This window comes from Rhamphochromis sp. 'chilingali' (genome assembly GCF_963969265.1).
Source record: "Rhamphochromis sp. 'chilingali' genome assembly, chromosome: 12".
NCBI classification, from domain to species: domain Eukaryota; kingdom Metazoa; phylum Chordata; class Actinopteri; order Cichliformes; family Cichlidae; genus Rhamphochromis; species Rhamphochromis sp. 'chilingali'.
In genome coordinates, this window is record NC_137939.1 from 19957859 (window position 1) to 20019763 (window position 61905).

General features: G+C 41.2%; 4 protein-coding genes across 5 annotated transcripts; 2 read left to right on the forward strand and 2 right to left on the reverse strand.

The window, feature by feature from the left end:
• Positions 1–2837: 2837 nt before the first annotated feature.
• On the forward strand, positions 2838–10085 carry xkr7a (XK related 7a). Its single transcript, XM_080900172.1, has 3 exons — positions 2838–3449; positions 5552–5751; positions 6020–10085. Exons 1-3 carry the CDS (start codon positions 2923–2925, stop codon positions 6979–6981), a joined length of 1689 nt encoding a protein of 562 aa, XP_080756298.1. The 5' UTR covers positions 2838–2922; the 3' UTR covers positions 6982–10085.
• Positions 10086–13790: 3705 nt separating this feature from the next.
• On the forward strand, positions 13791–26037 carry cables2a (Cdk5 and Abl enzyme substrate 2a). The gene is made up of 9 exons (XM_080897967.1): positions 13791–14636; positions 15352–15444; positions 17587–17664; positions 17817–17916; positions 18741–18924; positions 19070–19167; positions 22112–22218; positions 22361–22565; positions 24067–26037. Exons 1-9 carry the CDS (start codon positions 14101–14103, stop codon positions 24205–24207), a joined length of 1542 nt encoding a protein of 513 aa, XP_080754093.1. The 5' UTR covers positions 13791–14100; the 3' UTR covers positions 24208–26037.
• Positions 26038–26101: 64 nt separating this feature from the next.
• LOC308406984 (proteasomal ubiquitin receptor ADRM1-like) lies at positions 26102–38332 on the reverse strand. The gene is made up of 10 exons (XM_080898338.1): positions 38220–38332; positions 36346–36603; positions 36148–36264; positions 35082–35205; positions 34894–34980; positions 34697–34796; positions 32936–33177; positions 31530–31687; positions 31077–31179; positions 26102–26448 (listed from the first exon to the last, which is right to left on the reverse strand). Exons 2-10 carry the CDS (start codon positions 36553–36555, stop codon positions 26345–26347), a joined length of 1245 nt encoding a protein of 414 aa, XP_080754464.1. The 5' UTR covers positions 36556–36603; positions 38220–38332; the 3' UTR covers positions 26102–26344.
• A 3999-nt stretch (positions 38333–42331) lies between these two features.
• Positions 42332–59308, reverse strand: LOC308408060 (oxysterol-binding protein-related protein 2-like). Of its 2 annotated transcripts, XM_080900128.1 has the most exons (14): positions 59203–59308; positions 58791–58936; positions 58612–58684; positions 53581–53656; positions 52207–52341; positions 51832–51929; positions 51563–51745; positions 49939–50046; positions 49779–49868; positions 49571–49697; positions 49017–49136; positions 47347–47470; positions 45918–46008; positions 42332–44791 (listed from the first exon to the last, which is right to left on the reverse strand). In XM_080900128.1, exons 2-14 carry the CDS (start codon positions 58825–58827, stop codon positions 44689–44691), a joined length of 1365 nt encoding a protein of 454 aa, XP_080756254.1. In that variant the 5' UTR covers positions 58828–58936; positions 59203–59308; the 3' UTR covers positions 42332–44688. The 2 variants fall into 2 exon arrangements, with proteins under 2 accessions (XP_080756254.1, XP_080756255.1); XM_080900129.1 differs by lacking the exons at positions 58791–58936; positions 59203–59308 and having other exon boundaries at positions 53586–53656; positions 58612–58675.
• Between the last annotated feature and the right edge of the window lie 2597 nt (positions 59309–61905).

Below are 61905 nucleotides of genomic sequence, written 5' to 3' on the forward strand. Positions count from 1 at the left end.
CAATGGCAAACTTACACACTGTACACATGGTTTCTTGTGCAGGGAGACCGTGTGGGCACTGCAAGATTTCAATCCATTACAGAGTTGCCAGTGATGTGCTTGGTGACTATGGTCCCAACTGCCTCCAGATCATAAACAAGCTCCTAATTGCTCCAACAACTCTTACTGTCTTACTGTTCTTGCTGATAGTCTTGTAGTCCACTTCAGCCCCGTGTAGGTCTACAGACTTGCTCTTTGGCCTTGGAGGTGGTGGAGAGGTTGAAATGGAAGAAATGTATTCTGTGGACAGGTGTGCTTTATACACATAAAAAGATAAGATCAGGAATATCTGTAATTGATTGATATTAATCTGTGTGGGCATACAGCCAACCTGTGGGAGCCAGAATTGTGGCTGGGCTGTAGGGGATCACATGCTTATTTCACTCAATGACATGCAAATTCATTTATAACTTTTGTGTCATGTGTTTTTCTGGAGTTTCGGTTGATTTTCTGTTTCTCTCCATAAAAATTAGAGACTGTTCATTTCTTGGTATGCGAGCAAACTTACAGTTGTTGCCAAAAGTTTTAAGAATGACACAAATATTTGTTTTCACAAAGTTTGCTGCTTCCAATTTCATGATAGCAATTTGCAAATACTCCAGAGTGTTATAAAGAGTGATCAGATGAATTGCGAAGTCCGTCTTTGCCTTGACAGTGAACTAAATCCCCAAACAACTGGCTGAGATCATTTCAATAATCTTGTCGTTAACTCAGGTGGAGATCATTATGTCATGCTGACTGGTTTAGAATACCAGACTGGAGGTGATGAAAGGAGGCTGATGTTTGAAATCATTGTTCTTCCTGTTAACCTTGGTTACCTGCAAAGAAACACAGCCATCATTGAATTGCATAAAAAAGGCTTCACGGGCAAGGATGGTTTTGCTACTAAGACTGCACCGAAATTGAAGTTCAGTTGAAATTGAAGTCCAACAAGCACCAGGACGGTCTCCTAAAGATGATTGGGCTGCGTGAGTGCCACCAGTGCCGACCTTGCTCAGGAAACGTAGCAGGCAGGTGTGAGTGCATCTGCATGCACAGTGAGACAAAGACTTTAGGAAGATGGCCTGGTGTCAAGAAGGGCCGCAAAGAAGCCACTCCTCGCAAATAAAATGTCAGGACAGATTGATATTCTGCAAAAAGTGCAGGAAGTGGACTGCTGAGGACTGGCGTGAAGTCATTTTATCTGATGAAGCCCCTTTCTGATTGTTTGGGGCATCTGGAAAAAGGATTATCTGGAGAGGAAAAGGTGAGCACCACCATCAGTCCTGTCTCATGCCAACAGTAAAGCATCCAGAGACCATTCATGTGTGGGGCTGCTTCTCGTCCAAGGGAGTTAGCTCACTCACAATTTGGCCAAAGAACACAGCCCTGAATAAAGAATGGAACCAAAACATCCTCTAACAGCAACATCTAACCATCCAAAAGCAGTTTGGTGAAGAACAATGCCTTATCCAGCATAATGGAGCACCGTGCCATAAGACCAAAGTGATAATTAAGTGGCTCGGGGAACAAAACATTCTGGCAAACTCAAAGCATTGATTATGAAAGAATGGGTTGCCATCGGTCAGGATTTGGCTCAGAAGTTGATTGAAAGCATGCCAGGGCAAACTGCAGAGGTCTTGGAAAAGAAGGGCCAACACTATAAATATTGACTCTTTGCATAAACATATCGATGAAAGCCTTTAAAACTTATATAGTGCTTGTAATTCTACTTCAAAACATTGCAGAAACAACTGACACAAAGATATAAAAACACTCAAGCAGCAAACTTTTTGAAAACCAATATTTGTGTCATTCTCAAAACCTTTGGCCACTACTGTACAAATTCAGTAAGGGATCAAATAATTATTTCCCGCACCATTTACACTGGGTAAGTTTGAGCCATTCATTTTTAGTTCAGACTGTTTATAAAAGGGTGAATGTAGCCTTCAGTGAAGTGTTTATCTCCTCACCATTTAGGTGTTCTGAAAGTAGACCTGTTGAGAGTGGATCTAAGAACCCCAGGGACACCGCACAAGATACTCTGCCAGCTTCTCTGCTTTATCACCATTTTTGACTCTAAAAATAACCATAGTTTGCAAAATAAACCTCACTTTGCATTAAATATGACTTGAAAGCAGCGATTGAGAACATAAACTCAACAGAAAACTCACAGACTTCTATTTAACTGGACTGTTTTTGGAAGCAGAAGCCCCCTGCTGGCCATTTAAAGGAATGCAGGTTAAAGGCACTTCTGCACTCCCTTAGCTTCTTAGACCCAGGACCATCATTTGTATACAGTTAATGCACTTTACACACACATATAAGCAATGTTTAAAAAAAATTAAGGCAGACTCTGTATTCTTTTTGTGAATGCTATGAGACCTCTTTGAGCTTCTAGGGGACCCTGGTTAGGAAACATTAAGCTACTATGATGTGTTAGTAATTTATAATGTTACAGATTACAGTTTTACAGTTTTAAAATGTGAAACTTTTATTTGTAATATTTATTCTTCAGCTTTATTATTTTTACTTTGTGTCGAGTAAACTATTTCTGTAGTTCTCCCACTTCTGTCTTTTAATAAATTCCTAGATTTGTGGACGGACAAACCCAAAGTAGGCTACCCGCTGTAACCGAACAGCTCAGCTCCCTTTGATGGAGAGAAATCTCCGCTCAGACCGCTTAAAATCTCATTTTCCTATATGATCTCCGATGACAGATTGAGGAGCGGCAATGATCCCCCCCCCTGTCCCTCTCTCTCTCCTACTCTGGCCCTCCTCCATGCCTCCTTTCCCCTCCCTCCCTCCCACACGCATTCATAGTCTACAGACCGACAGGCTGGGCGACCCCCCTCCCCCCCTTCCATCATTTTCCCATCCCTTACTCGCTTCCCTACAACAAATATGGCCGCGAAATCTGACGGTGCACCCGTCTCTCTCCGAAACGCAATCCCACCCGAGTGCCCCTCCAGGTCGGACCCGCGGCCTCCCCAGCGCCGTCCCGACGAGCAGCGCTATACCCTCTCGGACTGCTGCTGGACGCTGTGCGCCCTTCTGGTGTTCTTCGCGGACGGGGCCTCAGACCTGTGGCTGGCCGCGGACTACTACCTAAGGAAGTACTACCCGCAGTTTGTACTGACTCTGGTCTTTGTGATAGTCCCGTCCGTGGTCGTGCAAGTGTTGAGCTTCCGATGGTTCGCCTACGATTTCTCGGAAACCGTGGAAAGCGGCACTGCCGCGGCCGCCGTGGTGGCAGCGTCGGAGCGCGACATCAGCACCAAGGACAGCGGCGAGCGGGGCGCTGGCCGCTCTGCCGCGGCCGGGGTGCTGCCAGGGCCGGGCACCGGGGGAGGAGCCCGGGGGTGCTGCAGAGTCTTCGTCTGGCTCTTCCAGGCTCTCATTCACATCTTTCAGCTGGCACAGGTCTGGAGGTAAGTCAGAACACTCAAAGCGTGATCTGAGCCAAGGGGGGACTACACATTGTGGCTGTGTGTGTGGGGGGGTCTTTCAAAGCACAGCATCACTCCCTGTAGTTATGAAACCTAATCATTCAGGGAGGACTGCGCCCAAAATGCCAGAATATCTTTTTGTATTGTTTGACGTCTTTCATGAGCATGGAAAGGCAGATTTAGACTCCACCCTTCCACTCCCCCAACCCCCTGGCTGGCTTCTAGGTCAATCATCTGTCTGAAAATCACCAACTCATCCACACCAATCCCCTTCAAATGAAGTAAAATGGGAGGAAAACAAGAAGGAAGAAAAATCCTCTTGTCTGTTCAGTAGGAGGAAGGAGCCTGACTGCTCAAGAAGAAGGATAATAGTCATAAATGTCAGGAGAGTTGCTTCACATTTACAGTGATACTTGCCTCTCTATCACTGTTTGGTGTATTTTTGGTTCCTACCTTGAGGCTCTGGCTCTTATGTTTGCAAAATCCATATTCTCAAACCTCCCAACAGTTTTTTCCCTTCGAGCCATGTTCATACCCAAACATGTTTAATTACTGGGCGCTAAAAACAAACCGGTGTACACTTTGGCATTGTTCTCAAATAGATGGCAGTAGGTCTGTAGGTCAGCTACTCAAGCAGTGATGGTGAGTCGGTGCTCAAGCTTGGAGTGCCCTGATAGGCTTTGACAGGTTTGAACTGCTGCCAGCCAGGAGGAGCCATTCATCCAAACTGTAGTAGGTGGACGGTTAGACAAAATTACATTCAAAGACAAGTTGTGTTTTGCAGACATGTCGGGCTGTTGTAGAAAGAAAGATGCAAATCAGTTGTTTGATTTATCCGTAGGCCTGCATAATCTCTGTCCTCTCTCGCTCTCGCTCTTCCTGCCTCTTTAGACAGCCCTATGGGTAATAACATATATTGATTCCTTATTTCCTCCTGGAGACTAGTGTGAGAGAGCGTGTCCTGGATCACATTAAAACATTGTGGCGGCACAGAATTACCGGTAATGCCATTAAAGCTGTGGTGCGTGCCCCCTTCATTGCCGTTCTGCTGCTGCTGCTCTCAGAGCAGCGTGTCTGCACATTAAGAGGATTACCGCTGTGTGTTTTACCCTCAGCTGTTAACTCAGGAATGAGCCGTCACTGATACACAATTAGTCAGGTGAACCGGGATCAATTTGGGCCGGCTACCAGAATTGAATGTCAGTGCGCTTGAGATGTGATACGGGCTCGTGTCACACACAGGGCGTGCGATGACACTCTTGTGTGGCTGAGTCTTTGACCCTCGTTATTGCACATATGCTCTATTTTCCCAGTCTGTTCCATCCCAAGGCACGCTTTGTGTAGCAGGGACCAGAACAAAAAAAGGGTTACACAATCTCCCCTGTGGTTCAGTGGGCTTGTTGACATAGGGCTTCTCTGACCCTTCTCCCCGAGGCAATTACTGAGGCGATTATAGCATCAGTCCTCCGTGACAACCACCGGTGATTTTCCAACATGTAGATGCTCTGTAGCGATAATCGTTTACACTCTGTATATTTGCATAGTGCAAACACATTTGTGCAGAAATATGTGTGCTTTTCTGCAGCATCCTGTTTGGTACCTATACAAGGTCACTGCAGAACGAATGGAGGTGGGACTACATGTCAGCAAAAGCTCAAGAATTCAACAAAGGATTTGCAGCGAGCTCTTTTCTCCCTTCTAACCTTCAGCCTTGAAGGTTTTCTCTCCGCAGCTCCTCGTATTTTACTTTTTCTGAACTCCTTGGACTTATTTTATTTGAAGAGAAACTGGAGACAAGCTTCACACATTCCCCCCTCTGATGTCTGTACTAAAATTATAACCACAGAGCTGCTTAGTTCAGTTTCAGTTTAATCTAAATCCCAGTGGGGCAAGTAACCAGCTTTCTGGCAAGAAGTACTGACAGCTCCCAGAGTTTGGAATAATGAGTTATGACTTCTGAGAGTCTGTGTTTGATGTCCAAAAGTTTTTGAAGCACAGCATTAAAGCCTAATCTGCCTTTTCCATCTCACAAAAACTAATGCACCGCTGAAAGTTTCTGAAATATATCTGCCTCTGATACTCAGGTATGTCCACGCCTTGTATTTGGGCGTGCAGAGCCGCTGGCACGGAGACCCAGAGCGGCGTCACTACTATTGGCGCATGATGTTTGAGAGCGCTGATATCAGCATGCTTCGTCTTCTGGAGTCCTTTCTGAAGAGCGCCCCTCAGCTCGTGCTGCAGCTCACCATCATGATCCGGGCCAATCAGGTGCTGCCCCTTCAGGGTAAGTGCCCCCAAAACGACCAATCACCACAGCCATCATGCACATGATCACATCAGTCAGTCATGAGTCTGCAGCCCACACTGTACGCACGCTGTGAGCGATGAGTCACTTGAGCTCGCCTCAATCAGGCTCCCACTGAGATGAGGGAAGTGCATTTTCTTTCTGTGCTACATGGTGAGACAGTTAACTCACAGCCATTTCTATCCCATCTTACTCCTCTTGCCAAATCTCTGTCTCTCTTCCTCCCTCTTCTCCGCTCTCTCCCCAGGGCTTTCAGCTTCTGCCTCACTGATATCCCTCGCCTGGATGATCTCCTCCTACCAGAAAGTCCTGAGGGACTCCCGAGACGATAAGCTACCCATGACCTACAATGCAGTGATAGTTCAGATTCTGTGGCACTTATTTACCATCGGAGCTCGCACACTGGCGTTTGCCCTCTTTGCCTCCGTGTTCCAGCTTTACTTTGGCATCTTCATCGTGGCCCACTGGTGCATCATGACGTTTTGGATCATTCAAGGCGAAACGGACTTCTGCATGTCCAAATGGGAGGAAATCATCTATAACATGATGGTGGGTATTGTCTATATCTTCTGCTGGTTCAGCGTCAGAGAGGGGCGCACCTGCTGCAGGATGCTCATCTACAGTCTCACTGTGTTTGTTGAGAATGTGGCGCTCACCACCTTCTGGTACCTGTACCGCAGCACTGGCGAGCGCCAGAGTACCTTAGACTTTTACGCTGTCATGATGGTGTGCGTGGTGGCCAGCAGCTACGCTCTGGGCACCTTCTTCATGTTTGTGTATTACTGCCTGCTGCACCCTGACGGTGCAGTTTCAGGGTGGAGTTACATAGTGGAGAAGGAGGTGCCCGTGGAGGCTCTGGCCTCGCCAGCCTCCAGCCTCCCTCCTGACCTGGTAAGCAGCCCTCCCAGGACCCTTCAGAGAACTAAAGGGTCAGACAGAGAGCCGGGGATAGATGGGGATGTGTTTAAGGTGCGGCCACCTCGGGGAGCTCAGACCCCAGTGCCTCATCTCACACCCAGGACAGAGGGCCCCGTCATCCGGATAGACCTGCCCAGGAAGAAGTACCCCGCCTGGGACGCTCACTTCATCGACCGTCGGCTGCGTAAAACCATCCTGGTGCTCGAGAGTGCTGCCCCCGTTACACCGAGGATTCAGTACCGCTGCCTGAGCACTCCCAAAGAAGTGATGGAGTACGAAACCACCGTGTAATGCGCCGATGGTGCTGTGACTCAGCTTGTTCCTGTGTGGACATCCTGCCTTAAATAAAAATGGCAGGAGGATGACTCTCACTGAGTGGTCAGGTTTAACTCCACACTTACTTAACAGCTCTCTGTTCTGGCCACAAACAGCCACATCAGGGGATGGAGTGTTGCGTGTTTACTTTCTACATGGGGCAAGATTCTGCGATATTGTCTGGTGACGGTGCATATTTTGGTTTCTGTATCATTTCTCAGGTCAGGATGTGTTACAGAAAGATATGGAAGGTAGAGAGGATCACAGGCAGGCAGAGAAGAGGACCTGTTATCAGTCAGAGGCAGAAAGTCCTCCTCGGCGAAGGTGCTTCAGCAAATCCTCGTCAGGTGGTCGACAACAGAGACAAGCCTTCAACATGCATGATTATTTATGGCAGCTAAAACTCAAACATCACCGAGTGAGTAGGTAGACTCGCACTGCATTTTTAAACACCATCTTATGTAGATGCAGCACGGTTAGTGGTCTCCCGAATCACAATTTTCCATAGCTATTCACTCATGTTGAAGGAGTCTCTGAAAATGCTGTTTCTAATCCAAAGGGCACATCAAAAGCAACATTTGAGTTGAATGTAAAAACAGTTGAAAATGTGATTATTTGTGACAAGGCTTTGAGCATTTTCATGCTGTTAGTGGGATTGTCATCATTCCTGTGACACTATATTTGTTTTTTGTTTTTAAGGTAAGCTATGTGCGTGTTTACAAGCAATCTGTTATTTTGGGGACATGCCATCACTATTATAACAAGATGCACCTTCCTCCAGAATGTGTATGTACTGAACACTGCATTTTACAGGACTCAACAGCTGTATTTTCATACTGCATCCATCTTCCACAACAAAAACAAAACAGGACAGATGATACTTTACATGTAAAATACTGTAAAATGAAGAAGTTGTTGCAGAGGGACAGCACTGTCTGTATTTGTACTGTATTCATATTTTGTTGTCTGAACAGTGTTTTAAAAAATAGCTGCAGACTCCTAACAGAATAGCTTTGATATTACTGATGGTACAGGCATGTAGTACTTTTGGTAGCCCTTTATTTTGCCAGTCTGTGATTTCCTAATAATTTCCTCAAAAGCTTTTTAGGACTAGTTTTGTAGTTTGGCACAAGCAGATCAATAACATCCAGAGAAATTTTAGTGAACATATTAAAGCACAGCATTAAAATCACTTGTCTAACTCCTCTTCGCAGATCTTTTGGGTCTTATAGGGTGTGGGGCATACCCCCTGTTAATTGGGTGTGTGTTGACACATCACTCTAGAGCACAATCCTATTAGGATCTGGGAAATTTGGATGCTGGCGCTCCTCCTAGGGCTGTTTATTGTGTTCCTTGAAAATGAGAAAGGCCATGTTTGGTGCATGGTACATAGTCTGGTTTGAGGAAATCACTGCTACAGTAGCAGAGATGTGAACAGAGGCAAACAGACTGTTGCCTCTGTTCACAAAACAGACTCCTTTTGCGCTGTGTTGTGAAAGCCTATTGGCCGAGAGTCTCCCAAAGAATTAATTCTGCTGACGACAATCAGAAAGTGATGACAAAGCTTTTTGGTGCCATTCGTGGGCAGCTGAGAATCTTCAGCTTCACTTTTATATAAAGAGGAAAGAAAGAGAGCGCTTGGAGAAAACTAAGCAAAATCACAGGACCCTTGTAAATTGTGGAAATATTGTACTTATTACTTAAATCCAGAGTCGTTCTTCTTTTGTCTGTAAGGGGCAGATATTTGAAAAAGGGACTTTATTCTTTTGAGTAAAGCTCAAAGTTACATCCACGTGAATTCCAGTCCACCCGTTACAGTTTACAGTTTTTTTTAGTATATATAATTCATTCATTCTACGCTAATTATTGTAAACAGTGTTTTTGTATTTGTAGACAAATTGCCAACAGCTTTACACGTTTTGTTGACCTCCTGAAGGTTTTGGATGCATTCTTGTAAACTGTGCATGTGGAGACCGAAAGAAGGACTGGGTTTGCAGTCAACTATCACCTGAAGAGGATTTAGCTTTTTAGAAGCTTTTATTTTAAAGTCACCTGCGTAAAACAGTGATCAGTGCATGTAACTGGAACTCTTGGCCCAGATATCAGATATGAGTGAGCCCTTTTTTATTACAATTTACCCCAGTGTAATAGCAGTTTACAAATTCACCTAACAAATTAAAGCTTTCCAGTTCGGACCCTTGTGGTTGCGGGGCATCCAGCATATAAAATCTGCCAAATTAAACATGCAGCACTACCTCCTGTCACGAGTCACGACCCCGTGAATTAGGGAGCTGCTGAAAGTAGCACCACCCAAATTGAAATAATTGTTAAAAATGGACTGTTCAGCACAGTCCATTTTTAACTATAATTAGTGACAAATTACACTGAATTAAAGTCATTTTACATGAATCTTTTGAGGAAATTATTTTTAATTAATGGACTTATAAAATAAAGTTTTACCTTCCTTTCTTTTATCAGGGTTGTTTTTCTATAGAATAGTCACACAGGAGAGATTTTCTGACTTTTGTGTGTGCTAGTGTGTGTGTGTGTGTGTGTGTGTGTGTGTGTGTGTGTGTGTGTGTGTGTGTGTGTGTGTGTGTGTGTGTGTGTGTGTGTGTGTGTGTGTGTGTGCGCGCTCACATACCAGCATGTGTATGGGTGTATGTGGGAGAGTCCTGCCGTGTCCATTTAAATAATTTGAAGCTGTGTCTATGACAGTTTTGTTGTAAACACCGTCCTTTAAGCTGGTTTTTCCCAGATGGCAGAAACAAAAGAGAAAAAAAAAAGACCACAGAGCACCTTTACCACGCCTGCTGCAGTCAAAGAAAAAAAAAGCCAGAGAGGCTTTGATTATGGTGCTAACTCAATCCATCAATAACAACCACACAATGTACCATAAAATGAGTTTGTTGTGGCAGGAGTTGGGTGGGGCTGTACCTCAAACACAAAAGCTAGAATCTAAAAGCCTTAAGCTGGTCATGCCAGACTGTTGCTGTTCAGAGCAAGAAAAAAAAGATGGAACAAGAAGGTGGAGATGATTTCATGATGTTGTTGTTGCTAAAATAAAGAGCAGTGTGTTTACCTGACTATCTGTTACTATCTTTTTGCATAGATAGAGGGTGAATGACTGTAATGAGTCGGAACAACAGGCTAGATGTAGGCAAACAAACATTGATTTTAGTCAACCAAAACATGATGACAGATAAAATTCTATCCATGTGCATGTTTCAACCTGCAGCATGTTGATAGAGGTTGATATTATCAAGACTCAAGACTTTTTTTTTTTTTTTTTTTTTTTTACATTGATTTAATACTTCAGTCTTACAGTTGGTGGTGAGAAGTTTACATACACTTGTCACGGGCATCAATGTCACGGTAGTTTGAATGAACTCTACTAAGAAAAAAGGTCAATTATTCAGCCAGACTTATGGCAGAAGCAGGTTACAAAAAGTATTGATCGATTTGCAACTTTCTAAGAGATATTTGATCAAATGTTAGTGGAGGTGAGTGCATAAATTGAACCTGTATGTTTACTTTTAAGCCTGTTTGGATTAGAGAAAACCTGTGCACCCAATTCTTGTTTTTTTTAAGTCCTTATAGATGTAAGCTGTACAACCATTCCACTCTGAAGAAAAATCACTTTAAAGAAATCAGCAAAAGCCCCAAATTACCACAAAATTCATGCCCATGATAAGTGTATGCAAACTTCTGAGCACAGCTGTAGATAGATACTTCAGAGGCAGATCGACAGATTGTTCTGATTAGATTGAGTCTTAATCCCATCTCTGCAGGGGATCAGTGGATTATCAGTACTAAAGTTGTCAGTACTACCCACATCTCCAAACATCAGCACAACACAATCTGCCCCCTCTTTGGCACGCTGCTTGCAGTGTAATTCCCTTAAATGGTGAAGGAAGGAAAGGACCTATTGATTGCTCCCACTCAGGAGATGGAAAAGCTTTCACACTTCAGTTTCTGTCTCGGAGAAACACTCACTACGAGACTATAAGTGTGGAACCAAAATGCAAATATTGTGCTAACCGTCCCATTAACTGTGCTTGCTGCAGTACAATGAGATAACAAGCAGCCGAGCTGTCTTTGATCTCACAATTACAGTCTCACGCTCCCACTGACTTGTTCACAAATGCTAAATAGGTGCTGCTGTAATTTTCTCAAAAGCCAAACAATGGTGTGAAAATATCACTTCAACATTTATTTCTCCTAATGAGTCACAACTGTAAAATCACAGGCAACCATACAAAGACGAGGAATTTTTTTTACAGCTGTCAACGACATCCTGAGGAAAGCTATCTGGGGTGTGAACAAAATGAGGAGGAGGAGCGCTAAAGCGATGACAAGATCAACTGATATCTGATCTATCATAAATTAAAATTTAAAAAGTAAAGAAGAAATGGCAGAAACACCCTTCAACCATGTTACAAGCTTTAATGTTCAATAGTTTGTCCACCAGAGGCCACTGTGCAACTTGGTGCCATATGTTTAGAACACCACAAACACAAGAAACAGCTGATCTGGGCAGAGTGTAACTGAGTAATCCACGACTTGTGACAATAAAACAAAATTATTACATGGTTACCAGTTTTAAATAAAGTGTTAAAATGAACAATTTCCCCACAGCAACGGGGTTTGTCTCCACTATAGCCCCCTTTTTATTAGTACCTGGGTCAACTCGACACAGTTCACCACAGTTTTCGGAGTTTTCAATTAAGTCATAGTACCTGGTACCAGGTGCCTGTTTAGTACCTGCTTGGCTGGGGTTCCAAGCATACTGAGCAGGTACTAAAATGTGACATCATCAGACTCCATGCCACCGATTTGCTGGTCAGTAGCGATGAGTCTTGAGAGGATCTCAAAAAAAATCAAAACCGCCATTTTTGAGGGAACAAGGGAAATGGCTACAAAAAACAAAGCCATGGTCCCCCAAGTCTAACGAAAACCACAGCTCGAGCAGCAGGCATATTCTTGCATCAACGTCCACCTTTGTTCTAGCATTCATGTCGCGTAATAATTATGGCACAGGATGCTCTGCAGCATTACTATGACGACAACCACACACACTAGGTGGTACTGGATTGTAATGAAAAACCAGTCGATCCGAGTTGAGTCGTGGCAATCCGTGGCGATACATGACCGATCTGTGCCGAGTCCATCCAAGTAGGTACTAATGGAAAAGGGGCTTATCGGGCTGGGGCTTTTCTTTGTGACTTTTGCATGTTTTCCCCATGTCACCCATTGTCTCTGGGTACTCCAGCCTTCTCCAAAAAACTTGCAGTTAGTGGGGTTAGGTGAATTGTCTTTCTGTATTAACTCTGCAACAGACAGTCAACTTGTCCAGGGGTCATCCAGCTAGGATAGACACCCCTGCAACCCTGAATTAGATAAGCATGAAAAAATGGTTAGGTTAGCAAGGACTCATAAATAATTACACGTAACATGTGTTAGAAAAATCTGTTTATTTTTGTGAATCTAGATGGAAAAATATCGACAGATATATGATATGTTAAATCAGAAAATATCGGCACTGGTATCAGTATCAGTCTTTAAAATTCCTGTATTGGGTCACGCTCTAATGCAGACACAATAATTAAGTAAAAGAATAATGAAATACTTGGATTTTATTCAACAGAAGTGAAACACAAACTTCTTAGATGGTCCGGCCCACACAGGAAGTCATAATGTTTGATAATTCAAACACAAAGGAGATATCCAGTTAAAAAGTGAGTCCTAGCAGACAGCTCCCAGCTACAGTTACTTGGGTCATCATTCATTCACCCACACGTCTTGAGTCATTCCCAGGCCAGATGAGATATGTAATGTCCCCAGTGAGTTCTGGCTTTACCCTGGGATCCTTTCCAGTTGGGTGTGCCTGAAAAAACCCCCAAAGGGAGGCATTCGTTCACCTATTAATCAAAGCAGGACTTTAGGCCATACTAGCATTCAAGTGGATGACTTATAAATAAGTGTGCAGTTGTTATCAATAGGAAAATGATCCAAAGAGAACAAAAGTGTTTTTGTGCAAGGCTGTCAACGTGCTTTGCTATAGCTAATGCTATAAAGTTGGACATTTTAAGATGGCAGTCTTTGGAGACTGATTCACTTTTGGAGTCAGCCTCAAGTTGAACCCTAGAGGAAGTGCAGTTTTTTTGACACTGTTGCATTGGCTTCTTTCAGCTCCAGAGACTGCTGCTTGAATATAACACATCTAGAAAAAAATGTTTGCTTCCTTGTTGATTTTCAGACTTTCTTTTATGATAAAACACCAAAACATTTATAGAGCTTGAATGCTCAATAAGAGTGGAAAATTGCTAAATAAATGTCAATAAGTACATTATCAACATTTGTAGATTACACCAGCTTGACTGAATGTTTTAGGAATCGCATGTCCATAAATGGCCTATAGAATCTCTCAATCCAGCCAACATACATAAAAATCAAATAAAACTCCCAAATCAGTAAGATGCAGCACTATGCTAAACACACAGAGGTAACTGACGGCAAAATTCTTTAACTCATTTAAACTGCAGTGTATTTCATCAGAGACCTATGCAGTGTTGCATATCAGACAACTAGCCAAATTGAAATTATTTAAATGCAACTGGAGCCTTTAGGTGGATCTGGCAATTCTATTCAGGCCCTTCGTTTAATATTATTAATAAAATTTGTTACCATGTTTTGATGTGAAAAAACACTCACCCACCTTTGATTACATTGAACACATTTTTTTTTTTTTTTTAAAGAAGATTGTTAGATCAATTCATTAGTTGTTAGACCTTGATGCCCTCGGACTGAAAAATATTTATGCATATTCTGATTGATATAATTGATTAGTTGTCATATATAAAAGCCATTGAATATTTCCTTTGTTACTAGCCCCCTTCCCACTGTAACATTACAGCCAACCAGGTACAAGAAACTAGAATATTTTGGTGACTATATCCAATCCCCTATCAGTATTTACACGATTTAATTTGCATAATCACCCTCAAAGCCAATCAGCAAACAGAGAGGTGGGGCAAATATGCTCTTACCGGTTTCGCTTTGCCTTTTCGTTCAACTGCCACATTTCAAACTAGAATGGCGACCGCTCTCTGCGGTCTACAGTCCACTGGCAGTAAATCGGCAAAGACTCACCAAGACCAGCGCAGAAAAGCGAAGGACTCCCGGCGAAGACAGGCTGCTCTGCTGTTTCTCAGTAATATCTCACTCGACGGACGACCCCAGTGTCAACCTAGCGATGGAAATGTCGACCAGAAAGCCGCTGAGGAGCCCCAACCCAGGGACAGAGACTGCGGTGCCGCTGTTGTGCCCCAGCCGTCGGATAGTCAAGGACCTGTCGCCCAGGTGACAGACGTCGCCGCAAGCGGTAGTGGCTCATCCTCCAGTTTCCCAGGGGTGGTCGGTCCGGGTGGACCTTCTTTGGTAATGTCCGGGCCAGGTGCTGTTGGAGCTAACGAGGTATTTTTGGATAATACCAGTGCGGCCGAGACGCTAACCCCAGACACTCCTCTTTCTCCCGTCCCGACCGGACACCCGCACTGCTCCCGTGTCAAGTCAACGCCCGCCGCGCTCAGTCCCGTCGGTGCCGGTAATTCTCTGGATTCACGGCAGAGGTGAGCACATTAGTGATTTATGTGTCAACATGGGCCTTTAAACGGGGCTGCTGACTTCCGTAAGAGACGGCACCAGCTGGTATCTTCGGGGGAAGTCACTTTGATTTTAATGGGTTCCAGCATTTTCGGTATTATTAGCTATCAGTAGGTCTAAATGTTAAACACGAGCACTTAAATCAGGGTTATGTCTCTGTAATCTGGTCAAAAGTGTTCATTTGTGTCCTGAATTAAAACGATAATGTAACATGTTCTATATTCATGTCAGAAGTTGGGGAATTCATTTGCTACGCCAGACAAAAACGATCAACAAAACATATGACATGACAAAACAGAAGCTGAAGTAAAATAAAGGAACCCATTTTTTTTATGTATATGTATACAAAATATAATAATAAAAGTGTGAATATAATATAATCATAATCGCAACAGAAGTCTGTATTAAAAGCTATATGTAATACGAAGAGGAACAGAATGAATAAAAGTCTAAAGGTAATTTTTTAATTTCAATAGAACAAATAACGTGAAATAGCTCAGTGCATGAAGTAAAGCACATTTTTTAACACTCTGTGGTGAAAATACTCCAAATAATTCGCCTTTACCTCCAAACCTATAAGGCAAAGAGATTTGTGATTACAGTGAAAGTCCTAACACGTGCACACTCTTTGTTTGGGTTATGTTGTGAAAGCATTATTAATTAAAGTGGTGTTTTAATCAGGCTGAGGAATGTCTCTGGCTCACCGGGACCCAAAGTGCCAAAGAAAGTCCACTTCATCAAGAGTATGAGGCAGTACGATACCCGAGGATCCAGGTGAGTCTCAGAGCAGTGTTTGTACACATATTTCCACCCAGATTTTAGCAGAGGAATGTAAAAAAATGCAGAAAAATCTGTTTAATTTTTAAATAGGCCTTAAATATAGCAGCGTTGTACTCCTCTGTAATAAGCTGCTTATCTGGTGCACAAGCTGCAGAGGAATAACAGGGATACAGCTGCAGAGTTGTGATTGCTAAAGTGAATTTAATCACCCCTGGAAGCTTAGCAAAAGCCAAAAGAGGTGCAGTGTGGAAATTTAACACCCCATTACGGCAACAGTAAGGTAACCCAGAGGGGGCCAGGGAAATGAAATGCCACACTGCTGGCAGCTGGTTGACCACAACAGCGAAAAAAGAAATATTCTGTCTGTAAACTTTGGCACAAACATGTCAAATAATTATTTTTTTTAATCGATTATCTTACTCCCCATTTGCCATCCAACATCCACTGTCTACTTCATATCCATCCCCACATGCATACATATGTGTGTTCAGTGTTTTCTGCTGGTGCGTGCAAACCAATGACAATCCCAAACTGTCCCACAGGTTTGGCTTTCTGTTTCAGTTTGAGGCAGACACACATTGCGTGTTACTTCCTGAGCTGAAGGGAAGCTCTCATTTAGAGTTTATACCATAAGGTAATTAGCACTAATAGAAGTCAGTGTTGTAATACTGTTCCCCCCCCCCCCAAGAGATTTGGTATCTCTCCGAGGGTCAGCCGGGCTGCGTGTTTACAGCTGAGTGTTGGCAGTGGCTGCTGACTGTATGTTATTGATGTTTTTTTTTGTGGGGAGCTGTTTTTAGTACGTACTGGTTGTGGTGCTGCTCAGTAGATCAGTCTGTTTGTCTGCATTTCTGTCAGCACAGAGGAGTCCTCGTGAGTGTTTACTGTGTTTGCTGGTTGCCTGTTCCTGGTTTGAATGAATCCAGCTGTAGTTTCAGCCTCTTGTGTGTTACCAATACATTCGAGTTGCACAGAGGTTTATGCACTATATATAAGAAGAAACACAGAATCAGCTAATCTGAATTACAAACCCCAAAATACATAGAAGTTGGTCAATATGGCACTTTTTAGGTCGCCTTAATGTTTCTGCAACCCTCATATTGTACCAGAGATGGCTGAAAAATACATTTAAGGTCTGTTAAAGTTTGAGCATCGATATCTTGGGATATTATAATGTCAAGAGCAGAACCGCTCTAGTTATATGTATATGTATAAATATAAAGATTTGTGTAATGTAGAATAACAGAAACAAACCGTGCGTTGGATGTTTTATCTGTTTTCTCATATTTCACTGGAGAAAACTTTAGAAACTGTTTTTAGGGTGAACTTCTCAAAGGTCAAATCATCATGCGGGAAAGGTGGCAGCTGAAAATCATTCCACTGAAAATCAATCAGTGGCTCCCACCTGACTCCCTCATAACCAGCTGTAAAATAGAACGAAAATCACCAATATTCAGAGTTATGGACTCGCAAAGTATAGAAGTGTGGGTCTATTAGCCAAAGGCTTAGGCTTCAGACTACCAATACATGTTTCAGTCATTTTTTTCCCAATGCTGGCTCTATGAGATGTCACTGAGAGCAGATATCTCTCTACTCACATGGATCTTGCCTTTCAAACACTCTCATTTACTAGGGGCAACCATTCAGAAGAATGCTGTCTCACAGGGAGCTAAATCAGCTTGTTTCAGTAAGATAAATAGGGATTATTTTCAACTGTGAATCACACAAAGCGCTCTAGTAGAGCCTAAGGACAAAATATGGAGCTGGAAATGAGCAGAACACGTCCTCTTTAAAATATTAATTGAATATTTGCAGAGTTGCTGTTATTAAAGCAAAGAAAACGCTCTCAGTATTGGCATACCTGTGGTTTTTATGCCCTGAAAAAACGGATTGTGATCCAGATTTTATGAATACCTCTGTGACTTGAATGTAATGGTTCCCGCCTCCTGCTTTAGGTTGTTGTCGAGAGCTGTGTAGCTTTAGTACTGACAAGCGCAGAAGCGGCTGTGTGACTGATTTTGCCGTCGCTGCAGCTGATGAGTGTTCGTGTAGCTGCAGAGTAGTGGTGACTGTAGCTGTTGCTTGTAGACTGACACACCATCTGTTTTGTCTGCCTGTACTTGTTGTGTCCTGCAGGATCATGCTGATTTGTGCCAAGCGGTCGCTTTACGCTGCTTTCTCAGTGCTGCCCTATGGAGAGAGTTCAAATATCAGGTACAAAGAAAGCACCATCCCAAGCAGAGAGCACCCATCCTTCACTTTTATGTTTCCATCCTCCTCCTGTTTGATCCATATCATTCTCAAAAGGGCAGCGAGTGTGCAGGAGTGGGTGGAACGGTCACATAAATGTGTCTTTTCATGAACAGTGACCCTAAGCTGGAGGCTCAGAGGCAAAGACTCTCCTCGGTGGTGGCTGCTGATCTGCTTCCTTCTCTGGAAGGTGTGGAGATGGGTGCCTGTGGAAAGGTGAGTGCCAGCCTGATGTACTGCGATACCTACAGTATACACACGATTGAAGCTCTGCTTGTGCTGTGACTCATACTCATCTGAGACTAGCACACTGTAACTTGCCACTGAAGATTGTGCACTATATTAAAAACATACCAGACATTGAGTAGATCACTAGATCAGAGGTGGACACATTTTTATTTTCCAGAGCACTTTATTAACTAAATTATGTAAACTCCATGAAACTGGTAGACATATCAGGTTATTTTTTCTGGGTGAAAGTGTTTCCTGCACATAAAGAATTTTTTTTCCTCCATATGGAAAAAAGGGCTGCAACTTTGTGTTTTAATGTGAAGAATTTTGCCTGACTCAAAATGAGCTTAAATTGGGTGACCATGCATATAAGCACAGTGCATGTTTACTGCTAATTCTGGATATTTGATAAACATAAAAATCTGTTTTATGCTTGAGTAAATGAGCGCTCTAGCTGTTAAACCTGAATAAATATCAGGTCAGAGTCATTACAGTCAGTTGCCTCGAGATTCATGAACATAGTGCTGCCTTGTATTGATTTTTAATTTATTTCATTTATTTATGTATTTTTGGGACTGGGAGTGGACGTCGGGGACCAAACTGTGATGATTTGCAGGCGGCTTCTATCCTTCGAGCTGTACTTTGCTCATCTGTGCAGTATATTCAGAGTTTGTCAAAACTGGATTGCCCTTTTTGGGGGGGAATTGGACGAGCAGATTGTTGTTTGGTTTCTTTGTGTTTGTTTGTTTTTATTGTAACTAAATATACTGATGAAAAGGTAGATACTTGACTGTCTCGTTATTCCTCAGACGGTGTCCTACGCTCAGTTTCTTTATCCAACCAATGCCTTGGTGAGACAAAAGAGCGGTGGCAGCAGCAGCGGTGGTCCACCAGATAACTGCACAGCCCAGACCCCTCAGTCACGTTTCCGAGGCAACGGGCAGAAGGGCTTCACCCCTGCTCGTCTGAACAACAGCGCGGCACAGGACCCATGTATGAAGCTTACAGATGTGTGCCTGCATCTTGATCCTAACTGACCGGAGCCGTAATTATTCACTCGTGTGTGTGTGTGTGTGTGTGTGTGTGTGTGTGTGTGTGTGTGTGTGTGTGTGTGTGTGTGTGTGTGTTTTGATTTCAGATGTGGAGGAGGTGGTGGAATATGACCCCAACCTGCTCAGTGACCCTCAGTGGCCCTGCGGGAGACACAAGCGGGTTCTCATATTTGCATCATACGTGGTGAGTGAGGCTGCAGCTCTTACTTTCATTATCAGCTAGTCGGGGAGTTATTTATCAGATCGCAGCAGATGAAACCAAGCAAAACAAAAAGAAACTCGGGGGGGGGTTCATCTTACAAGCTAACTTATAAACACAGGTTTATAATAGAGGTGGTGTTCGTTCATCATCGGTTCGTCTGTGGTGTTGTTTTTGCCATCAAAACTCAACTAATTTTAACTGAGGAAATAGCATCCATGTCTCATTCACATTTTGTGTTTTATACCAGACCTCAGTGCAACTCACCAGTTCATCCACTCTGAAATAAGGCATTTACCACCCCTCCTGCTTCCCTTTAAGCCATCTTCATTCTTATTGGCTGTCCTTCCTCTGGTGGGTGGGCCAGAGGTGTTAATATTGGAAATCTTTGGAGAATTCTCTGCAAATTTGGCTGTAGGAGTCCCAGGAGGAAAAAAACGCTCATAAAAACTTTTTAAGTGTTTCTTTTTTTTAATCAGCTTAGACCTGTGATAGTTATAATTGCATTTTTATGTCCCTATCCCCACTGAAATTATAGGAACTTTAGATAATGCTTAAAAGTAAGTTCCCAGAGGAGTTCCAAGGCTGAGTGCCTGTTTTAGCAAACTAGAGATATTCTCTCCCTTGGACATCATATAAAAAACCTTCTGAGCATACACCACCTTGTTCCATGAAATCATCTGCAGCATGTGACAGAAACTAAAAGGTCCAAAATCTAAAAATGTTCAGCTGATAACCTCATAGCAGTTACAAACGAGAGCAAATGCTGACTGGAGCTGAGGCTGTTAAATGTTTAACTCTGTATCTGTATTGCTGGGGATGAGAGAAACCTGATTTTTACAGTGAGGTTTGTCCTCGAAGGAGGCGCTTTCTCTGCCATGTGAATGGATAACCAGGTTACTAATAAACCTTTCCACAAATGCAATACAAAAGACTGCAGACATGGAAAGTAACAGTGGAGCAAACACAGAATGACAACACAGAAAAGTAAATGTTTGTGTGCACGTTTGTTCTTACGACTCAATCCAAAACTCCCAGATGTCTGCAGAAGTCTCCCAAAGCATTTCTTACTTAAAAAAAGCATCAGAGGATATAAAAAAAAAATCCAAAATAGTTTCCCTCATGTTTTTGTATCAGATTCCAGTCTGCCACAAGTCATTTCACATCCAAAAACTTGAAATGGGATTGTTGCAGCAGTGGATTGTGTTTGCAGGAGGCTGCTCAATATGTTTTTGTGCAGTTTCATTCAGCACCACCACACCCAGAGCAAACACTGTACATGCTGCTAGCTATAGAAGCTAACCCGCCTGTTAGTTTCTACCAAGAGATGACTTCTGCAAATAGCTACATAAATAAACTTGGATCCAGGTGGGGCTCAGTTGATGAATTTGTTATTAATCTTTGCTGGAAAGTAATGAAAAATATATATACAATGAGAAATGATTCAAGGCACGGCTGTTCCTCTGGTTTTCCATGACGCTGTGGGCCGTGATTGTACACAGTGTTACATATTTTAAAAAAAGTCATGTCTGGAAAATTTTTTTATTTTAATAGAGTTAATATATTCACTGAAGCATGCAAAATGCTACCTTCATAATATAGTTACAGAGTTACAGGCCCTCAGATTAGACACAGAGTGGTTGAGATTTGGCATTTTATTATTTTTATTTACCTTTTTTAAGTATATTTGAGCCCCATGACTTCATAAATACAGTAGATATCTACATGAAAATTTTCAAAGCAGAAAAAAACAATCACGTTGTTTAATTATACCAACACAGAGGGAATCACGACTAGGAGATCAACCTGACACTTAAAAAGAAGACATTTCATGTGACATAACCTATTATTGGCCAATTATCAATCCTATGATATGACCGTGAGATGACCCTGAAAGTCTACCCAAAATGCACTTTTTAAAGTGTTCTTCAGTAAATTATTAGAAACCAGATCAAACATCCAGGGTACCAATGCTTGTTTCTGTTCTCAGCATCACAGATATTAAGTTGCTATTAGCAAAACTAACACCAGACTTATAATCACATTGGCTAAAATATCATGCACCTTGAATTATTTATTTATTGTAATTTTCAGTAGTTTCCAGGAAAAAGTATTAATGAATGTATGAAATGACCCCCACTTGGAGTCAGATGAGGGATCCTGAGAGGGTCAGCTGATTTTATCTTATTCTGTTTGTTTTTTTTTGTTTTTTTTTAATTGAATGACCCACGTTTAATTTTATATATAAGGGCAGATGTTATACTGACAGGACTGCACAGATTCATGTTAAAGTTTTTTTTCATGTGACTGGAGACATGATGATACACAGGTCATAAATATCCCCACACTTTCATTTTAGTCTCTAAAGCTTGGCTGCTGGAAGTTTAATATGACGGTAAATGTATGACAGTCAAAAAAAGCACAACAGGGCTTCTTTGATAGTCTTAAAATGAGCTTGATGAGTCGTACAGAAGCTCAAAGTGTAGACGACTGTGATGGAAAAGCTCCCGTCCTCTCACTCTCTGCTCTGTTATGTGTCCTCAGGCTTACAGTAACCATGTTTTCTACAGCAGGTGTGAACTTTTCTCCGTGTCCTCTGTGACCGAGTTTCTCTGAGTTTCCCTGGTTCTTTGTCTCGCCCCATCTGTCCTCCTTTGTTTCAGAAATCAGGACAGGCCAGTTTCATTTGCCTTGTAAACTGTTGTAAAGCAGTTCTGCAGTCATGTTGAAGAGTAAATAAACCCTTTATCTCCAGCTCACATGATTTTATTGTTCCTCAGCTGACTGCGTCACTCGTCTCTGACCTCCAGCATGAGTGTGCTGGTGAAGCAGTCCTTATCAACACAAGCAAAGCTGAAACGCTTTACTGCGGCTGTTATTCCTGGCAGTTCCATATTGACACGGTGGTTTTGTTTTTCCATCTCTGCAGACGACGGTCATTGAATACGTGAAACCATCTGACCTGAAGAAGGACATGAATGAGACTTTCAAGGAGAAGTTTCCCCACATTAAACTGACACTGAGCAAGATAAGAAGGTGCAGATTTCTCACATTCCTCTCTGCTTTTCAGAGTTTGAGCCTTTTAAAGATTCGGCCTCGGTCTGTAATCTGGTTCAGAGTGTACACACAATACGCCCTTCTTAGAAAACTGATGACTGTGACTTCTCACCTCCTCTAGCCTGAAGAGAGAGATGAGGGCCGTGAGCGAGGAGTGCGGCCTCCAGCCGGTGACCATAGCAATGGCTTTTGTTTACTTTGAGAAGCTGGTGCTGCAGGGACGCCTCAACAAGCAGAACAGGAAGCTGGTGGCGGCGGCGTGCGTGCTGCTGGCTGCAAAGATCAGCAGCGATCTGAGAAAGCCAGAAGTTAAACAGCTGATTGATGTGAGTAAAGTTTCCACTCAGAAAACAAAACAGGATGTGTTTAAATGTAACTACCTACCTTTCTCTGCTCATACGAGAGCAGTAACTAGTGTGCAGTGTAGTGCTAAAACCAGACTTTAACTGACCCACAATCATATAATGCAGTGCATTCTTCAGGACCAACAGTTGGGAGAAACAGAACAGTTTTTACAATAATATAAACTCAGCTCTGCAGAACATCTGCAGTCTCAAAAAAGACTAAAACCTGTAGATTTTCTTTCACTTAGTTTTTCTAAACTCTTAATTTTCATTTGAGTTAACGAAAATGTTTTATAATAGCGAGTTTTAAGTCAACTGTGATAATCGTGGTCTGCATACTGCCAGCTTTCAGTTTAACTTTTTATTAACGTAAGCTAGCTGTGGATAGCAGCTGAAAACTGTTATGACTTCTATTGTCATTTTTAACTGTAAGAAGAAACTAATCATTAGTGAAGGTTCAGTTCACTACATTTACTTTACAGGTGGTGAACGGGCCTGCGGGTCCAGTCAGCTGGACCCAAGAACCTTTTCACTGGTTTGGTGTAATAACAGGCATGTAGTGCCATTAAACTTAAAAAAAATGAAGAAACGTGCACTGCTCTCAAAAAACCCAACACATTTTAAAACCTTATTCGGTGTAAAGTCGACAAACTAAGTCTCGACTGTGGAGGCAGAATTGTTGAAGTAACTTTAGGTTTAACCCTGTTCTCAGTGTTACATGTTTGGCTCATGTCTTACTGTTATTCCCAAGATCAGTACGTACAAAATCTACGCCTACCAGCCAAAAAGTTCTTTGGAAAATGGTGTCGCCTTTCATGGAAGATCAGACCTCAGTTCAAACATAGGCTCCTAATTTTTCCTGTTAGCAGAGGGTCATTTTAAAACACTTTTATCTTTCTGTGAACCTTAATACTGTGAAATAGGGCAACTAAATCTTGCACTTACTGACCTTTTATATGAATTTTTCAAGGAGGCTAGTTTGAATCCTGTCTTTCTATTTGATCTGAGAGAACAGTGCTGAAACTGTCTCAGTGTCACTGTTTTAGGAACACATCACTGTGTCGATGCTTATAAAATATGCATCCAACAGGAGGAAAGGCGAGGAATAAATCTGTTTTTTGATTGATGCTCAACAGAAAGAGATCTAAAGCTGTGCACTGAGGTCCGCAAACTGTTTGTTAGAGATCTGATTGGTCAGTAATTGGTGGTTTCTTACATGCTGAACTCTTATGTTGAACAAAATATGCTTAAAAATAAGTTACCATGACAATGAACCACCTTCATAACACTAAAGAAAACCTGAAGTTAGCTTAATAATATGGAGTCCTGCTTCATGGTGCAGGTCTATTTAATAACAAAAAAAAAAAAGAAAAAGATATCACAGATCATTTAAGTCAACTGTTGGCATGGACAAAGCAACAGGACAAATCATCATCATCACCACCTGTTTCTTCCTCTGCTTTTTCTCTCCGTGGACGAGCAGAAGCTGGAGGAGCGTTTCCGCATAAACAGACGCGAACTGATTCCTCTGGAGTTCCCGGTACTGGTTGCCTTGGAGATGGGACTATATCTCCCCGAGAGCAAGGTCATGCCGCACTACCGAAGGCTGGTACAGCAAGGTTAGACCAGACGTGGCGGAGTAGGACGTGCACATGTGTGGCGTGTCGACCAGTTTATAAGCTGTGGTGTTTGAAATAAATACTTGTGGTACTATTTATTGTTGCTGTACATTAACTAGGTTACACTCAGACTTGATGGCATGTGTTTCTCTCCCTGAATGTCTTTTTGTAGGTGTGACGTTCTCATGTTGATCCAGTCATGAGCTCTATGTTAGAGATGTTCACTGAGCACATTAATGGTGCTTTTATTTTGGTTTCTTGTGGGTTTTTAGGATGCCACCCTGTTTTAACGTCTTTGTAAAGGTACGCTGTGTGTGTGTGTGTGTGTGTGTGTGTGTGTGTGTGTGTGTAAAAAAAGGAAAAAAAAAAACCTCATGTGCACCTTTCTTGTTACTATACAGCCTGTATAGTATTTATTGTAAAAGACATATTGCTGATTTCTTTTTTCTTTTTTAAATGCCTTGTAAACCCACTGTGACGCTGAAGCATTTTTAGCAATGAGCCTGAAACATGACACTGTAGATCGTAAGTGGGAAACATCTTTTCGGGGAGAAGTGGCCTTTAATTTGTTTACGTCCATTCGATATTTGTACTATGTCTCACAATTATCCAGCCAAACTCTCGTATTTACCGCGAATAGTAAGAAAACATCAGACTCCTGTGGCAGCTCTGTGTTCTGACTTTGGTGTTGGTCGTGCTTGTATCCAGTATTTCCACTGTGCTGTGGTGTCACATGCAGAGAAACAGGATGATGGAAGTTTCTTATTTATAGTAAACATTTTTTTTCCTCTTGTTGTTTTTGTTTCGTGTCATTACCCAGGGATATGTTTTGTAAAATGCACTGGTTAGTTATCTTTTAATTCTCAGGAATTCTTACTTTTTCTTTTCTTTTTTGGTGCAGTCACACTATGGAAAAAGGGTTGGAACAAACTATGTAAAATGACCTTGAGAACGTTGCGTCAAAGACATTTTTCAGGCTTGCAGTCACTCAGTTTCAGTCTTCAAAGAAACTGAGTTGCAAGCAGTCTGTTAGCAAATGAATGATGTTAATTATATGCAATCAGTTTGTGATAATGTGGGAATTAACTATCTGTTGGATCTACACAAAAATTCACATGAACTGTTTTTATTTAGAATCCAACCAGGATCGCGTAGATTTAAAGGATGTAGTTGCGTGTCCTGTTCCACTCACTGGTGCAAAATGACTCTGCCAACATGTTGCAATCAGTCTGTGTGTTTGCAAATAATTCCTGTCTCACTGGTAAACCTCGAGCGAGTCTAAATTTAGAGACTTGCTTCTTTAGAAAAGGTGACCTGCAGTTGAAAGCGGTGGCCCAGATGTTGAGGGTGTAGCGCGCCGAACCTCTCTCCAAAAGCTGAACATCGGAGGTTGTCAACCTATTTTACTCTAGTGCGACTGAGCCGTTAATCTTTTGTAAAGTCAAACCCAAAGACGCCGTAGCGATCATCACTGGAAGATTGTGGTGTTTTCATTGTGACTCCATGAATAGATGAACCGGACGGTAGAAACACGTCAAGTACAGACAAAAAGTGCCTGAAATCACAGCGGCAGTGAAATTGTTAATGATCGAAGTGACATTTCTTTGTCTTTCTGTGGTTGATCTTTAAATGTTGGTCTTGTCTGGGAAAGATAATCTGTCTTCTTACTTAATGGTGATTCAGTTTACTGTGTTTGCCTGATGTGATTAAATTTAAAAAAGTGTTCAAAATAACCGATGTGCAGAAAATGTACGGTTGTTGTCGAATTGTTGGATGATCATTGTGTGTTTACACTGTTCCGTAAAATGAATGTTTTTAAAATATATTTTAAGACACTGAAAAATTAAGTTTGACTTGTCTTCTTGGCTACTAAAACAAAAACAGTCAGACACTAACAAGTGTTTCTATTATTTTTACTGTTCCCTCATGTTTGGACAGGATAGGCTAGTAGCTGACATGCAGGTGGAGTACATGTTCACCCAGTTACATCAGTAGATATTAATTCAACACAGCACTATCAGCTGGGAGTCACACTTTCCACTACATCAACCACAATCTTTACCCTTGAGGTGTGGCGGGAATAAAACGGCAGCTAAGCAGCAAAATAAATACATTAAATAATAATATTTCTTAAAAGAGCGCTCAGTCCAGACTCATGTCTTCATCGTCGTCTTTCTTGTCTTTGGAGTCGCCGTCTTGATCAGACTTTGTCTCCGTCTCCATGGCTTTAGCAAAAGCCTCCACATCTGGAAAGAATAAAGGAGCAGAATTCAAAGCTGGAGCTGAAGTTAACCTGCTCAGCTAACTACATGATAACCTGGAAGCAATTTCTCATCCACAGTTTAAAGAGCTTTTCTCCACTAAAGTTAAAACAATTACTACATTTCAAATTTTACCTGGACAGAAAATTATTTCTGTTAGCATTTAACACGTTTTGTTTCAAAACTTCACACAGATGCAAACATAATTTTATTTGTTTACTACAAAATTAATCTATCGCTGGTTCTTACTGCAACGTTAGTGTCAAAGCATTTTAATATTGTGGCGTTAAGGATTTAAAACAAGTACAGTGTTATTAAAATATAATTAAACTGCTTTTATTCAATCAAATATTTAAGTGTAAAAAAAAAAAAATCACAAACTCCAAAGTCTGTCGACTAACATCAACCCAGGTGAAATGTTGTTAAGAATATATAAAGTAGCATAATTAAGCTGTCAAAGTTTGGTCTAAACTTAAAACGAAACTTTTTATTACAAATAAAATCACATGAAGTTGATCTAAAACAGAGATAAAACCTACAGCTATTCATGGATTATTGCTAATGTAATATTTGCCTTGGTGTACTAAGGCCCAGTTTCAGCTCCTTTGTGTTTCTTTGTTGATCAAAGGCTGATTGTTAAAGTTTTTCAAATGATCAATCACATTAGCACAGCTGCTGAACTGATTAAAGCAGGATTAAATCAGACTTAAATAAAACAGAATTGAAGCATTCTTGTTCCAACAATTTGCGACTGTTCCATGTGGGGACTCAACACAAAGGAAACGTCAGATTTCATACGACACTGTGTACGAACAGAAGCTGGAGGTGCACAGCGAAGTACATGCTGCTCAGCAGGCAGCTTCATTAAATCATACGCATGAGAGAGATTTTTTCTGGCACGCTCCTGCACAGAAAGGCTTTCATCTTTCATTCCAGTATTACAATTTAGGCCTTGCAGGAATGTGGCAGTTTCTATTGAGGCTGAGTGACGCACATTTCATCATTACAGGGCGAGCAGGAGGCCCCGCGCGGACGTCAGCGTGCCCTCTGATTTGTTGCGACACATAAATGGACCAACTATGCGTCTGTCATTCAGGCAGAGATATATATATATATATATATATATATATATATTATATATATTAGGGGTGCAACGATACACAAAATTCACGGTTCGGTTCGATACTTTGGTGTCACGGTTCGATATTTTTTCGATACAAAAAAAATGTTCATGCCTTTTTAATTTGTCATTTATTAAAATTATAAATATATATTTTAACTCAAAAGTACAGTTTTTAAATTTAACCCTAACCCTTGTGCGTGTTTTTTATTTTGACAGCGAATGCGCACCTGCGGACCACTTATGTGCAGCCCTGGTTATTTAGCTCGTCATATTGCAGCCACAGAAATTCTTTTGTCCATGAAACCATAAAGCTGCACTTTCTTTTTGCCTTATAGTCTGATTTGTCATAACTTCTCCGTTTTGTGGTAAGCTTTTCTTTGGCTGTCACTTCTTCACCCTGACCTGTCTTATTTGGCTCAGCAGAACTAAAATATATATCTGTCTGTGAAGGTTCTCAGTCATCCAGGTCATCGTAGTCAAATATATATCCTGCTGCTTTTACACGCGCACTCACATAAGCTCAGCGATTCTCTGCGCGATCAACCTCTCACATGTGTAAGCTGCGGGAGATTTCACTTGTCATGTTTGCATAGTAAGCTAACAATTAATAAGACGATGTCAGAGGAATTGGTGCACAAATTATCATCACTCACAGATCAGTGCTGTCGCAAAGTGAAAGCAAAAAAACAAGTGCAAATTCAAACGCGATTTCAATATGTCACATATTGACAGTGGCTCACCGATGCCAATGACATAATTACCCAGCTACATTTCTGAAAGAATGCAAAAGCATTGACATATATTTTTCCTACAATAGCCCGACGGGCAGGGAAGAGATAGATTTTGGTAGCCCGACTGAAAAGATCGCTAGCCCCGGGACGTCGGGCTAGCGATATTGCGAGCCCTGTATCTGATTGAGGAATCACTCATCTTTGGAAAAGAGAGTTTATTACAGAGAAATGGCTCTTTCCAAAATAAAAGCTATACTATCCGCTTCTTCTGGGCTATATTCTCAGCAGCATATTAAACACATAAGGAGAATCATGTGCTAACAGCTGTCTAAATGACTCGGCTAAAGTTAGTAGCATGCTTGCTTGTTTTTTTTCTGCTTCAACTTGTCTTTGCACTAGGATGATGTCAGCGTAAATGTGCAGTCATATTCGTCGTGTTCCCACTAGTGCAGAGCCCTGATGCTACATTACAAACCTACTGCTCTTAGACATTCACAGAGCCAAGCTCCAAAGCGAACGATGCAACAGAACCTGCTCAGTCACTAATTCACTTTAAAACACGGTCTTCCTCCCACAAAGACAGCATTTGATAAGCTCCCCAGTACCCTTAATGTCAAGTTTGAACCTCTCAGTATATCAATAAAACATGTAGATTTGCGTCCATTAGAATAGCTTCTAATGGCTTTTTTAACGTCCGTGTAGCACGTTGGTGAGCTGAGCTTGTTTTAGATGTGCTGTAGAAATAAACTTTGACCTGACTTGTAAATAAAAAAAACTAAGCACAAGCTTATTGGACGGGCTCTGTCGCACAGCAGATACAGTGGTATGCAAAAGTTTGGGCACCCCTGATAATTTTCATGTTTTTCCTTCATAAATCATTGGTTGTTTGGATCAGCAATTTCATTTAAATATATCATATAGCAGATGAACACAATGAAATTTGAGAAGTGAAATGAAGTTTATAGGATTTACAGAAAGTGTGCAATAGTTACTTAAACTAAATTAGGCAGGTACATAAATTTGGGCACCCTTGTTGTTTTATTCATTTGAATACCTTTAGCAATAATTATTGAAACATAGAATTTATTTGGTAAGCTCATTGACCCTTAACATACATACACAGGTAAATCCAGTCATGACAAATGACTGGATTTAGGGCGGCCAATTGCAAGTTTTTCTCCTCTTTGCATCTTCTCTCGAGAGTGGCTACATGGGAGCCTCAAAACAACTCTCAAATGACCTGAAAACTAAGATTGTTCAACATCATGGTTTAGGGGAAGGATCCAAAAAGCTATCTTGGAGATTTCAGCTGTCAGTTTCCATTGTGAGGAACACAGTGAGGAAATGGAAGACCACAGGGACAGTTCTAGTTAAGGCCGAAAGTGACAGGTCAAGGAAAATCTTACATAAGCAGAGATGAAGGATGGCGAGAACAGTCATAGTCAACCCACACACCAGCTCCAAAGACCTGCAACATTATCTTGCTGCAGATGGTGTCACTATGCATCGTTCAACTATTCAGCGCAGTTTGCACAAGGAGATGCTGTACGGGAGAGTGATGCAGAGGAAGCCTTTTCTGCGCACATGCCACAAACAGAGTCGCTTGAGGTATGATTAAGCACATTTGGACAAGCCAGCTTCATTTTGGAATAAGGTGCTGTGGACTGATGAAACTAAAACTGAGTTATTTGGGCATAACAAGAGGCGGTATGCATGGTGGAAAAAGACCACAGCATTCCAAGAGAAAGACTTGCTACCCACAGTAAAATTTGGTGGCGGTTCCATCATGCTGTGGGGCTGTGTGGCCAGTGCAGGTACTGGGAATCTTGGTAAAGTTGAGGGTTGCATGGATTCCAATCAATATCAGCAGATTCTTGAGAACAATGTTCAAGAATCAGTGACAAAGTTGAAGTTGAAGGGCTGGATATTTCAACATGACCCTAAACACTGCTCAAAATCCACTAAGGCATTCATGCAGAGGAACAAGTACAACGTTCTGGAATGGCCATCTCAGTCCTCAGACCTGAATATTATTGAAAATCTATGGTGTGACTTAAAGCAGGCTGTCCATGCTCAGAAACCATCAAACCTGACTGAACTGGAGATGTTTTGTAAAGACGAAAGGTCCAAAATCCCTTCACCCAGAATCCAGACTCTCATTGGAAGCGATCAGAAGTGTTTGGAGGCTAAATGTCAACTAAATGTTGATGTAATTTTCTGTTGGGGTGCCCAAATTTATGTACCTGCCTAATTTAGTTTAAGTTACTATTGCACACTTTCTGTAAATCCTATAAACTTCATTTCACTTCTCAAATACCATTGTGTTCATCTGCTATATGATATATTTAAATGAAATTGCTGATCCAAACAACCAATGATTTATGAAGGAAAATCATGAAAATTATCAGGGGTGCCCAAACTTTTGCACACCACTGTAGATGTCAGTATTTGTCGATGTGAAAACAATCGAGGCCACAAACAGCAGTAAGCATGATTTTTATGCTGTCACGTTTTAACATCGCAACGTGCGAGTCTGTGTGGACTGAAACAGGTTTGGAGCGTCCGCTAGGACAGCTGCATGCCGTTCTGCAAACTTTTCAGTGTTAGTGCGCTTTAAAAATCGTCTCACTTGCTGCACATTATTAAATGTTTCTTACATTTCACGGCTGACAAAACGTAATGTTGCTGTTGACCTTTAAGTTTTGCAGAGCTGAAACAATCAGGTACAGCGTCTCTGCGCGACATGAGTCAACACTGACCTCCTTTGTTAGCAGCGTCGACGGCCTCTGCAGGCAAGCCAAACTGGTTCATTAGAGGCCCCAGCTGCCCGGACGCCAGCGCGCTGCTGAACATGCTCATAGCCTGCAGAGAGACCATAAATACCAACAATAAGGACAAATGCCACTACAAGATGCTAAATGCCAACAACCCGGATCCTCTCAAACACACCGTATCTCAGTTCAGATGAAATTTCTGAAATCAAGGATAATAAAATATTTAGGTTTAGTAGGAAAATGTGTGCATTTATCAGCCTGAAACTGCTACAGGTGCAACAAATGTGGATATAATATGACACAGCATAAACCAAACACTATAATAAAAGAAGAACAAAGCTACAGCAGTTTTAAATGACAAATGAGGAAACTGTATCACTTTGAAGGGAACAGTCAGTTCCTCTCTGTTTAAAAAAAAAAACTATACAGGACATCCACCTGCTGAAACTGAGGTGAGCTCAGCGTGTTTTGCAGCTCCTCTGAGCTCTGAGGCAGGGACTCTCCGGAGGGCAGATAGGGCATCAACCTCTGCTGAACCTCAGGATTGGCCAAGATGGGAGCCATGATCTCAGGCGTCAGGACGCTCGCGAGGTCCACTGCGGGCAACAAAGACCCACACTGACTGGTTAATGCAAACAACAACATTATCATTCATATTTCAAACATACGAGACACAAAAATCACTTTTTTCAAGCACAGTTAGATGCAAGTGAATCTGTAATCTGTAATTCTGAGCCTCAGTGAGATTATTGCTGCTTTAGATCATGAGGTTTCTTTCTGACTTAAGGGTAATAATTCAGTCATCTGTGCCATAGCGCCATAGAAAATCTTTATTATTGGAGCTTAAACGGTCAAACAATGGAGCTCTCAAAGGGCTTTATGATCTCAGTCACTATTGTTAATTTAGTAAAATTATGATTGAAATTAAAGTTAAAAGGGAAGATAAAGCAGGCTGTGCTTCAGGTCGTGACTACTTTTACTTCTTTGTGTTCCTCAGTTACAAAGTCAGATAAAATCTTCGTCTGAGATGTTTAGTGGTGGCTGTGAGATCACCTGTATGTCGAGTCAGGTTTTGACGTTATCTCTGAGGGTGGATCTGACTGATCCCTAAAGTATATTCTGCTTTACTGTCCTTATGAAGTCCACAAGAATACAGGTTTAAGGCCTGGATGCTGATGTGCTGGGAGTGAATCAAACAGTAAGTTAGGAAGTCTTCATCTGAGAGAACCTCTGTTGGTTCATTCACCAACTAATAACCATTTAACCCCCACAGCCTATCTAAGCATTGCACTGACCAGAACCACAGTGCACCCAGCTTCTAAAGGCCCAATAGGTGATGCTATCAGGTCAATATGGACCAGACCTCTAAGGAATGTTTCCAGCCCCAATCTGGTGCTAGCAATTTGTATCTAATAAAATGTCTAATGAGGGCATATTGTGCAATTTTTCTTATAAAACTTAATTCAATATCACACACTGTCTTTGGCCCTTTTCTTCCTCTGCCATCTTACTTTTTGTATATTAATCTGTCAGCACATCAGCAGGAAGCTGTGCCTAATGTAGCGCAGCACAATGAAATTTAATCAAAACAGCGACAGCCTGCAGAATTTTCAGGGGATTCGTGCTCCTGCAGCAAACTGAATTATAATGCAAAAATTACGCAGAATTAGCTACACTGTTGTGATCACAGTCTTAATTATTTGGCGCTTAATTAGTGAAGATTTCACTAATTAGGTCTAATTATTCATTTACTTTCAGATTTAAAACCAAAAAAAAACAAAAACAAATCTCAGTTTTTAGGAGAACAAAGTTCAATTTTCCTGAAGCTTCCATCAAATCCTCACCTCCCTGGCTGCTGGCAGGTACGTTCATGGTGGCCAGGATGCTCTGCAGGTCTCTCAGCTGGATGGGCTGCGTGGGGTTGGCTGCTGCTGCCGCCACGGAGGACACAGCAGGGGTGGAGGGGGTGGTGGCTGTTGGGGAGGCCGCTGAGGTGGCAGAGGGAGTGATGGGAGTGGTGGGAACCTGGGAGGAGCCGAGCCGACTAGCAGCGGAGGTAGAGGTTGGGGTGACGGCTGTGGACGGACTGTGGATGGAAATGTTTAGCAAAACATTATGTAAAATCACAACCCCTAACCCTTCACCAGAGGTTGTTTGGTTTCCCTGATTTATAAATCATGGCAATCCTCCTGGCCCTTAACAGCGTACACTACATTACTCTGTTTGTGTCGGGGGACCCGATCTTTGGGGTGGACCAATTTTTGGCGCAGCGTGTTTTGGGGTTTGAAAGCCACAGAGATGCTATGTTTAGAGAAAATGTGTCTCAAATGTTCCGATACTCCTGACACATAAGAGATCACTAAGGGTTTTCGCTTCGGTAGCAGTCCTTATTTCCTGGATCGGCTGGAGCTTTCTTTATGCGCCTTCTCAGCTTTGACAAACGTCCAGCTGGGATAACCACATGTACTCAGGGCCTTCTTGATGTGACGTTCTTCTGCTTCCCTGGCCGCTCTGTCTGCGGGGATGGTGTTCGCTCTATGTTGAAGCATCCTGATGACACCCAGTTTGTGCTCCAGTGGCTGATGAGAGTCAAACCTTAAATACTGATCCATCTGTGTTGGTTTACGGTACACATCAACTTTTAAATGTCCCCGATTACTGATGGAAATCTCAGTATAAGAAGGCTAACCTGCCATTTTTTATATCCTCCCTGGTGAACTTGATGTGTTGGTCCACTGAGCTAATGTGATCCGTGAATTGTGGTACATCCTTGGATTTGATTTTGATCAATGGTCTTTTATTGTAAAGCACTTTGTGATTTTTATTTTTGAAAAGTGCTATATAAATACATTTTACTTACTTATTTTCTTACTTATCAGTGGTTGTTGATCAATGGTCATGACAATTTGCATATTAATGATCAAGGAACTGACCTCACAGCCTGTTGTTCGCCAGTGGTGCTAGTTTCAGTCATTATGCAAAGGTACTGTTTTATAAGGCTGGGAAAACCTGCAGTCAGCAGAGACTGAAGAAGTCAACTGGATGAGTGATGAAACATTTCTCGCATTGAAAAAGCTACATCCAGATGAACAGAATCAACTTTTTGGGATTTTGGAAATAATCATATCAGTTGGAGCTCAGAGCTTCTCTGGAAGAAAACTCATGACTCATTACAAACTGAACTCAAAGAAGGATTTAGCTTTCAGGTTGCAAAGCAAAAGTAAACATGCATTCTTTTTCATGACCAGCAGGTGGCGACTTAGCGTTGAAGTATATAAAAAAAAAGACTCCTCACTTTACCTCTGACCTTAGTGATTTTAATCTCAGTGTCAGAAAAGTCAAAATTGCTCATCTTAAGGATTCAAAAGGGGAACTTGCTAATCATTGGGTGACAGCTCCATATCTATGTCCATCTTTTATATACAGTTCATGGCTAAACTGTTATTTTTAAGGTTATAGTTAACATTTGAGCTCTGCTGTACTGATGCTAAAACCTTCTCTTTCATAGCTTCCCTTTTATTGGAACTTCTCATTTTATCTTGTTTTCCACCTCAAAAATATTCTGGAATCCTTCAATATATTTAACAGAAATGTAAATAAGACACCTTGTGGAGGAGTTGCTGGCTGCAGGAACGCTGCTGCTGCTGCTGCTGCTACTTCCAAGAAGGTTGGCCAAGCCTGGACCAGCCAGTGTCCCGAGACCACCTGTCAATCACACAAACAGAGCTCAACATCTCACCGATATTGTTAATGAGATGTTTTCACGCTGTTAGCTTGTGGACTCAGTCATGAAGGTACTCACCAATCCCTCCCAGTCCAGTTGGTCCAATAAGCTGCATCAGCTGGTTGTGGCTCATGTTACCCAGAAGGCTCTGCAGGCCACCCTCACCTTTACATGCAAGCAGAGAAGACAGGTGACACCCATGAAGGTGAGACAGTTCAGCTTCTTACCCACGACAGGTTTAAACTACGACACAGCGTGTTTGTTACCTCCGAGCGCAGACAGATCGTGTCCTCCGCTGCCGCCGCTGCCGAGAGCACCGGGCATGGGCGGGTTGTTAAGATACTCGTTCACTTTGCGGCAGTACTCGTCATCCTTGTCAGTCTTTGGCTCCTGAGATCAGAAAAACAAAATGCCAGGGTTACTGAACATTAACATTTTGAGGTGTAAAGCAGAACAAGCCTTATTATTGCAATACACAAAAACAAAAGATCATGAATGTTGTTTTTTTGCTTCGTTTTTATCCTTTGTATCCTCTCATTTCCTCTAAACGTCTGCCAAAGGCATCCGGGTCTGTTTAAGCAGTCAACAGAAAGCTACCTGTCCTATGACTTCAGCTTGAATGGGAATATTGCTCACGCTGGAAACTGAAAATCCCTTCCAAGGGAAACTTGGCCTACTACCAAAGAGTGCTGGATCTGAACCAGAAGCAGGAAGATTTGTTATCGGCTTACGTGAAAGGAAGGTGACAGAAACGAGGTGGATTCTTATGTGTAAAAATCAGTCAAATCTGATTTTCAAATCTTTCTTTTTCACTCACTGTGTGTTTTACACCTCTCTGCATTTAATCGTTAGTTATCATTAATCTCTGCCTCTCTTCCACAGCCTGTCTTTGTCCTGCCTTCCTCCCCTCACCCTCAAACGCTCATGGCAGAAGGCTGATTGTTGGGGTTTTCTCTGTATTATTGTAGGATCCAGACAATATAAAGGGTGTTGAGGCAACTGTTGCTGATTGTTGGTTGTTGTTGTGATTTGGCCCTAAATAAATAAAACAGAATTTTAAAAATTGACAATTGAACTGATTTTCCATGTAATGACCCAGGGGCCAGTTATATGGACAGCACAACAGATGAACCAGTTTTTGTCTGCTTGGTTTGAAGTGAACTGGGATGTCATGAGATGATTCTCCTGAATCTTCTTCAATTTAGTGAAAGATTCAGGAGAAAAGTCAGTAACCTTTCGGTAAGAAATAATTATATTTAGCTTGAATAAAAAGAGAAAACATGCTGGGAAACAAAGGATTAGTAAACAGACGAGTCTGGAGCAGCTGCATACCTGCATCCAGAAGAAGAGTCTTTTGGAGCCAGCTTTGAATTTCAGCACATAGACTCGTCCGGTAGTGCACTGATTCACCCGTTTGAACTCGCAGTCATCAGGAAAGATGATCAGGTCCTAAATTGGCAAATGGAAATGACTGCTGTGATATTAAGAAATTCAAACACCAGTTAACCTCATCTGGATGGCGTTACCTACATCGTCCACGTTCCCGGTGGTCCGATCCTTCCAGCAGAAATGGATGAGGGAGTCGTCCGTCTGTTGGATGTAGACCTGACCTTTACGCTTGTCAGGCGTCACCGTGCTGCCCTTCATGGTCATCTTACCGGCACGAAACTCCACCAGGTACTTACTGGAGGAGCCGCGGGACCCAGACACCATGCTGGGGAACAACGCTCCAGAGGCCATGATGATGACGGTGATAAGCACTGACTGGTTTACAGCTGCTTTAGTGACCTAAATATTAGAATAAAATAACATGTAATTATGTTATGGTCCACAATCTTATTCTCTGTGCTTATAATGAGTCAAATAATAATCTTCTCAGATTTTATGACTCTATGATCCTTTCTTTGTAACATCTGTTTGTCTGCAGCAGATAAGATGATCACAGCAGTACAGATTACATAATATATTTGTTTTTTCTCATTTGGTTTTTTTATATTTCATCCTTTTGATTAGCTATTTTGCGACTTTGCATTCAAACTAAACTCAACCTTCTCTGTTTATCATGAACATTGAGGCGATGCATCACGTTGCACAGCACACCCAGCCTCTCTGTATCGACGAGGTCTGGTCACCGACCATCTAACTCCATCTTCTTACCCACGCTACAACAAGAAGTCTCTATAAACTTTGTTTGTACTTTAAGTGAAGCTTCACATTCAAGCACAGCAGAAGGGAAAGCAGCTTCAATCTCTGTTTTCTAGCATCGCACTAAAAATATTAGTTCTGATCTGTCCATCATAAAATGAAAATGACACCAAACTTCACACTCGTTCCTTTTATGAGAGGCTTTTATATGCAAGGAGCAGCTCTATTTACTTTGAACCCTCTAAGCACTCTTCTCCCTGTTCACAAATGACAGCACCTCAGAAGGGCTGTCTGCAGATTGTGATGTTTGCGATGACACGATGGTCATGAGTCTGATGACCTCTTCCAACCTCCCCACTCTGGTAGGCGCTACAGATCAGTCTACACCAAAGTGAGGTTTGGAGATAGTCCTACTTCTTCATTGTTCCATCCACTTTGTGTGGCGAACTGACTGCACAAAAGCTGCAGGGCACGATGCTACCACCACCATGCTTGACAGCTTACATAGTCTGAAAGTCTCACCTTTATTCCTACAAACACACCTCTCTCATTTTTTTGATTGGCAACCTTTTCAGTCAATTTTCTGTCCTTATTCTGATTTCCATCAGGTAGGATATTTTTTCTCCTTACCTAGAGTCCTTGAAATTATAAAATATTCTCGGCAATATATTATCAGCATAAATTCTCACATTTTAGAGCAGGTAAATGTTTGATAGTTCTGACTGAGACAATACCTGAAAGCTAAATCCATTTGTGGGATTTGTTCTGAAGTATAATCATTGCAGCTTTATAACACACACCCTGCTCATGCATTGGATGAAACGCTGTGTAACCACGATGAAGACTAGTATTACCCAGCATTTACAATCATCGCAGACCTTCATTCTGGTCTGCATTTGGATTTTTGAAGCCTAACAGCCAATTTAATGTAAACGTGTCATTGTGTTAGAAGCATTAAGGATTAACACAGCTCTGCTACATCATCGTGATCACTGTAAATCTAACTAAGACTGTGGTTTAGATGCATATTTGATAATGTAGCTGGAGTTAAACCACTGCTTCCATAATAACAACAGGGACAGGAGCAGCCTCCAGCCCCTCACAGATGACTCTGCATCCCACAGCCCGTCCTAAGCTACGTGAGGTCGAGCCCGGGCTGTGGCTCTAAATTCACACACAGTGAAAATAAACCTGTTCCCGTAGTCCACGTTACCAAATTCAAACATTTACATGTAAAGAAATAAGATGTTTTTACTCACGCTTCTCTCTGAAATATCGTTCGGCCGCAGAAAGGTCGGGCTCGGCGTCGGCAACTTTGATTGGCTGAGCGGTGCCGGTGCTTCGCTGTGATTGGTGGAATCATGTGTCAATAAGGTGGACTTTAAATCCGCTGCGCATGTTTGGTAGAGATAACACGAGCCACTCGTTTTACGTATCAAACCTGCAGGTTTGGAGATTTTCATACGTTTACTGAGCTCAGCAAAACATTTTCCAGTTACAGTCTGATGAATCGACAAAGATCTTGTGGAATAAAGTCACTCTGAAAGCAGGAAAAATGTATTAAAGGAAAATATGTCTGTGAAGGTTCTCAGTCATCCAGGCCATCGTAGTGGGACACTCCCACTAGGTTTATATCTGGGACTCTCCACCATTTGACCTTAGAACTGAAGAAGCTTCTCGGATGAGAGGTGAAACGTCTTCAAGTAACTTAAAGAAGTCCAGACGCTTTTCTTTGCAAGCTCCTTTGACTATTAAAGGAAAGTATTTTGAGTGATTAGGGCTCCATGCCATAACTTCCACTTCTGCCTATAGTGAACCCAAGGTGCGCAGATCCCATTAAACTAGAGCTGGGAGGTCAGAAACTCTGATATATCCAGCTTTAAAATAAAATGCAGGCTTCAGGTTTGGCATTTAGCAAGTGGATGACAATAATATTATTGGATGCAACTTTGCCAACTGCCTCTGAGTAAATCTTGAGAGGATGAAAGGAAGCTGAAGGCTGTAATTATGGTCTTACGTGATAGTCTTCTTGCACATCTGTAATTATGGTTAATATGAAGGCAACAAGTTCAGCTGCAGCTCGGTTTTGACACACACCATCTTTGCCTTTGCCTGAAATAGAAAAATAAATAGCTTTCTATTCATTTTAGGCATAGGATTAAGAAGCAAGTGAACTCACACTTTACTTGAACCTTCGCCCACTTTCTTCACATTAATGGGCTAAAAGCAAGAAGCCAGAAAAGTAAATATGGGCCAGGATAAAACGGAAATTAGCTGCAAAGTTTTGAACCACTTAAGAATAATCACCTTTGCATTTCATTGCTTTAATATTACACGCAGCACATAGGAGCCTGTATCACTGGGCTCCTATGTGCCCAGCGATACAGGTGAGCAGCCCCACCGTGTGCGTTATTGTTTAATAAAGCTGGTGTGCTACACATTTTAGTTTTCATGATGCAATAAATGTGTAAAACTGTTTTGTTTTGTCTCTACATACTTAAAGATTCACATTTTTGGGCGCTGCACAGCACTACAATAAATGGTGGGTTTAACAAATGTATTGACTCATCTGTCTAGGAATTTGAAATTTTTAAACACAGCCCAGAGGTCTCAGAGGCTCGGAATTAAATGTTTTCTTCTTCTTTCAGCTGCTCCCTTTACGGGTTGCCAGAGCGGATCATCTGCCTCCATCTCACCTTATTTGTAGCGTCCTCCCATGTTGCATCAACCCTCTGAAATCCTCCTTCACTACATCTATTAATCTTCTCTGAGGTCTTCCTGTCTACCAGCTCCATATTCAGCATTCTTTCTTTAGTATACCCACCATCCCTCCTCTGCACATGTCCAAACCATCTCTAACTTTGTCTCCAAACTGCTCGACCTGAACTGTCTCTCTGATGTTCTCATTTCTAATCCTGTCCACTCTCTCAGTGCAAATCCTAATCTCTTCAGGTCTGCCTCCTGTCTTTCATCACTACCATCTTGTAAACCTTCCCTTTCACGCTATCCTTCTGTCACAAACCATGTGCTCCACCCTCCCTGCACTAATTTCTTCACCGTTCATGTACTGTGTTACTTTGGATGGTTAAGCTAGGCACTTAAACTCATCTACCTTCCCAGCCTCTGCTCCTTGCATTATTCCGTTTTGCCTCTGCTGATATTTATTCCTTTTCTCTATAAAGCATCCATAGCTCTCCAGGGTCTCTCCCACCTGCTTGCTACTCTTACTACAGATCACAGCATCATCTACAAACATCAATACCAAAATCAATACCAGTACACTTCTTTTCCACTATTATATAAAACTAAAAATGGCCTTGAATCTTTTTAAAATTGTTAATTAAAAGACAAAAATGAGAAGTAGTGTCGTGTGGTGGTTATGAGAGAAAAACATCTGGAGAGAATAACCAGATTTTCCAACACAAGGATTTTGTAGTCCATAATTTATTTCTTAAATATGCTTTGTATGCATACGGCTGTGTGGATACCAGTATGAAGAGGAAAGGAAACAACAGATCGACAAACATACAATGTAAACATTTTCAAAAAGAGGCTCGACAAAGAGACAGCGGGGATAAAACAAGATCGGATCAGATTGATCCTGCAGCTCTGAGCGGCTGCAGGAGTCACAAAGTGCTTTGAATTCAGAGTAAAGACACAAACAGCAGCAGAGGGGAAGACATGATGTGGGATATTTCACCGTACATATGTGCACAGGACAGTGAGCATTTGAAATGTGCAGTTTAATGCAACACTAGTGCTTAGAAACAAAAAGAAACTACTGTGAGCATTTTACTACCAGCACACAATATTCATTACCTGCTGCCTCTGTAGTGTCTCCAGCACACAGGCTGCTAGCTAAAGAGTGTTTTATTTCACATTTCAGGAGGGTAGACTGGAAGGATCAGTTTGCATAGGTTCATGATGCCTACAGCATCCCGTCTTATTTGCTTTTAACTGTGTCTGAAAGCACGGCTCCGATTGGTGGAAAAAAAATAAAAAATTGCTTTCAAAGTGTTACTCATCCACGTGTGAAAAAGGCGCCAAAATGATGCAGCTTTGTCATTAAGGGGACAGATTATGCTCATTCCCAGCTTCATGTTTTCTTTTTTGGACTGTACTGGATTAGCTCTGCATAACTCACAGTTCAAAATAACCCCATCTTACACATGGCTCATTCAGTTCACTCTGTGTCTAAATCACAAAAAACATAAAAGACATACACAGCAACAGGGACGTCACCCAGTGTTGAATGAAGTCCTGCTATGAAGCCTCGAGTTGAACATTTTAATTACTTTGGTGTTTTGAAATCAGGTGTGAGGAGCGAGACGCAGCTCTGACTCACTATCAATCACATGACCACAAGTTACCAAAGTGCTCTATTGAACATGATCTGAATCTAGTACATGACTCTATAAACACACCAGCAAACTGTTTACTGAGTAAGCAAGGATTCAGGTCGCCCTCTGGTGGCCATTAAAAAGACTACAGGGTTAAAATACAAAACTACAGCTATCTTTTATACTTTCTACCTCTGAACAAAGTGTTTATCTCAGAACTACTGTTCTTCTGATTGGCTGCTCCTTGCAGGTGGGTGGGGTCTTAGTGCCTAAGGCCATAGCTGTTGACCAAATTAGGGATATCCACTCTCACTACCATCACATGGAGTGAAGAGTAGGAAAAAAAAAAAGTCTGAAAATGAGTGTTTATAGCAGTCTGAACTTTTGGCTCACAGGGATCATTGTACAAACAAACGGCACAACACAGTCACTTTGAAGCCGAGGTGTTCAAACTATGGAGTGCACCTTCAATGGAGGAGCAGTGAGACAGATGCCTCTACTCTTTCTCAGGCCAATGTGAACAGATGTCTGTAATCTTTTTACATTTTTAGTGTTAGTTTAACTTATATTTCCAGAGGATATCATTATGTAAATATCCAACAATCCACTCAGAACAAAGGATGCCCTCTATCACTGCAGAACTTGCCTGAGAATTTTTACATTATCTACAGTATTAAAGTATCCCTGTCGCAGTGGCCTGTACGTCCACGGGTACAACCCTCCAAAAAACCTCAGAATAACTAATTTGGCGTAGTTTTTAATGGCAGGCATTTGCTAAAAATGTAAACAAATTAAAAAAAGAAAGAAAAAAAAGAAAACGGGACTCAAGCTGTAGTTGAAAGCTTATTAACCATTTTCATGGAAACATTATCATACGTGTTTACGATCCTATAAGCTCCAAAGTGAAGTTAGAGCAGAAAATCAGTGTGTTCATTATTATAAGTATTACCTATGATGTTTAATATTGTTTGGCAGCACCGAAGCTCAGAGCATTATTAAAAATATGTATTTAATGCAGTGTTTACACTTGGTTTTAAAAAACCACTCTGGAAATTGGATCACAAGTGAACAGTCAAGACTCATCACAGTGTTGCCTCCAAGGATCGGACCACATGTGCTCAGACTTCCTTACAATCTGTGTGTCAAAGTGCCCCAAGTATTCACCTGTCTGTCATCAGTCAAGAGTCTGGAGAGTCCAGATGTAGAGACTGGCAGGCAAAGTTTTAAAAACGGTGCACAAAATAGCAAAAAGAAAAACCACCACGTCCTGGCTTGATGGTTTGTAAGAGATAAAGTAGCCTCTCTGACATCATGCAGCTGTTATAGAAACCTCAACATCAGCGTTTTAGCCACCACGATATCTGGATGAGAGGGTGGAGCAATGAGTGATCAGTTAAGGCTAGCAAGCTTTGTCAGAAAGTTGCATACATTAAGTGCAAGAGACACATATCTGCAAACTAGAGCTGAATGACACACAAATAAAAATAAAGAAAATAAGGAACACAGACTGCATAATTTGTCAGATAGTCTACTAAAAATGCTCCAACAGCACAAACAGAGTGGATAAGTCCAGTTCAGGGCTTTGCAGCTGCCTGTAGTGACACAGCATTGATAGGGTTGAGTTTAAAAGTTAAAAATAAAATATGAGGGAATCAAAGGAAGAAGGAGCTGTAAACACGCTTATTAATGATGTAAAGTTGGGCATTTTATCATGGGAGCCTGTGGGAACTGAGTTGTTTTTGGAGCCAGTCTCAAGTTGTTATTAGAGGGGCTGCAGTTTTTGGCACTTTGCGCTCTGGGACTGAAAATGAGGCCAATGCAGAGATGCCAAAAAAACCTCTTAATTCCTCAAGTAGAACTAAAGCTTCAGATATGGAGACAACTTGTTTACAGCTCGTTATAGAAAAAGTGCTGTCAGTACATGTGGACAGTTTGTGCTTCATAACAACAACTGGATGCAGGTGAGACTAAAGGCTGGGGAGTGACAGGTGTGTAGACATAGGCAGCAGCAGCCTCACCTCACCCAAGTCACTGAGCTGGACCTTATCACTGTGTTTCTGCTATTTTGGAACATTTTGATAGAATTATCAGACAAAAGTAGGGTAGCAGCAAAGGCAGAGAAAACCCTCATTAACTTCTAATGCACATCCAGAAGTTAGTGAGATATACAGGCCTGAAATATGACAGAACCACTTCGATCACAGAAGAGTGACAAGGGTTATTCCTAGGAGGGTTTCAAGGGATAAAGAGTCATAATGACCAGCAGAGTAACACGCTAATGTTGAGGCTTTAATGTGCACCCAGAAAAAGTCCAGAAACCAGTGGGTGGTGTCACAGTAGCTAGCTCCAACTCTATTGTTCACAGTGCCTACCAGACCACACAGAGATGGGCCATAAGCCATATCACTGGCTTGTATACTCGTATTTAATGCGGTGTATTTGGACCTGACACATTTTAAAACCAAGTGTAAACGGCGTCTGACACTCTGTCCGTTCACCCACAGATATTTACTGTGCATTGTGAACATTTTCACAGTGTGTGAGCGGTGAAGGAGCCAGGGAGGCGGCCAGTGTCAGACTTTTTAAAAACGTCTAGTTTCTGCATCCCTTTGCCTTAAAGGTTTATATGGAGGCTTTTATTCTCAGTGCAGAAAAAGTTTTTTGTATGGCTTTAACTTGTGGAAATTATGATGTTGGTGAGCATGCATGGTTATTATACACATTACCTATGTTACAGCGGAGAACAATATAATGTACCAACATATCTGTTTACTGAGGCAGTAAACGTGGTTATAAGCAGCTTTCATTTCTACTGTAAGTCTCTATTCACAGAAACACTTTGTGACATTTTCTTTGATGTTAAGTGCTAACTAAAACAGACATCTAATTTCCAAATAGGTTATATAAAAGTAGCAGATGCGATTAAATATCCCCTGATATTTGAATGCAGCTTGACAGAAGAGCGTGGAACATCTACAGGTGAGATTATGGTACCTGAGTACCCGAACTAAAACTGAAAATATTTCCTTTGCATCCTCCACCAGGTAGCTCACCACGCCACAGATCACATTGGTGGCTGCTTTTAAACCCTTGGATGAGTGAATGGTGAGTAACATACATGTTTAGGGCATATAAAGAAGATGCTTGATGCTTACAGTAAGTAAACTCTACAGTTCTCTTTAGTGTTACACATCTCCTGCAGACAAATGTCACAGTCAGCTGGAGATGATCTGATAACCTGTTTGAAATCAACTTTCATCGATCCTAACAAAGACACAGTACCAGCGAGCGTCTGGCTGTCACGACTCACAGAGAAACAAAATGAAACCTAGCAAAGAGAAGATTTTTTTTGTTTGTTTTTTGTTTTAAACACCAAACACCTCCTGTGTCAATAAATGTTGGGACAGTCAGTGAAGTTCCTGTCAAAGTATCCACCTGTGTACAGCCAGTCCTCGGCTCCTGTGTGAGGGTTTGTTCCCATCTGGAACCACCTGAGGAGGCAGTCAACAAGCCATATCTGTTTTTAATAACATGGTTATGAAAAATGCTGCACAGCATGAGCAATTAGTGTGTTGGGGACACATTAAAGGAAGTTTCCACACATTACAAATTAGATTTTGAATGCAATTTTTTGTCAATCTTCATTTGCTTATTATTGTTTTATTTTTCTTCAGTCTTTATTTAACCAGTAAATGTCAACAAAGCAGATCATTGCAGGTCTAAAACTAATTATAGCATAAACAGACTTTGGTGTTTACAACACCAAATGTGAATCTGAAATAAATGTTAAGACACAAAGAAAAACAAGCTGCGGAGCAAACAATACGAACACAATCAACTGCTAAAATATGGAGAGATAATACTTCAATCACCATGATGTTGGCTAAATTCACTCTTGAGCATTTTGGGCAAATATTTCAAACTTAAGTAAAGAGAAGGGAGGCGCATTTCTGGAGTGATTGACTGTTTGGCCAGGACAGTCATTCACTGAGTCATCTGCACACTGTTAGCTTATTTTAATTAGATTTGTCAATCTATCTGTCAGACTGACAGAATTTTTCAGTATTTAAAAGTTTATTTTGTAGTGATTTATAATTTTATTGAACTTTATATGCAATCCCAGCATTAACTGGAACAATAAACTGAAGATACTGCAAATGTTAGCTATGTGCTTCAGTCTGGTAAATGGATGTCACCCACTTTATTAATTCCTGCATTATAAAGTCCTGACTCCAATAAATAAAAGCTCTATGGTTCAAATGGGTTCCAATTCAAACTAACGTCTATTTTAAAACGTCTAGCTAGTTATTTCCATCTGTAAAATGCATCACTCAAGCATTGCTTGTAGAAAATGAAATTTTGGGAGGTAGACGAATTTACACATTCTGAGTTTGGACATTATAAAATAACAGAGTGATTATACAAGCGGCCTCTCTCTTCATGTTGAACCTCTGCTCACTGTGTTTCATGCTAGAGGTAAAGTAAATCTGATTTGGTCTGATAATACTGACATATTGAGTACAAACATGAGATTGTCATGCTACAAGTGTATGAAATCATAAAATCGGTCTATAAAAAAACCTCCCCAAATCTCTTTAAATCCTCAGAACCTCTCACCTGGTTGACCACTCCTCCTCGTCCTTGGATCGTTCCCTGCGTGCAGCTCTCTGTTTCTCCTCTAAACGCTCTTTCTCAGAACTCGCCAAATCTATAAACACACAAATACAAAAGAAACTTTTAGAGAAGGTCAGACCGAAACGATAACTCGACTTCACCTTTGGCCACTGTGTTTGTATAAACTAGGAGGCTGATAATTTTGTAATCTTTCCCTACATGGTCTTTTTAACCTATTAGGCCTGGGTGGTATGACCAAAGATTCTAGTGGTTTTATAGTATACCATCATATTATTATTAGTTTACTTTTGTGTAAATGGGCCTTTATATTGACTCATTCTTTTGTCAGGCATCTTTAGGATAAAACATATTTTTGAAGTCACCATAAAGAAGAAATAAACCCTAAATAAAAAAAAGCTCTTTTAGAGAACAAATACAGTAACTACTTGGAGAAAGAAGTCAGTCCTTAACAGGTTGCTTCTTCTGCTTTTTGGTTAGATGTCATGCCACTTATTTGTTTAAAAATAAGCTCTACTGTTTTCACAGAGGAGCTGTGAACCTGAAACAAACTCCATTCTGTTTCAGAGTCTCATGGCAGAGCTGATCATGAAAGCAAAGCTGTAAAATTTTCTAGTTGATCCATGTTCATTTATTGCCATGAAGTGACCAAAATAATGAGATGGTGGATAAAAGCATTAGAAAAGAGCTTCCTCTGTAGAATGTCTGGGCTCTCCCTTAGAAATTGGGCCAAGAGCTCAGAGTCAAGCTGCTCCACATCTAAAGGAGTCAGTTGATGTGGTTTGGCCATCTGATTAGGATGCCTCCTTGTTAAGGTGTTTAAGGCATGTCCAACTGAGAGGAGGTCCTGCAGCAGACCCAGGACATGATGGAGAGTTCTGCTCTCTCTGTTGGGTTGGGGATGCTTCAGTGTCCCTCCTTCAAAAGGCTGGATGAGGTGGCTGACACATCACGAAAAGTTTACTGCTCAACACTATTTTTTACTAGAAATACCTGTATAAATACACCTGTAGTGTTGATGGAGGTTACCAGACTTATCCATTACGCTCATCTCAGAGAATTTTACTCAGATCACAAAACATATGTTTAGGACCAACAAATTTTAAGGTATGTTATGGCTAAGGGGTAACCAGGATAAAGTCACACAGGACATGGCAGTCATAACAAACACTGGGTGAGGGTGACTTGGGTGAAGTGAATCTGATTCTCAGAATTTGCTAACTCATTCCTGCTTGTCATTTTATCACCTGTTAAGCTCAATGTAGACCAAAATGACCCTCAGGGCACCAGGAATTATCCCAGTGCTCCTGACGGGACCCTGTTCCACAGTTTTAGAGGCTCATAGTGTCCTGGTCACCAAAAAGTACACATGTACAGTTTCAGCTGTTCTCTTTTCAGGTGAGGTTGACGTTACCTATGTCTCCATTCTCCATCGCTCTGATGTCAGGCCTCAGCCGGCAGTCTGTTGGCAACAGTAGTCTCTCCATGCCGGGCTCCAGCTCGTTTAGTGTTATGGCAAAGCTGGTGAAGTTATACATCTATAAAAAGGGAGAAAGGGCTTTGTTCAAACAGTGCTGCATGGTGCATTGTTATGTGGTCCTATTGCCACAATGTGTATCAAAAGTTATACAAAAATGGAAACTAAAATGTGAAATAACATTTGGTGTAAACTCCATGAGGTAAAGCTAGCATGTCACACGTCTTCCACAGTTATACATATGTGAGAGCAGATTGTGTGGTCATTCCATAGGAAAGATGTCACCAATGTCTCCCACCTGACACCCAAGACCCTCAGAATGAGCTGTGCATCTGTACAACACCTTCAGCATAACTTCGATGTTACAGGTACATCGTAACGGCAAACTCTTATGAAACCCAACATTGTAACTTGCACAGTAACCTGACATGTGCTTCCCTACAGGTCACCAGTGTAGGAGGTAGAGTGGTGGATCGATCCCAGACACCTCTCACATGCTGAAGTGTCCTTGGGCTAGGTGTGTGAATTTTAAAAAGCAATTACGCTTAGATAAAAGGGTAGAATCAATTTAAGTGGGTGAATGAGACCTGTAGAAACCACTTTGAGTGCTCAACTGAGTAGAAAGGCTGTTTATCTGAACCAGTCCATTTACTGTGACAGGCTGCCTGTTTCCTCGCACCCATTTACATCTACTACCACTTACAACCACCTCGACCATTTTCTCTCTAGACCAGTGGTTCTTAACCTTGTTGGAGATACCGAACCCCACCAGTTTCATATGCGCATTCACTGAACCCCTCTTTAGTGAAAAATAAAATGTGATTTTTTTTTCAAATTCAAGACATAGATATGTTTTTTACTGGTGCACAAAATGAGCCATGCATGTCACGGTGGAGGCTCTGCTGAACTCCTAAAATCCGACTCACCGAACCCCTAGGGTTCGATCGAACCCAGGTTAAGAACCACTGCTCTAGACCAAAAATGGTTGAGGAATCATGGTAATGTGAAGCGCACATCGTAGGGCACATATAAGCAGAACTGATTTTTCTGTCTGTTCAGACAGCAGTACTTTTCCTGAATGCTTTTTGCTACTGTGATACACCAAATACCCCCATAAAGCTCGTCTTCTCTTCTTTTCAAAACCATTTGAATTTTTGTCTCTAGCACAAACAGTAAAGGAGTTATCGCCATTCAAAGAGCGCTTGTAAAATGAGCCCTCCGGTCAGTTCGATGGTGAAAAAGACTCAAGTCATCTCATTTTTTCCAGGATTTGTAAACCATTAAAAGAGGCATGAAATCTTCAGGACTGAAAAGCAGATTTAAGCTCTGTTGCAAATGATCATGAGATCAATTAAGTGCTTCCCTTTAAAGCTTAGTAAAGTTAAACTTTAGGCACTCTTTGTGCAAAAAGATGAGCAGCAAATTTCAAAGAAAGCACCATGTGATCGTATAATTTTGCATGGCCTCATTAAATATACTAAAGCAAGCTCATTATGAGGGTGTGAAGCCAGGATTTTTATTATATTTGGCTGATTTTATACAGTCAAATACTTTCCAGTGATAACTGAACAATATTTCTGCAGGAAATGCCAAACCTCATCACCGACCTGTGCTGAGTGAGCGGGCCGAGATGTTATCCTCCACAGTAAGGCACTTCCTGGTATCACAGTCACAGTCTCTTGAACTTCTGGCATCTCATCTGCCTCCTCTGCTTCACAGCTACGCTCCTACACACACAGAAACAGACACACAGCTAGTTAAACAACTCCGTCTAACGAGTTTGGGTTTACATTACAAACAGTTCATGTGCAAACGGGTGATTAACAGAACTACGGTCGCCACAAATTCAACACGTCTCTCAAGCAACGATGCATGTCATTGCAAGACATCATGGATTAGTGCTGGCAATGATCTAATCAACACTACACTCTCAACATAACTAGACAACAGCAGCAGCACACTACAGATATCAATACACTTTCACCTTACCTTCTACTAAAGCCACTGCATGTTATTGTGAAAGGAAAAGATGCAGTTTAAGAGAAGAATTTCAGAGTTGTGAGAAAAAAAAATCACACATCAAACATGTTAAAGAGAAACGTGAGAGCAAACTCAGAGGGATTTCATCTCAGCTTTCAGTAAAAGCAGAAACGATCCTCACCTGTCTCAGCTTCTTTGACTCGCCCCCGCTCTTCTTCTCAGACTTCTTGTACGCGTCGTAAACCTTGGGGTCCACGCTGTACATGCACTCTGTCCATTTCCCATACATAACTCGCCGCTTCTTCTTACTGTTTCAACAACAAACTCCATTTAGAGAAAACTAACACAACTAAAATTCACAGACAGTGATGACGTGCTTAGGTTCTTACCTTTTATCTTGGATATGACCTTCTACTTTGTGCAGTTCCTTTCCAAACATCCCACAGGGTTTGAAGTTTAGGACACACTTATCACCCGTCCTGACGAATTAAAGGCAAAATTATTGTTTAATAAATATCAGTGATTCAAAAAGCTGTAAGTTTTCATTACCTGTGGTTGACTATCTCTACAGTTCCATACTGTTCAATCCAGAGTTTTCCCAGGATGATGTTATGCACACAGCACATTGGATTCGTCCACGTGTAAGCTTCTTTATGTCTGTCACAAAATCACAACATCTTAAAGGACCAGTTCGACATTTTCTAAATAATAATAAAAACTTCAGCACTCACAATTACATATATAATGTATTTAATAAGATGTAAATCAGCCCGAGGCTTTCCCCTGCTGTGCTATATTAAATACATGAAATACAAAATACAAGTTCGAGAGTTAAGCATGCTGTGGGTTTTTTTCTAAAATGATATATACAACTGAGAAGATTTTCACACAATTTGTGAAGTTAGCGTTTTACTCAACAACCCAAAAGAAGTGGAAAATAACCAATAACGCTTATTTTTCAGCAGGGAATATATTAATAAAGCCCTCATTTTATCTGTCAAACACTCAACTTATTACATTTCATTGAGCTAATAACTCTGCTGAATACATGCTTAAGGAAGACAGATTTTTATATCAATGGTTCATCATTTCACATCTAAATATAATTTAAAAGTCTCAAAATACAACTGTACGTAATTAAATACACTTACTGCTCATCCATAACAATAACTCTGAAGATTTTGTTAACCCATTAGATGCCAAATGAATCTTAATCAACTGAAACCTCAGTTTCATACGATCGCCACCTTTGTAAATCCCCTTTTCGTCAGTGTACAAAAGTTCAACTACATATTTTATCCCTGAGATAAGTCAACATAAAAAAAGAAACGCAAGTTTAACAATATGTCTCAGTTTCTGTACATGAAAAAAGAAATCCCGATGCAATAAATTAAAGAAAAATTACATGAAAAGTTCTGGCCTGCCATTACCCAGACTGTCCTGCAATTCTAGTTTTTATTAATTCCCTGTGGACCCACTCTAAAAAAAGTGGGAAATTTCTATATTAGTTCATTTTAAGGACAGGAACTTTTCTGTTATTTAATGGTTTATCTATTACTTAATTATGCTGTTGTAGTACAAATAACCACAAGGAAGGTCCTTGTCAGTAGGAAAAGGTGTAAAACGCAAAATATAAAGAAACTATGATCTGAAAACCTCACAGAGAAAGCATCTTCAACATCACAAACATCCAATAATTAACTGGATGCTTTTATTTTTTTATTGGACTGAAGTTAGGGGAAAATTGCTCAGTGTGTCAAACGTCAACAGAGTCAGTTTACAGCACTCATGTTCAATGTGATAATACTGTGTGTAGATAAATTCCATGTATCAGCACATCTAAAACGCTCTAGTTAACATAATTTCTTGCTTGTTCAGTCCATAAGTGAAATCCGGATCATTTGAGGTTTTATTTATAGTTTTAAAGAATTAATTAGGACCAAGTCATGAGGAATTTTGAGAGCTTTGAGCAGACCCAGATTAGTCGTTTAACCCTTTCCCATGACTACGCTAATCTAACCAGCTGCTGCTTGCGGCTTCTTCAACATGAATGAACATGAGGTCATCCAAAGTTCAACATGTTATGAAAGTTTAATAATGCAGCTAAAAGCCTAGCACCAGCAGAAAAGTGGGTGTGCAGAACACTAGATCAATAACTGCAGGGAAATCTCACTTTAGTAACTCCAGCGTCATGGTGCCTTTAGGTTCAGCTTCCACACTTTTGCCCCAGAACTTGAGCTTTGGGTAGATAGAGCCATGAAACTCAAATTCTTTCTTCAGCGACTCGGCGTGGAAGGCACTGATGGGAGGGTGGTGGCTCACCTGCTCCGAGATCAATCTGTAGCCTTCGTCCTCCCTTAAAAAAGATGATTTGAAATAACTGGATGACCTGAAGTATCATCATAAAGGCATAATGAAGCTTCAACCCATCCTCTCCAATACCTTGTGAGTTCATAGGTCTCCCCCAGCAAAGGATTGAAAGGCTTTCCAGTCCTCTCCCATTGAGATGCTACAGCCGAAACAGCAAATGCAGCAACAACCTGTCACAGAGATGTAACGTGAATCAGAGCCGGGCTGCAGCCACTGACAGCAAGTGAAAAGTCATTTTTAGAAAACAATCCCTCATTCCTGCTTTTCTAGTGTTTATTTTGGGTTTATTTTTGGTTCATACACTTAAAAAAAAGAAAGAAAAAGAGCTTTAAACAGTTCATTATTTTCCTTAGCAATGTTCAGAGGAAATGTATTTCTGGGAGAAATTTAAATGCACTGACAGTATTTTTAAAACATCACAACATCACGTGTGTGTGCTGCCTGTACCTGCATGCGGTCTATGGAGTCTGATAAACTGCAGGCTTTGTGGATGAGGTGAGTGTGCTCCATGTACTCTGAGATTCTCTGGAGAAAGCTGAGCGGCTCGTTAAACACGACCGGCATTGCTATTTTGGACAGCTCCTGTGGCAGCACAACAAAAACAATCAATCACTCTCATTCAGAAAAACAACTCAAAGGCTGACAGAAATTACCTCACTTCAAACAACTTATGCAACACATTACTTAACTTACAACAAACATTCACCGGTTTTAAAAAGCAGGAGTAACAATAGCACAACATTCACATTTACAGTTCAGATGTTCATTTAATTATTTTGGTTATTTTGAAATGACTTCCAGAAGCAAATGTAAAGACGAGTTCAGTCAAGACTGATTTTGTAACAGAGAGATTAAGTAAGCAAAAGCACTCAGTTATTCAAAGTTGACCTGTTATGCTTTCACCTTGCTGTCAGCAAATATGGAAATTTCCCTAATATGGTCATCGCAGCTCGAGTGTGACCACAGAAGCTCTGCCCACATGGTTACAAGGAGCAGCCAATCAGAAGACAGTTGGATTAGAGGGATGGGATAAGACAAATATGGATTATTTCTAACCTAACTGTGCAAAGCAGCTCTACTAGACTGCAAGAATAAAAATGTGAAAGTGGAAATAAGCAGAACAGGAAAATATAATCACTCCAATCTTAAATCTGATCAACCCTATCTCTAATAATCAGCTATGTACCGCAGGCCCTCAAGCTGGCAGAGGTTAAACCTTTACTTAAAAAGCCATCTCTAGACCCAGCTCCCTTAGCTAATAATAGGCCAATTTCTAACCTTCCTTTCATATCAAAAATTCTTGAAAGGGTAGTTGTCAAACAGCTAACAGATTATTTGCAGAGGACTGGCTATGTACAATTTTTAGACTGTAGCTTTCTTTTCTCACAGTTTCATTTGGAGATTGTGAAAACCAGAGATGACATAATAGGGACACAGCTAGAAACTAGTAGAAACCTATAGGCTAAATCAGATATCTCACCCCTGCCCCTAATGACAGCTGAACCAGGATTTATATGAGCACATTGTGTTGCTGCACCGATGCATGCACACAGCTTAAGTTCACAATAGTGATGGGACATATTTCCACTTGATAGTGCAGTAAAGCCGTTGGTCGAGTACTTTTTCTTTTCTTTCTGTAGTCATTAGTAATTATAACTACAGGTACTGACACTCTGGACAGACCATTAATGAAGCTATAATATGACGCAACTTTGTGTATAAGTATTTCATGTCACAGTGACCACAGAAATGAAAATCATAGATTCAAAATCAGCACCCAGCAATATTACTGGAGACAGACATGAGTTTGGTAGGACTCACCATACCGATGCATTTCTTCAGAATATTCCAAACACTGAAGTTATTTCTGGAGATCATTTCAGCTGGCAGCTTTTTCCTGGATCGAATAAGAAAAACGATATTAAGCAACAAAAACTGTTTTAATAGATATCAAGGCCATTATCAATTCTGCTTAGAGCTCATATTTCTCATTAGCTCTCTTTTGCTTAGATCTTTGATAAAAAGTTGTGCTAGCATGCTGACATTACCTCTTATTCCAAAATATATGCAGGGTGGACAGCTCAGTTCAATTTTATTTATATAGCGCCAAATCACAACAACAGTCGCCTCAAGGCGCTTTACTTAACTTTGGCTCTTGGCGAAGGCGGTCGCACTTTTCTCCTCTCCCTTCCCTTATCTTCCCTGCTTAGCGTCTTGTGTCCTTGGCTAGTCTCATCTATTTTCTTACTCTTTCCCTGGAACACTTTCTCACAGTCTGTTCTCTAAAACCTAAAAGAGGAATTATGGATTTGATCAACTGGTCCCTGAACACAACTGACATCCTCTTCTCAACGAGAAGCCTGGGCTCGGGTGAGCCTGAGTGTCCTGGAGTGTCCCTGCCGGATACACGATGGACGGGTGGCATAAGTGGAGGATGGCAAGACTGTCGATCGAAGACATCGAAGACATCTACCTGTTCGGAACTATGATAACAGGGTTCTTGCTGATTGCTGATCGGAGCTGGCTTGGCCCTAGCTTATCGAAGATTAAAGAAAGCGGAATTGGCTGTTCAAAACCCCACAAGGCTGCCCGCTGTGTTGAAACGATTGGACGAGTCGTGAGTTCTCAAAATGGGCTCATTGAACGCAGCACGGATAAGATCTTGGAGAAGTTTGAGGCTGCCGTGAACACTCAGAATAAGACCGCTGAGCGAAAATTGGATAACATATTGGAGAAGGTCATGGCAGTCTTGAGTTCTCAGAATCTGCTCTTTGAGCGCAAGACTGATAACATCATGGAGCGCAAGATGGATAACATTGTAGAGAAGCTCACGGCTCTACAACGGGAGATTGAGAGACCAGTGTTGGACTGCTAGACCAGCTTTGAAATTCACATGAGTTGTTCGCACTAAAGTAAAAACCACCATCATTTCATGCAGCTACCACTTCGGCGCCAGCTGTGGTCTCAAGGCTGGAGCTGAACAAAAACACCCAGATAGTTGACTGTGCATAGATTGTTTCTTCCTATCCTACGTAAGGCCACCTGGGTTGGCTGGAAGACTTTACTTAGCCTGGCAGGGCGAAGGACAGTGTCTTAGCTGAAGTCTGGACACACACACACACACACACACACACACACACACACACTTTGAATGAAATGGATGAACCAGAATTGGTTTGTAAAAATGCTGCAACTTCAGTGATGTGGCACTGGTTTAGCTTTCGTCCGTCAGATACACAACAAAGCACTATTTTTGGTAGCGCATGCTAGCGGGCCGTCGTTATTACCGTGTTCTTTGGAAAATACGGCACACATAAAATCAATCCTTTGATTTTTCTGAAAATCAACAGTGCCCCTTATAATCCCGTGTGCCTTATGTATGAATTCTGGTTGTGTTTACTGACCTCGAAACAATTTTATGTGGTACACGGTGCTGGAAAATGTTTTAGTACGACTTTGCCAAGCTACGAACCCGCACAGCTTGATGGGCATTACGGCTATCGTAGGGAGGAGCCTCGTGGAGTGATACGCACTGTGCTTCAACATAATATTACCGTATTGTGTGTGTGTATAACCTCTTTCTAAATTTCGTGGATATTATACATGGTTACGCTGAGGATATGTTGGCCAATTTCCACTGGAAATGCCTTTTGGTTAAACTGTCAGCAAGGAATTTGCATTTGCACTGTAAAATTTTTATATAACTTTAATGCAAAAAACAGCTGCTTGTTTAAGTGAAAATACGTTGATTTTTTTTTGGCACTAATAAAGTTGTGGAGTTGTAAAGTATTTTGTCTAGTGTCAATTATATCGTCAGTTATATTGTTATCACAAATTTTCAAATGTATATCGTGATAAATATTTTTGGTCATATCGCCCTGCTCTACATGCAGGTATACACTCATCCCCCCCTCCCCTTCCAAACGCCTTCAATGCTTATTCCCTCCCGATGCAGACGGTGGATCAAAGGGGACCAGTGCATATGCTGCAGGCCCAGATGCGCTGTCTACACGGGCTGTCTCTCACCTTTTACCCATCCCTGTTGCTTGTCATATGTTTCTATGGTGTATTGACAGTCATGTGCTTTTTGTGCCGGGGTGTTTTTTTTCTGCTCTCAAACTGTTCTCCCATTAGGAGCTCAGTCGGAGTTTTTTTCTCCTCCTCTCACCTCGTGTTATGTATTTTCGTTGTTTTTTCCTATCAGCCTACCTCTCTGACATGTCTCCCAATGTGATGTCTGTGTAAAGATTAGTCAGAGGGTTCCTTTGTAAGTGCGCATGCACCATTAGCCTGCTGTAACCTATAATTTCCTTCGGGATTAATTCTATTCTGATTCTGATTTATATTGTACATTATATCCTATAATAATAGATACAGAGAAAAACCCAACAATCATATGACCCCCTATGAGCAAGCACTTTGGCGACAGTGGGAAGGAAAAACTCCCTTTTAACAGGAAGAAAGCTCCAGCAGAACCAGGCTCAGGGAGGGGCGGGGCCATCTGCTGCGACCGGTTGGGGTGAGAGAAGGAAGACAGGATAAAGACATGTGGAAGAGAGATTGTCAGAAAGACAATCATACCAACAGATAATTTCTAATCACTAATTACCAAAACCTAACATTCATGTCTTTGGGAGGAAGCTTTAATATAAGATGGGAGCATGCTAACTCCACATGACCATCCACCTCTGGAACATCTACTGCAGAGGTGTCCAGAGACCTTCTGGCAGAGGACAGTGATGGCAGAGTTGGTAGAGCAGACAAAACCAATTGCAGCCACTGGGGTTGATGTGATCTTCTCTAAACTATTTTAATCTAATCTGTCACACTCAAATAAAGCACCTCTGGCAACATTATTCACACTCGGTCAGCTGATACAGAGGATGCCCAATCTTCTGCATGATGCAAAATGCCACAAATTTCAGTTAATTTAAAATATGCTTAATTTTTTGAAGAATGTAATTCACAGTTTTAAATTACTCTTAAATACAGACATAATTTCTTTTATCGTCTGAGGTTATAACTGTCCTCCAAATTCTTTTCTCCAGTTTGAATATCTATTAGTAAAATTAGTTGTCAGTACAATGCTTTTTATGTTAATATAATATTAGTGGACATTGGTACTGACATGCATTACATGGAATATGTAATACACAACTGGCAGGTCATATATGAGTATTGGTTTAATTTAGAGATGCAACACTATTCTTTCAAATAATATCCCCTCGTTTTCTGATTTAATGAGTGTTTTAATACAAAGTAGCTCCCAAATCGTGCACCCAAACATTAATATTGTAAATACACAAAAAAAATAGTGAATGACATTTAAATTTACTATATTAGTACATATCAACAGCCCTAACTAATAGTGAGGGGAAGAGAATTTCGGAAGAAGTGAAACTGATCACTTTTACCACCTAAAGAAAAAGAAAACAGGCTAATTAAACCACCGATGTCGTGGCTTCAGCTGGACTCAGGATGTCAACAGCCTTCAGCTCGAGTGTGTCATTAATAGAGAACAACTAATGCTAACATGGTGGCAAGCAATTTAAAGAGGCAAGAGGAAACCAAGCATCCATTCAGCGAGAGACTTTGCCTACTGTGAAAGAGCACAGTATCTGAACAGGCAGCAATAACATTTATTTGACTGTGTAAAAAGTGTCTGATAAGGAGATGGATGCACGTTATAGTTCACCTTGTTATAGTCTGTGAATACACGCAAACCTTGGAATCTTGGTTTTCTCTTTTTTCCTTTTGAAAATTACTAAATGTGTATATATTCAAGGATTCCAAGGTGTTCAATGTCATTCTAACACATGTATTCACATGAGGTGAAACAAAATTGTGCACCTAGGTTCCGTGTAAAAGCCAAGAGAACACAAAAGAGCAATACAGGAAAAAGGGAAAAGAAAAAGTATATACAGTGTCAGTACAAATAAGACCATTTTCTAAAAATAATCAAATTGTGTGCAGTGGAAAGACAAGTGGCTTCACATGTCTGTTTCCTCTGGCTGGGAGCAGCAGAGACTACAGAGCACCACCAGAGTTCAACCGTCTTGCAGCCTGAAGAAGAAGCTGTTCCTCAGTCTGGTGGTTCTGCAATTGATGCTCCGCAACATCCAGCCTGAGGGGAGAGGGGAGTGGGACAAACAGTCTGTTTCCTGGGTAAGTAGGGTCTTTCAAGACAGAGAGGCCCTTTTGCTGCTAGTGTAGATGTTTGTGGTGACGGTGGTCTGGGGGATGCTGCCAACAATGCTCTGTGGAGCTTTCACCACCCTCTGCAGAGCCTTCCTCTCTACCACAAAGCATGACATCCCACAGTGATGCAGGAGCACGGGACACTCTTCACCACACATCTCTAAGTTCAGAACTCATGATAGATCATCTGTCTCCATCTTACTCTATCTCTAGCACCCTCCTCTCACACACCAACCCTTTCACTCTTGCTGCTATCCTTCTGTCATAAATCACCCCAACACTTGTCTCCTCTCCTAACTACCTACAAACTCCTTTTCACCTCTCTTATGCACTGCCCATTGCTTTAAATGGTTGACCCCAGGTACTTGTGCACCTTCACTCTGTTTGCTCCTTGCAGCCTCACTAAATTTCACTACTCTTTTCTCTAAAGCATACCTCCACCTCTCCAGGTTCTTTTCCACCTGCTTCCACCCTCACTACAGATCACAATATCATCTGCAAACATCATAGCATCAGGGAGACTCCTTTATCAATCTCTCCATCACTCCTGCTTTAACCTTTCAGAGGATCGAGGTGATCACTCAGAACAGCTCTGCGTCAATGAAGTGATTATGTTTTTCCGTAATTATTCCCCGCGTGTGCACGGCCCCTCACCTGCGCTCCCACACTCCATTCTCCTGTGTGGCATCTTTAAAGCTGACCTCGCAGGAATCATCTGACTCCAACCCTGGGGATGATGAGCAAGAGCGGGAGTAGGAGGAGGAAACAAAGTAAGTATACAGGAAATAACTATATATAATTAACTAATTTGGGCCTTCGTCGACATGTCTCACCTGTCTCAGCGTCGAAAAACTCCTCCTCGCTGTTCATACTGAGCAGACAAAGTAGCTGCAGGTTACTCAGAAGTCATGTTTCCACCGTTGGCCTGTCCCTGGAGTCCAGCCTCCCTCCGAGCATCACAGACAGCAGCACCCACCACCTACAACGACACCGGCAGCGTCAACACCAAGCGCATGAGTAATGTAATCAAAACAAAAACAGCTTCCTCTCTGGCTGTCAGTCGCCGTGCTCCTCTAAAAAAGCCATTAGTTAGCTTTAAGACTAGCTAACGAGCCCTTAGCATCGCTGCTGCAGATGGTGTAAATGTCCGCTGGGCAAAAAACGATGTAACAACATCAACACAGTCAACAACAAACCACAGCCGACACTGGCACGGACATTTAAACACAGCTCAGTCACATATACCTGTGAGTTCAGGTAAAATTAATGCTCCGGTAAAATAAACAACCGAGCACTGTGGTGCCTCTGGAAGTAGGCGGAAGTGGGCAGCAAGGACACCACGATTGGCAGGTTCGTCAGCCAATCAGAGCGCAGGATGCAGAGGTCCAGAAAATAAAGGGCAAAGAGCAAACGTGGGGTCCAAAGGCTATTTTTGCACATAACCAATAATGTGACATTAAAAAAGGCAACACTGGGCTCAGGCTGGATGGACCAGACTCTTTAAATATTAATATTAATATGTGTTAAGTGATTATTATAAGTTTATTATTTTATTTTATTTATACCAGTAACACAGGCGCACATAGAAGCTAAAGGGTTTGTAATCGCGAGTTTAAAATGACCAAGACTTACTAAATATTTAAATAAATCTGCAGTTGTTTATATGCATGCAAATTATTAGGCTGCATTATTAAACTGTACCTTAATTTGTACATTTTGTACGATCTTTAGCTTTTAATACAGGTGCAAATTCACCCCTGACATGGAGATAAATAATGGATTGATGAGTTTGTGGTAACATCCTGAGGCAATCTTAGTTCATGTACATTTTGTGTGGTTGGAATGATGGATGGGTGGTTTATTATAGTGTAACATTGAAGAGCAGGTTAAAAAAAATATATCGAAAGATGAAATATCAACGGGTTGTTTAAAAATTCTAGAGGTTTCTTTTGTTTTTATTTGTTTTTAACATTGTGGAATTTTCTTTTAGGTTTTCTTTTAATTTTCTTTTAAGCTTCCTTGCCTGAATTTTTTTAGCAGGAAAAAGGAAAATCAGTGTTATTTTGTGCTACAAACTAAGTGCTAGTTTTCATTTTTCAATTGCTGAAATATTACATTTTATCCAATAATTAGACTATAAATCTATATTAATTCAACCAAATCATTAAGGAATATGGTTTAATTGTGTCAGCCCTGTGATATAAAGCCTACATTTCCACATGCCATTGAATTTCTTATAAAGCACCCACTAAGATATTTAATTGATTCATGTTGAGATGATAAAATGCAGTGAGGCAGTACAGAAGCCCATCAATAAATGGCAAAGAGTTCATTCTCTTTAATAAGCCTTTAAGTGCACATAAATGTTAAGTCATTATTACAATAAATTGTTGTAAATGCATTGTGGTGCAAATGCATTGTGGTGCAGATGCACTGTAGCGTTTGTGCAGAAGGTAAGATCAGTTTGTCTGTGTAGCTTCTCAGCCATCCAGTTCATTGTAGTCTAAGGAGCTTGGACTGAATTCTTGAGGAAATTTCACCTCTCATCCAAGAGGGTTCTCCATGTTAAGTCATTATTATAAAAATTGTTGTAAATGGATTGCAGTGCACCAAGAAGCCTCTTGAATGCTTGGATAAGAAGTGAAACATCTAAAAGTAATTTAAAGAAGTCCAGTTGCTTTCTTCACAAGCTCCTTAGAAGTTAAGATCAGCTCTTTCTGAACACTGAAGATTAAAAAAGAAAAATGTTATTTTTCACAACCTGACAACCCAGATGTTCTTATAATGGTTCATAAAGCACTAGTAAATGATTCATAACCCATTAACGCTATCACTGAAAAATGTGGCAGAAAAAGAGCCGCTTATGTAGTCAGCTGAAAAGCAGGTGGTTTTGACACTTGACTCAATGGAAGCATTATCAACATTATCTTAAGAGCCTTTTTTTTTTTGTGCCTGTTCCGTGACGGGTGTCTTCATGGACATCACCCTGTGCATCTCCACTCATCCACTCCTGTATCCAGAGAGCAAAGGTGTGACTGAGGTGTGGAAGGACGATGGGGGAGGAACCCGACTGTTTGGTTATTATAACAGCTGTTTAATAGCATAATAGCTGCCCGATGAAGATTTAGGTTGTTGTTAGCTGGAAGAGGAAACATCTCATGTCCGTTACAAACCACAAAGACCTGCCTATGGTCCTTTCAAACACAGCTCCATTATCCACAAGGTGGCAGCTTTACACAAACATCCCTCTTGCTTTATTCATTCTGCTAATTTTTTATTTTATTTTTGCAGACACTGGTCAATATTTCAAAAATAAATTTCAGTTTAAAACTAAATACGTATTAAATTAGAGCAACACTACACAGAGGGGAATTGTGCAAACACCCTTTTAAAGGGGAGACCTGTAATGTTTGAACTTATTTTCTGTAATATATACAATGGAAGATGAAATGCTAAGCAAGGTTTAAAATAATGAGGTACAAGCAATCCTTGTGAGCCACAAAACTCAGGCTTCATCTGAGCTAAATGCTCTATTTCAGGCATTTTTTTCTACTCCTTGCTCTGTTTTCTTTTTCTTTTCTTTTTTTTCTTATTACAGCAGCACCACCTACTGTTCTAACCCTGTGTATGGCATGCAAGGTGCAGCCAATCAGAAGAAAGCTGGCTGAAAAGCAGATGAGCTGAACTGAATTGATGCGAATAGAGCATCAGTGAGGAGCTGCAAAAAGACCTGGTATATATAAAAAGATTATTATGAGCTAAAACATGCAAATGTAGTTTGTTAGAGGCGGATAAAAAATGTAACTGGGAATTAAGATAATTTATTCATAGTAGTAGTCGGTTAGTTGGGTTAATTGCTTGTCAGATTTCCAGAAGGAGAAAGTGGAAAAAACTGCTTAAGAATCAAAGAGAGACCGGAAAACCGTCAAAATAAAAGCCTCCAAACTG

Excerpts from the sequence above, each read along its gene's own strand:
- xkr7a (XM_080900172.1), top strand. The coding sequence starts at position 2,923 with ATGGCCGCGAAATCTGACGGTGCACCCGTCTCTCTCCGAAACGCAATC. Across the intron at positions 3,450-5,551 it reads CAGCTGGCACAGGTCTGGAG|GTATGTCCACGCCTTGTATT; the intron begins GTAAGTCAGAAC and ends TCTGATACTCAG. Across the intron at positions 5,752-6,019 it reads TCAGGTGCTGCCCCTTCAGG|GGCTTTCAGCTTCTGCCTCA; the intron begins GTAAGTGCCCCC and ends CTCTCTCCCCAG.
- LOC308408060 (XM_080900128.1), bottom strand. The coding sequence starts at position 58,827 with ATGAACAGCGAGGAGGAGTTTTTCGACGCTGAGACAG. Across the intron at positions 58,685-58,790 it reads GTTTTTCGACGCTGAGACAG|GGTTGGAGTCAGATGATTCC; the intron begins GTGAGACATGTC and ends CATCATCCCCAG. Across the intron at positions 51,746-51,831 it reads GAGACCTATGAACTCACAAG|GGAGGACGAAGGCTACAGAT; the intron begins GTATTGGAGAGG and ends ATCTTTTTTAAG.
- LOC308406984 (XM_080898338.1), bottom strand. The coding sequence starts at position 36,555 with ATGGCCTCTGGAGCGTTGTTCCCCAGCATGGTGTCTGGGTCCCGCGGC. Across the intron at positions 34,981-35,081 it reads CGATCTGTCTGCGCTCGGAG|GTGAGGGTGGCCTGCAGAGC; the intron begins GTAACAAACACG and ends TTGCATGTAAAG. Across the intron at positions 33,178-34,696 it reads GCCAGCAACTCCTCCACAAG|TCCGTCCACAGCCGTCACCC; the intron begins GTGTCTTATTTA and ends TTCCATCCACAG.
- cables2a (XM_080897967.1), top strand. The coding sequence starts at position 14,101 with ATGGCGACCGCTCTCTGCGGTCTACAGTCCACTGGCAGTAAATCGGCA. Across the intron at positions 17,917-18,740 it reads AGATGGGTGCCTGTGGAAAG|ACGGTGTCCTACGCTCAGTT; the intron begins GTGAGTGCCAGC and ends GTTATTCCTCAG. Across the intron at positions 22,219-22,360 it reads ACACTGAGCAAGATAAGAAG|CCTGAAGAGAGAGATGAGGG; the intron begins GTGCAGATTTCT and ends CACCTCCTCTAG.